The sequence below is a fragment of the Phasianus colchicus genome, chromosome 8 (genome assembly GCF_987193195.1).
Source record: "Phasianus colchicus chromosome 8, bPhaCol1.hap1.1, whole genome shotgun sequence".
Lineage (NCBI taxonomy): Eukaryota > Metazoa > Chordata > Aves > Galliformes > Phasianidae > Phasianus > Phasianus colchicus.
The window spans coordinates 32,376,501-32,448,589 of NC_143443.1; the positions used below are offsets into that span (position 1 = coordinate 32,376,501).

General features: G+C 42.6%; 1 protein-coding gene and 2 long non-coding RNA genes across 6 annotated transcripts in view; all 3 read right to left on the reverse strand.

The window, feature by feature from the left end:
• Positions 1–7,694: 7,694 nt before the first annotated feature.
• Positions 7,695–51,957, reverse strand: CHST15 (carbohydrate sulfotransferase 15). 3 transcript variants are annotated; one of them, XM_090145629.1, is made up of 8 exons: positions 51,782–51,957; positions 24,573–25,634; positions 23,500–23,839; positions 20,041–20,187; positions 15,867–16,023; positions 12,025–12,238; positions 9,770–9,917; positions 7,695–8,572 (listed from the first exon to the last, which is right to left on the reverse strand). In XM_090145629.1, the coding sequence occupies exons 2-8, from the start codon at positions 25,137–25,139 to the stop codon at positions 8,382–8,384; spliced, it is 1,764 nt and encodes a 587-aa protein (XP_090001755.1). In that variant the 5' UTR covers positions 25,140–25,634; positions 51,782–51,957; the 3' UTR covers positions 7,695–8,381. The 3 variants fall into 3 exon arrangements, with proteins under 3 accessions (XP_090001755.1, XP_090001756.1, XP_031453205.1); XM_090145630.1 differs by lacking the exon at positions 51,782–51,957 and adding an exon at positions 51,536–51,775; XM_031597345.2 differs by having other exon boundaries at positions 7,702–8,572; positions 12,082–12,238; positions 51,782–51,954.
• A 1,635-nt stretch (positions 51,958–53,592) lies between these two features.
• Positions 53,593–62,809, reverse strand: LOC149917125 (uncharacterized). The gene is made up of 4 exons (XR_016468596.1): positions 62,075–62,809; positions 57,759–58,183; positions 55,620–56,233; positions 53,593–54,725 (listed from the first exon to the last, which is right to left on the reverse strand). It is a non-coding gene; the product is annotated as an uncharacterized LOC149917125 (long non-coding RNA).
• A 3,809-nt stretch (positions 62,810–66,618) lies between these two features.
• Positions 66,619–72,089, reverse strand: part of LOC116231472 (uncharacterized) — a 9,344-nt gene continuing 3,873 nt past the window's right edge. Inside the window, exons 2-4 of one of the 2 annotated variants that reach the window (XR_004167469.2) lie at positions 70,837–70,957; positions 69,114–69,327; positions 66,619–68,781 (exon numbers count right to left, since the gene is read on the reverse strand). This is a non-coding gene — a long non-coding RNA (uncharacterized LOC116231472). Of the gene's footprint in view, positions 68,782–69,109; positions 69,328–70,836; positions 70,958–72,089 lie in introns of both variants that reach the window. The other variant, XR_004167470.2, reaches the window with a different exon arrangement.

The window sequence follows — 72,089 nt, forward strand, 5'->3', positions numbered from 1 at the left end:
AGATGCATCCCTGCACAGCATGTGTCAGTTGGCACAAATCTATCCAAGGGCAGATCCCAGCACCTCAACACTGCTTTCATCTGTAGGGGCAGCATATAGAGGAATCTCCATTTTACTCATTTTATTTTTCTCATTTTTCAGTGCAAAGTCAGCAATGTCATATTGCATGCTCTTTATTTTCAGAGTGAAATTGAAGTAGTTGCAGTTGACACAGTGCCTTGTGATTCCCACTGAATTTCTGTTTAATCCCCAGCCAGTAAGACATCTTTTGAAGCAGCAATGTTTCTCCACAGGTTGACGTGGACACACAGTGATCAGAGATAGACAACAGGCCAACGTGCTTTGGAGCAAAAGTCACAGGCTTGCCCCTAGATCCCCGACAGCTTCAGACAGATGCCCTCCTCAGCCTTTGGCTTTCGTCTTGCATATTTCCCTCTTGCTCCAAAACAGGGGAGTAACAGCATGACAGCGTGGGTTCATTAAGCCCTTCCGACCCCTGAGGCTGGCCTCAGACCAAGGAACACAAGCCTTGGGCTTCTGCTCACTCCTGCTGAGGCTTGCTCTGTGGGCAGGCAGCACCAGGCTAAGCTGGGCCATGACCACCAGCACAGGGTCCAGCAGACATCTGTGCTGCAGGAGCAGGTGTTGCTGCCCCTTGCAAATTGACTTAAAGCACATGAAATAACTTCCAGACTGCAATGAACATAAGTGTTCAGGAACTTACAGTTCAGGAACTGTAAGTGTAATTAAGTCTCCTCTCGTGACTTATTGAGAGAAGATATTTTTCTTTTCTTTTTTTTCTAATCTCAGTGTGCACACTTCCCATATACTAAACATGGAGAAACTTGAAAGGCTATAATTCAAGGGGAAAATATTGTTACTTTAGCCTTCTACTGCCCATGGCACAGAGTGCAGGGGAACACTTTGGCATCAAAATGTGCAGTGAGAGAACACCAGGTCACCATCTGGGTGTCCAGCTTGGTGTGCTCACTTTTGACCCCAGTAATCTTGGTGTGTTTAATAGCAATTTACACTTTAGTTAGGAGATATATTATACTGAGCACCTCTTCAGGTGGCATCTTACACCAACCTGCAAACCTGAGCTTGTGTTCTTTCTGTGACACCTGCTTATTAAAACTGGGCTAGTGTAACAATGCTGTGAGGACAACCAGGAACCAGCTCAGCTATTCTGGGGACTTCCATGAGCTGCAGAGCAGAAAATCTGCAGCATGTGTCTAGAAATCAGTTGCTCCGGAGAAAAGTAGGACAAATGTGTTAGGAGAACCAGGCCTGAATAGCTAAATAAAGATGTGGTGCAAATAGATTAGCAATACAGCATGAAGTTCTGTAGGAAACTGGTTTTTTTCATCTTATCATAGAAACATATCATCATTAAGGTTGGAAAAGACCACTAAGGTCATCTAGTCTAACCATCAACCCAAAGCATATGGTAAACATCATAACTTCATCTCCATCAGCAGACTTCCTAAAATACTGCATAACCTAATGCTGAAAGATCCTGCATCTATATTAATGTGTTACAGAGAAAACTCGAGGTGCTGCACTTGTATCTGTTAATCACAGCACTACCTATGCTACCTATAAGCCTAGCACTTGGTATTTGCTATGGAAACTGTTTTACAGCTTTATATCCTTTATTGTTTTCTGGTCTTCTAAACTATTAGCATAGAAAATTCACCATTTTTATTTTACCCAGTCAGATGGCAGACACCTATTTTTGAAAGGCAGTAACAATCTGTTCATTGGTGATAGGATAAAGAGAGGAGGGAATGGCTAAAAGGGAGAAGCATGCAAAATTACACTTCCTGAACAATGTTTCTAATGACAGATCTTAAACAATCTCAGTATTTTCTTGTTTTTTTTGGCTTTAGGAACTACCAGTTTTTTTTTTACTGCCTTCACAAAGCTTTGTAAAAAGCTCCATGAATTTGAAAACATAAGGATATTAATCAATTAGGTTACTTGTGTTCCTCTTTGCCTTGTTCTTTTAAAGCAATCAGTAAAGTAAGTACCAGGTTGGATCTCTGCAGCATGGGAAATCCTCCCCAAGTCTGCACACAGGCCTTGCCAAGCTCCAAAGGAACAGTCATTACTACTGTCTGAGTCCCAGAAAGGTTCATTAGCTGCAAGACCATCTTCCTTTCCTTCAGCTTTGGTGTCTACAACCCTGAACTGGATCTGTTACTATTTGAAGTAACAAATCTTTGATGCAGCACAACATTCCTGAAAATATAGAAAATGTAGACGATGAAGAATATGCAGCTCTTCAAGAATGAGGTCCTAAGAGCAGGAACAGATTTTCAGCACCCATAGGTGAGGATTCATCGGGTTTTGAAGATGTAACGTGTAAAATTTCTTAGCTCCTTGCCACAACAGCAATAACCAGTGAGCACATCTTGCTGTTTGGCTCCCATTGCATCCACTCTAGTTTCCCTAAAAGAAAGCAAATCACTCCTACCCTATCGGACTGCCCTTGGAGCCTTTCGTCTCTCACTGTCCCAAGTCCTCCAGCACTTCAGTTCCTGGACTTCAGAAGTGCTAACATTCCCAATTCCCTGGCTCTGCCAGCAGTTTAACTGCAGCAAAGCCTGCCTCCTGCAGCGCCAGACACCAACAGCTTCTGCTTCCTGAGGTTTTATCATGCTCCTGCTAGTACACTGAGGCTGGTCCAAGTGCTTTGAACCTTCTGGCTTCAGAAACTTCGGGTTTTGATTGCTTGCTGGATTGTTCTGTCTCAAATACCTGCGTTAGTCCCCGCTGTGCTGCCTGCAACCCCCCAGCCTCTAATTACACAACACATACCCACGGGGTGTTCACTGAGCAATACAGGCCTCTGTAACACAAAGAGAATGGGAAACTATTGGAAAAATCAGCTGAAAGTAAATGTATATATTCAGTACTTTTCAAACACAGTATGAAAAATAGCTCAGCCACAGTTACAGCGACAGGACTGCTCCACAGCACCACCTGCTGCAAATACATTGATTGCCATCCGCTTGGAGAAGCACACGGATTAGTTGTTAAATTAGCCACACATCATGCTCCTGCAGCTTTGGGTTGGGAACAGATGTTGTAGGATTGACTTTGGGATGGACGGCGCAGCACTGCTACGCAGTGATTCAGAGACTGACTCATACATGCCTGTTTAAGAGGTGTTACTTAAATGTGTGGATTTTCCAGTCTAATAACTCTTTTTTTTTCATGCTTTGGTAGTACTATCAAGGCAGAAAGCGCTTCAGTTCCCTTCAGTTTGGTAATACTACCATAAGGCAACACTGTACGCAACAAATATCTTTAAATAATCCAAGAAATACTGAACAGACCCCTTAGCGCACAGCTGCCACAAAAGCATTTTTCAGTGGTGAAAAACTGTTCAACCACCCTTTTCCTGACGTATGATGCTGTAGGATGCCCATCACGATAAGACAGGGAGTTTTCTTTTGCTCCCTTCAGAATCCTTAGCGTTGCGCTGAGCTTTGAGAAGGGATTTGTGCTTGGCAGCCTGGGTCAGAGCAAGCAAGAAGAGTGCTGGTTATCTCCACCAGGAGAGCAAAAGGGGATCTCACTGCCAATGCCACAATGCAAGCAGCATTTTAGCACATACCATTCATACCCTCTGACACACAGATGGTCCTTCTGCGCACGTTTTGTTTCTTTATCCCATTCTCCAGTTGCCCTGAGCTATACTGAGTTACATTGCATACGAGTCAACATACGCACCTTTGCTCCGTGCAGCACTGAGAATCGCTTTCCCTCTAATGCTCAGTGCAATTCTGGGGGAGATACTTACAAATCACAGGCTGCGAGCACTGCTTTTGTCCCTCTTTCCGTCCCACAGCACTCCGTCCCTGCGAGCCACAGCGGAATTTCAGACGTGCGCTGCCCTCTGGTGGAAAATCAGCACCTGGGGAGCCCCGAGCAGCAGCTGCAGCCCTCTGCTGCTGTGCATTACAGATAATTAATCAGGGGAAAATTAAAGAAAACACTCCTAATGCTGACTCTTCCCTGCTCTTAGCTATACAGGTAGCATGCAGTCTCTCAGATTTTTAACCTAGTTAAGCAACACGTGTTTTATTTCAGTCCTTTCCCACAATCATCTAGTTGTTTTACTCCCTTTAAAAAGGTTTCCCCCTTCTGCATCACAACTGCAGTGCTGGACTCTGCTGTACAAGTCGGACAGAGGCAGTGTGCAGCACTTCTGCAGACCCATCCCATCCAGCCTAGGGGAGAGGGTTCCCAAAGACCACAGTTTAGGGTGAGCTCAGCTGAAACCTTTTGAGCCAAATGACATAATTAAACCCACTTATATCATTATTTTCATTTCCTAAGCCTCTTCAGAAAAAATCTATTTCTCCTTCTGTCTGACAGCCAAATGCCTCTCCTCTTTCTGCTTATTTCTCTGTTCAATTTCTTTCTTCTTCTTCTTCTTTTTTTTTCCCTACCTTACTTGGTTTTATTTTCTTCAGTGCAATATTACCTGATCGATTTCTCTCACTGCTCCAGGATTTCATTTGACTCAACTGCAGGATTCTCTTCTCATCCATCCCCTACACCTTCCTGCAGCTGCTGTGCCCTTTGGTCCTCTCCCCAGGTGCCACCAGACAGGAGTTTTCATCACTTTACCTTTGATCTCAGCACACCAGGAGAGGAGCTGGGATGTGTAGTCCCCACCATCCAGGAAATAGGAGGACAGGGGGACACTTCCCAGCTTGCTGATGAGGACAGGTACAATTCTAGGAGCTTGTTCTCAGGCTGGGTTTGGCCTTCCACTGCAATGCTGTGTGTGCAAGCACAATCCTTCTCTTTGCTCATTCCCATTCATTATTAAACTAGAAGAGATCATTTTCTGCTGAGATACAGCCATACCAAGAAAATAACTGTGAATTAGTCTGAGAATGGCCTTGCTTAAGGATAGCATTCCTGTGCATTACTTGGTTATGATGCCACATGCAGTGCCACCAGCACCATGCCATGAGTTGTTAGCCCAGTAACTGCTACTCTGGTGGCTAAATAGCACTTCTAAAGCCCCTACTGTTATATTTTCAGCATCTTCATTCCAGATTATCCATATCAGATGGATCTAATTGGCCCAACGGGAGGGGGAGAAGGGGTCATGGACTCCTTCTGTCCCCACAGTCCCTCTGTCCCCACCCAGACCCAGAAACATTAACACAGCACACCACCCTATGCTTTTCCACCAAGCAAATGGATGCTCAGCAGCTGTGAGAAGGGACAGGAAGCATTTCCTTCCTGTGAAATGCAAAATGCTGATGACTATTTTTGTCTCCTTAAAGCCTTATTTTCTGTTAATTGTGGCTTAGTGTGCACACAGCAGGCTTCTAATTTCCAAAGGTACATTTCAGCCTGGCAATCCATTAAACCCCTGCCACACTGGCAATCACATTTAGTGCTCCTCTACCGAGGGAGGCAGCACAGAGAGCTGTCAGTTTCCATAGGAGCTGTGACTTCAAGGGAAAAGTACCCAGCAGGACACTGCCAAAACCTCTCAAACCTCTGCTGCTGATGATAGGGCGTCTGTGATTGAAACCATGTCAGAGAGTTAGTACAGATAGAAGCATGGACCAAACCCTGCAGCAGCATCTCTGCAAACCAGGACTTCTATTTATTAACACATTTATCCCAGAAGTACTACGAAAATAACATGATCCAGCAAATCTGGGGATCCTAAAAGGATGTGTGTTTTTCCCTTTTATCCGCCTTTTCTTTTTCCACCGTTAGGGGGAAAGAGGGGAAACTACACGTCCAATGGACACAGTATTGTGCATGTTTACCACACGATGGCACTGCAACACAAGGGTTTCTGTTCGAAGGACACAGCAGCTCAGAACAGACACCGCTGGGGAGAGGTATCCAGCAGGAATAACTTCGTAACACAGTTGTGCCCCATCTTTCATAAAACAGCGCCGGCTAAAAGACAGATTCATTTCTTGGTAGAACAGAATATTCAGTACTATGGTAAGTTCGCTGTTTATCTTATTTAGCTGAAGCCTACAAGCCTGCTGGACTCAACAGATAACAACGTATTGTTTTTCTGTGTAAATCACAGCCTGTTTTTCTTAGCAGGAGAGCCTTTGTTCTCACTGCATCTTCCAGCCGGTGTGCTTGGCCTGAGAGAGCAAGGTCTTACAGAGAACACATTTCACATTCTTCTGCAGTAGCAGCAAAAAAACATCTGGAACTGACCCCTTCCCTGGTGCCTTTGGATTCAGGAAAGCTGCATCTTCACCTGATTACTTTCGTTCACCAGAGATAAGAGCAAACAGAGAGAAGAATGCATTTTCTGAGCTCTTTGCAAAGAGCCACTGCTACAGTTTGGCATACATGAGAACACGACGTCTTGATAGCATGTCCAGTTTCCTGGCAAATTACTGCTTTGGGGAGGTAGGCCAACTTAGTGCTGCACTGAATAATAACGATGATACTGTATTCTTTTTGCATCTCTAGCTGTCAAGAGAAAGGATAAAGGGAAGTGGAAGATCTTGGGATGGGCCTGCTGTGAGTCCAGAGAGAAGCCACTGAAGGTCAGCGGTGCTCTTGCTGCAGGGGAGTGGCCCAACACCCACCATTACACAAGAAAATCAAATGTTATTTGATTTTCTGGAGCTCATGAAAGGGAAGAGGTGATGCAAAAGCAAACACATTGGAAACTTGACTTTTGGAAAGACTACAGGCTCCTGCCATGTTACTGATAGTTATGGCTCTTTCTCCTCACGTTATGGAGCTACACACAACACAGTGACATGTAGAACACAGCTCTCTGCTGAACTTACCCACACTTGGGAACACGTGGCCATCACCATCCACCTTCATATTGGGAACCTGTGAAGAGTGCTGGGACTGATCCAACCCAGAGTAGAAATTTTGGCCATGCAGTGTATTTTAATTTAGATTGCACACCCAGGCAATGGGACAGAACCTCCCTGGCAAGTGGTGAAATTCACCATCATGCCTCAGCATAGCACTAACTAATTTTGTGAACAAATCATACACACTATAAACAATAATAAAACTCACAAGCATTTAGGGCTGGTGAGGTAATATCACAGCATCATAGAATCACTCAGTTGGAAAAGACCTTGAAGATCATCAAATCCATCAGATCATGGATCTAGCTGACAACTAAACAGGAATACATGGCTATGAGTGTTCAGTTTCCCTGAGCATACCGTGTTGATTCTAACCCAGAGAACATGAAGTAATCCACTCTCAGTTCTCTAAGAGCTCTTGATCTGTAAGCACTTCTGAAGCAGAGCTAACCAGTTCTGGTCAACCATAACTACTTACCCAAACTACTTACTTTAGCCATTCCAAACATTAGAATGAATCCAAAGTTTCTTGTTTTTAAAACAGCTTTCCATCAAGTCTTAATTCCAGCCCCTTTTTAACTTCTTATACACACCTTTTCTGGAGAGGGAAAGATACAACATGCAACTGATTGAGCAGCTAACATAACTTTCCCATGAGGACAGATGGTGCTGAGCTTCCTGCTCAGAACACTTGTGTAGGAACCAAAAGAAAACTCATAAATGCTCACCATGGCCAGCACTGGACTTAAAATCAAGCCCAACAGCTGTTTCTTGGGAAAATGTGTGATATTAATAGGTAATATATATTTGTATAAACAAAGAACAGAAGTCAAATGGATTTGTTACAGTAAACTTTGAAGATGGCCAATTATTTACATTTCAATCACTCATTCTTATGTGAATAGAAAATTTCTTTTAAGACAGCCACAAGAACCGTGGTTAGGAAAGCCCATTTACTAAAGATATAAATCAGCCTTGGAAATGTATGCAAGTGTGATTATCTATTAAGGTTACTTTCAGAATTAAGGAGATACAGAAATCCTGGTGTGAGTGAAGACCATTTGTGAACAAGAAGAAACAAAATCTTGCCTGAATTCAATTAAAAAAATTTAATGACTATATGACATTGATAGTTTGAAAAAAAATGAATGAATTACATATATTGAAAATGAGATTATAAGTGTAATTGTAAGAAAATGATGCTGACTCCGTGCTGCAGCATCTTAGGTAAGGTTACACTTCAGCATCCCAGCCAAGAGTGTAAGACATCACCTCTGTACTAATGCATTTCCACTCCATTCTTCTGCTGGGGTAAAAGAAGTTGCAAGAAAATGATAAGCAAGATGCTTTACATTCTCACAAGGAAAATGTGATACAGCTGTCACGAAGCGTGCTGACTGAAGAGGAGTCTCATCTCCTCAATCGGCATCTCTTTGGAATGGGAAAAAACATGTAAATATCCACGCACAAAAATAGAATTTAAAAAAATAAAAACTCCTTTAAGCACTGTATTTGTGGCACTAAATTTACAGATTACGTCCTCTTCCATAAAAAAGCATCATCAAAAAGAACTTGTGCCAGTTTTGTATTAAAAGGCCTGTAGAAATCTCTTAAAATTGCCTTTGTTGTTGGTAGCATGGGTCCCAGGCTTCTGTCTTCAGGTCGTCTGGTGTTTGACGCAGGACTTTTTGTAATCAGAGCTTCTTGTTTCTCACTTAGAGGTCCTGCAGTAAAACAGAATACTATCTTAATATCTTTCACCAGCAATGCCCTTGCTAAAGAAGACAAATGACTAACTTGGAAGGCTTGCCAAGGGAAGACAAATGGAATTTGTGTTAGCAGAGACTACGTTTCAGAATATTGAGTACAGACTTAGATTAGTAAAATAAATCACTTTTAGTAAATATGGAAATAATATGTTTTTTTCTCTCACGTTAATTAATCATCCCTAAAACCAGCAATATAAATCACTTCTGAAGGAAAAGATCTGTTTTCAGAAAACAACGAAGACATTGAGTATAAATCCCCGTCCATTTCAGAGTCAAACTTCTTATACACTGTTATTTCTTTTTATGAGGTGAGTTGCCTAATATCAGATAGAAACTCCATCGGACTCACTTGTGTCATGAAAGGCCCTTTGTTGTTGTTTTTGAGGCTGTCAGTGGGATCAAACTGACACAAAGCTATGGTTGTACATATACATTTTCCAGGATTACATCTTAGCCCTTGACTGTGTATGACAGAAAGAAAAGAGCCCATAGACTTTTCCAACATAAACCATTTTCAAGATGCCAAGCTCTTCTGATCTGTTCAATCTGCTACATTCAAACTTTCTCATCATCTGGACCAGCGTTTGGACCAGCCAGACTATTCTACAGCCATTTTTTGTCCTCTTGCTACTGTCAAATCAACATTGAGCAACAGCTGGCCGAGGGATTAGCAACAGGTATCTCAGTCAACACAGCAAAAATATGATTTCCCCTTTCTTCCCAGCCAAAAACACCACCTTTCATCATATGCAAACTTAGATGCTGGATCATTTTTAGTTGGCAACAGCATTCACAACCTCGTAGCACTTAAGTTATTTAAGCTGCATGAGACAGATCTTGCACCTATGTGAGCCCACGACAAACAAGCCCTGCCTGCCTTCAGAAACAGAGCTGGCTTCTTTCTGGTAAGCTCTCTCTCCATGCTGCACAAAGTTTTGATTTTTTTTCTTAATGCAGCCATAAGTTCCCCTGATACCAACTGTTCTATGGAAATTTGGGAATTTTATTTGACTCAAGGCAACAACATCAATGTATCCTTCAAGACAGATTCACACATCTCTGTTTTGTCTGCTGATAAAGCAGAAATGACCTAGAGGAAGGATAACAACAATTTTGTGTGTACTTATCTCCAAGCAGCCAGACAACACCTACCCAGATCCAGGAACTGGAACACCTTGTGCATGGTGTATTTCACATTTGATGCATGGTCCTCTAAGCGAAGAACGAGTATCTGATCTTTGTCAAAAACAGTCAGCCAGTCCAAAAGATACACAACATAAAGCCCAACCTGCAACCTTACCTGTAAGCACAGAAAAAAAATAAGAAAATAATTCATTTACAACACTTGCCCGTGTCTCGTGGGCAAAACTCCCAGACTTGTTCTCTAGAAGGACCATGAGAAGACAGTCCTGAAAATGTTTTAATCTTCCTCTTGTTTTCAGTGCAGCTAATGGAAATCTTTGCAGATGGTCTCAGGGGGGAGAAATCATTTGACAAACGGCCCGACCATGCACTCCAAATGGCAGAAGCACCAATTTGTGCAAACCAGTGAGGACAAGAACGGATGGGAAAGCTTGCCCTGACCTAATCTGTCTCTATCTCCCTGCCCTGGTTTTACATAACAAGTTGCAGTATTAAAAGGGTTGTCTGACATTCTTAGAAGTCCAGCCTCTGGCTACGCTTATGAATATTTTTCTAAATCTCTTCAGGCTTAAGAGAGAGGAACAATTCCCACATCATAACTGCTTTTCATAAAAGATGCTTAACTTCAAGTCACATTTCCACGGAACTGATGAAGACAGATAACAAGTCTCTTTTGTTTCTTACATTGACTCATGAAACCTACGCTGACACCTGAATTCCAGCAAAATAATCCATATTTTGAATTACTGCTGAGTCATTATTATCATAATGTGTTTTCCTGGCTATAGAAAGAAACTTAATTTTCTACCCTGTATAGTATGTTGTACTGACTTCTTTTTCACCATTATCCTTCCAGAACATTACATCCTTCCTAAGTCCCAGTGTTTCCCCCTGCACATCAAAAGGCATTAATTTCCCAAGCCATTCTCTCTCCCATAACATCTGCATCTGCACATTTGATTTGATCACTGTGACCCTGCATGCCTTTCTCCAATTAATGTATTTTTCACTGATTCTCCACAAGTACAAGCCAACAAACATCCCTTTCTGTACATGTTGGCACCCATCACTTACAGTGACAACATCTTTGACATTTGCCTCTCTTCTTTTAGGAAGATATTAACCAGTAGCAAAACAAAACTCTTCTGTTACAACAATTAGCAAGAAGTCACAACTGACAATCGAATGAGCTCTTAGGGGAAAATAATCCCTACGTCTGCAGCAAACGATGCACATAAAAGAGCCTATTAACTTGGCTGAAGAAGAGGCTGAGGTCCATCAAGGAACCGTTAGCATCTGTGTTTTATTACAAACACCTGCCTGTGTTCATACCATTTTCTGAGGGCTGCCTAAGACAACAAATGAAGTGTGTTTCAGAAGAAGAGAGGAAAAAAAGGTTCTTTCCCTATAATAGAAGACATTTGTGCAATCAGATGGCTAGGAAGTATCATAACGCTGCCTGGCAGCAGCTCATATCTGTGAGGTCCTGGAGGCTTCCATCCAAGCCTGGCAGCTCCCATCTACCTGCTGAAGTAAGGAAGAGGAATATCCTGCAGCTCTTACAGCAGTTTGGCAAACAACTCTGTGGTACTTTATTTATGGTTATTTTATTGACTGGAGGAGGCAATAGCTTCACCCTGGTGACAAAAGAGAGCAGTATTCCCTCCGAGGCCTTTGAAGTCTTAGCAAATAAAACAGGATCGAATGGCAAACTAGCGAGACTTGATACTTCAAGCCAATCTCTTCCATGTTATTCTGCAAAGCCTTTCTTCTCTCCCTCAAGCAAAATTTGAAGCCAATTCTACACTAAACATGTGAATTCTGGTACGACAGGCTCAGCATTCTGATCTCCTGGCAGCAGTTTCTGTACTTCTCATCATTTTTGGATGTCCACAATTCTAAAAAAGAAGGTTTTATCTAGTTACTGCTAGCCTTTCCTTGAAAAAGAACGCACAGTTCTTTTTCTGATTTTGAGGCAATTTCATATCACAGATATCCTTGCCAGAGCTACTTTTTGAGAGATCTGCAAAAAAGCTTACACATTAAACTGCAATCTTCACTAAATGTGCTCTCCATACGCCTGCACAATAGAACCACCATATTATTGCTGTTGGCATTCATCAGGGAACAGACTGGTGAGACAGCTGAGCCAATACATCAGCTTTTACATGCCTGCATGTGTATTTATGTCATCCACTTTACAAATGAAAAGAGAATTTTACTTCTTGATGCTTATAGGCATAGTATTTGGGCATTTTAATAACCTTGACACAGCGTGTTGTTCCACAAGCAAGGAATCCAATGGCATTGGGAATACGTACAGGCATGGCATTGTTAAGGGTGTTGTTGTAGACACAGGCTCTCAGGGAGTAATCCAGCATGCAATTCTCAAACAGCTGCAGCGACTCTGCCACTTTTTCATGAAAATCTTCCACAGATTTATTAGCACTTGCAAAGTACAGATAATCGGAGTACAATCTGTGAATGAAATACGTGCGAGTAAATGAGAAAGGAAATGAAGGACCATCTATTTACATAACAATTGCAATCAGTGGCATGAATTGAGAGAAGAGCCATGTGTGAGTAACACTGCCCCACCCGCACTGTTCAGCAACATCACGTTTTGTACTCATTTTGATGGGTTTTGGCTCAGAATTGCAGTTACTCCAGGGAGCTACTCACCCTCATCCCTGCTTGCAAGGTCAGCATGATATGAAATCCAAACCCTAGTAAATTGCATGAACAAGTATCTCCTAAATGCAAACTTTTTGGACATGTAGAATAGCTCAGGTTGGAGGGGATGTTAAAGAACATTCAGTTCCAAGTGCTTGCTTTGTACACGGTTGCCATCCAACCTGCCCAGAGCCCCATCCAGTCTGGCCTTGACCATCCCGTGAGATGGGACACCCAAAGCTCATTTGGGTAACCTGCTCAAGTGCCAGCCTGTTCCAGTGAACACACATAATTTAAATGTACATTAGAACTGGTCTCAGGTGATACAGATACCCCTCTGTACCACATGCTCTGCACTGCTATGGATAGAAACAGTTCTCAAAAGCTTACAACTAAAACCAAAAGAGGAATGGGATGAGTTAGAAACAGTGATTTTTCTGTAGTTACCAAACTGGTATTAATGATAATAAAATATAGGAAAAAGTCCAGTTATTGCAGTTATTCCATCTCAAATCCCAAATAGTTTCTACATCAACTTCTCAAAATTCCCCCAAATTACCAGTCCCACTCCATTTTTGAGGATGGCAGGACATGGCCCCATCTCTGGGTAGGAGCAGAGCCTTGTGTCAGCCACCAGCAGCAGGAATTCCTCTAAGCTGCAGCTCAGGAGGTATCCCCTTATGGCATAATTCTTAGTACATGTTTTATGGTTGTTTAACATTGTTCGGAAAAGATCACCTAAAATCTCTTCCCTTGGGGGAAAGTGGAATGGAAAACAGTCCAAAACTTAGATCCAAGTAACAGATCTACTTGTGTGTTAATCCTTAAGAACTTGATTAAATTCTTCCAACAACACCTGGTTGAAAGAGACCAGGCAGACGCTGTAGCGTGGCATCAATATTAAGACAGTGAACCATCTGTGGAACGTGGTATTCTCATTTTCTTTCTTATCTAGTCAACCTCAAAACACCTGAGAACCTGAGAAGGAGTTGCTTTCCCATTGTGTTTGCAGCACATCACAACTCCACAGCACCACCCCTCAACACAAGTCCATTGATCCTATCAGCCTCATTCAAAAGACACGCTTTATTGCTGTGGCAGCCTTTTGTACTGCACTAGCTTTATTTATTTTTAAACTTCCCTGAAGTGCCACAGGTACTTTAAAATTCATCACTTTATTTGGAAAGGTTCGGCTCTAATCCAGCAAAGCACTTAAGCACAGGAATAGCCCCTTTGCACTTGTTTATTTTGGTGTTTTGCAACAACAGGATCTTAATTCCCACATGACATAAATGAAAACTATCTGTTCACTTAAAAAGGAGGAGAAGAGGTGCATATGTTGCAGACTGGCTTTCATTTAATTTTTACACCCTTTAAAATAGAAGTTGCGGCAAACTATAAAAAAGAAAAAAGCAGTAGCACTCAATGCAACAACTATTAAAAAAGAATGACAATCCTTTCCAACTGGCAGATACCAACTCAGTGCTTAGGTGATGCTGCCTGGCATCAGCCTGCAGGCCACCCAGCTGCACAGGCAGTGCAAAGCCCCAGCCACTGCATCGCACCTTTGTTCTCTATGGTATAAGCAGAAAATTCACAAAGGTTTCTCCATTTACAGAATTAACACTATTCTGCCATACCATGCATTGCATGCTGTGTTTGATCATGGCGTTTTAAGAACTGCTTGGAGAAACACCCCAGCAGACTGTTTGCATCAATGATCCTACAGATACTAACTTAATGCTGACTGCCTAAAAAAAAATAGATGTTGAAATATCTTACTGGCAGTTTGCTTCGTATTTTGGAAGAGTTACCACAAAAGTTAAGGATTAGTCCTGTTTCACGAGCAATAAAAGGAGGGGAAAAAATGTATTTAAATGGAAGGGTTCTGTTTCAGAGCAGAGGGACAGTACTAAGCACAGTACCCAGACTGTGCAGTGCTGAGGACACTGATGCCCAACAGCCCCTGAGGACTGCAACAATGAGCTGGGACAGAGATACGGGGCAAAGCAGGCATCACATACAGCATGGGCACGATGTCACTTGTTTGAAAGGCTTAATAGGAGTGCTCAGTATTTCTAGTCATCCATTAAAGTAAACCCAGATTGTTAAAGACTTGCTGACATCTTATGGAAAGCTACAATATTGAAGACAATCTCTCTCTCTCTGCAGAGCAAGAGATTTTCCGTATTTCTTCCCATCTGTTTTTAATTCTGGGGACATCTGCTTGGAAATAAAACCTTCACTGATTGGGATTTCAGCTGTTCCAGCTCCTTAAAGTCATTACCCTCTGTACCCATCCATTACAATGAGATATAAATGCCCACCACCCCAAACCTTGAGGTTCTTCAAACATCCCCCATTCTGGGGAGCCTCTCATGCACCAGGCTCTGTGCAGCTCCTTCACCCTCCCAAATATTGCAAGGTGACTGTCCCCAGGTGCCCCTTCTGCCATTCAGGTGAGCTGTCACCAACAAGGGCACTGGGAATTGTAAACAAAAAGAAGCCAATTGATTATAAAAACAGTAAGGGAGGTGAAGCTCACTTTCCATCTCATCCTTATTATAGATGGCACGCACATTATGGAGGATGGTTAAAGCAATCAGGGAATTTGTTGCTAATTTACATGAGGGAGCCACTTCAACTACTTCTCCTGCATAGCATTATCATCTGCTCAATCCTGAGGTCAGGAGAAGCAGTTAAAAGCTGAGATCTGTATTTGCTCTCATGGGAGATGGGCAGCACTTGCACAGCTCTGCAGCTCGTGTGTAGGTGCCTGCTGACATCTGCATCCTGCTTGCCTCTCTCACAAGTTGGAAAAGATCACTAAGATCACCAAGCTCAGCCCACCCCCACCATGCCCACTGACCACATCCCTCAGTAACACATCTCTACGCTTCTTTAACACCTCCAGGGACAGGGACCCCAGTAACCTGGCCCAAGTAACCTGAATAGGCACCTGAAAAGTTCTCCTCCACCCTCCCCAATATCTATCCTCCTCCTCATCCTCCTCCTGCCAAGGAGGCAGCAGAAAAAAGTCCCCTAAAAGACAGGAGAGAGAAGTAAAATGCAGATAGAAAGGACATTGTGACCAAAACAGTGGAAAACCACTCAAGAGCAGCTTACACTTTTGCAAAGATAGAGATCTTCCTTCACAAAGACAGGAAGGCCAAGGATGAGCTCCTGAGTAGTTCTTAGTTCAGCAAGATAACATTGTCTAAATGAGCTCTGAATGGTGCACTAAGCATTTTATTACTAAAAAAGTTTATCACTAGCTGATTCTGGAGCTTTTTGCAATCTTATTTATTTGGAGTGGTATGTCCTTGAAGGCATAAAGCTTATTATTTAATATGAACTGAAGCACTTCACAGGATTATTTACACTGAGGCATGTAAATGTTCTCGCATACTTTTACAACACAACCCTTGCTCACCTTTCAACAGGATCTCTCAGCATGATGATAAGTTTGGCATTTGGCTGGAAGGCATGGATAAAATCCTGGATTAAGAAGGGAGGTTCTCCTTCGCTGCTGTTGTCATAAAAGAAAATCCACGCGTTGTTGTCCCACATGGTGGAGGCACTGGCTTCACCTAGAAATAGAAAGCATCTCTCCTGGTAAGTCATTTCATTTCTTGTATCAGAGTGGAATTCTGATCGCTGTTATGGACCATTTAAAAGCTGCAAACTCCAGCACACCCTACTGGTTCTTGCAGACTGCTCTGGCTGCTGCTCCCCAGAGATAGAATGCTCACACTGCTAGCTACAGCTTGCAACAAACCAGTGAAAGAAGTGGAAACCAGCACTTCAGTGGATCGGTATTGCTTAGAACAGAAACAGGAGAGCTGGTGAGCACGTGGGAAATAGAACAAAAGCACTGGCACTAAATTCAGTCACTGCAATTTGAAGCATCCCTTTATGAAAGAAGTCAAGTATTAAAGATTAACAGATGGTTAAGTGTCAGATTCTTACATTCTTAGATTCTTAAGCTACTTACTCTCAAAGCAGTGCTACAGGGAGAAGCACAAACAGCAGCATCCCCATCAGAGCAAGCTGTGTGATGCTCCAACTACTGAATAAATGATCTGGTATGATGCTTTGAATGGTTCAGCCTTCCCACTCTTTGGAAGTCATACTGGCATTCACATGGCATGGATATGTTAATAAAACATATATAAAAACCTTTTGGCAACTTCCAGACTTTGAAAGTTTAATGAAAGCTAATTCTTGTTAATGAGATTTTTCATTAATTTTTTTTTTCCTTCAATGAAAGGTAACAAGATGAAAAAAAATAATAATGTTACAGACTTGTAGACTTTCACATGATTTTCCTTGTTTTCCTCTCTTGGGAAAGTCCAATAAAGACTTTAAAAGATTGCCAAAACACAAAGTGAAATAGGTATTTGTTCCAAACCAGCTTAGCATAATGTGATTCATTAGTAAAGTCTTGGAGTCATTAGAAAACACATTAATCTTCTGTCATGTTCATTTTGCCTCATTTCAAAAAGAGAGGAGATCAGGTCTGTTGGCTAAAGCTGGGCATCCACAACAGCTCTGCTTTTCCGCTCTAAATTAATTAACCAAGGCACTGCCTGATCATCAGCATGCTTTGACTTGTCAATTAAAATGCACTCGGCCCAGATCTCATGCTGTGCAAAGCAGAAGCATAAAAGACCCAAGAGAGGACAAGAGGAGATGGCCAGGCCAGGAAGCATCACACAGCTGTAGCTGTGCCAGCAGAGAAGGACAGGAGGCATACCCAGAGCGACAGGATAACATGCTGCAGGCATGGAAGGGCCTTGGGCAGCCACCACGACATCTCCCCAACAGGAAAGGCTGAGCTGAAAACACTTCCTGAGCAACATTTGCCTCAATCATGCTGATGATTGAAATCTAGAACCTCATTAGGAGCCCTATTCCTGTGCTTCGTGGTCCTTACAATGGGAAGCATTCTGCTCAACACGTGTCTGGCTGCACTGTAGATCCCCACCATCTCCACGTCCTCTTATACAGCCTCTTCCTCTGCTTTTTTTGATCTTCCTTCATACTCCACTGCTCCAAAGACTTCTGACCATATTTGATGCTCTCTATAGGATTTGTCCTAATTAGCTCATGTAGGGGGAACAAAGCTGAACACAACATCTGCATACACAGATGCTAACAGAACCAAATAAAGTCATTGCACTTAGTCATAAATGGGATGATATTCTTGCCACAGACCAGAATACTCCACAGAAATAATCTCAGGTGGATCACCTGCCACTACCAGCATCCACAAGTGGGGCAGAAGCAAAGGACAATTAGAGACACCAAACAACGCTGAAGCATTAAGAGAAACTTAAGGTGCTGCCCCAGTGCACAGCCCTGGAGAGCTTGGGTTCCACAAGGCAACTCTTCTCAAAACAAGACATCCATCAGGAATTAAAAAGAGAGAAAAAAATAAAATCATTCTGGTCTCTCCTGACTCTTATAATTTTAGTTTCCTGATACACCCAAAAAAACCCACCTCCTAGTAATTTGACAGTATTCTCTTCTGTGTAATAATGCAGATTTAATATCTGCAAAGAGTGAGCCACACTAGACATGAGATAAATTAAACACTGCTGGTAATTACGTCTCATTACTGCAGAGCAACCAAAAAAATTATCTTTTCTTATGGACTTAAAGAAAATATGAATTAATAAGCTGCCTAAAGAATGAATGCATAACTTCTATATTTGGTCGTTAATGGATTATAATCATACTATATTTTCAAAAGACAATCTTGTGAACTCATCCTTTTAATGACCACAGATAAACAAGTGCTGCTTGGAATGCCTCAAGCTAGAGCAGCACTGCCTGCTTTGGTTCATCTCTCAGCAGACATCACTCAATTTGCAAAAATGCAATTATTACCCACTAAGTAGAATATCCAACAAAGCTGAAGTTCTCAAAATCATGTAACATGATGAACAACTGAAATGCTCACAGCTTTAATTAGATTTTTGTTACCAATCATTCAAAATAAGGAAGAGGAGGATTCTAAGCAAACCTGATATTCACACAAATTCAAGTTAGACAAGATAGCCTTGTTTTAGAGTTGTTGTGGGTTGTGTGTTTTGTTGGGTTTTTTTTGAACCAAGGTAATAAAAAAATGACTTAATGAGAGTAATCATTCAAGACTTTTGCTGTAAACTTAATAAGAAAGGTGAACAGAACCTTAATGAAACAAGAAATGAGACTACAGGAAAAAGAAACACAATCGAGCTCCAGAAAAAGCTACAACAGGAGGTAAGTAATCAAAGATGTACACTGCTGATTAGATTAGGGAATATAATTAGTATAAACACTTCACCCATAAAAGGGCAGGAGATATTACTGTAAGTAGGAGGAAAGTCTGCAGATGTCCTTGATGGCAATATTTCTTAGTCTTACAAGTTTCGCTCAGCACCGAATATTTGATAGTGCAGATGGCAGACTTCAACAGAGGCTGAGGTGGTGTCACACAGACATGACTGCAGCCAAGGCTGGGCGATGGCAGACAATGTCACCATTTCATCAAGTCAACAATAGGTTCATTATTCTTTCGTCAGAATGTGAAGAAGATTCTGAAGGTGTTCCGTCCAAGGGGGGAAAGCAAAAAACCCCAATTTCTGTAGGACTTCAGCTTACTTCAAAAGTCTCTTTTCAACAAACCAGCCAACATTTAGTTTCCCTGGCTGATTTTGAGGCAAAGTGCCTTTCCCTTGGTTTTCAGCTTCTAGCAGAAAGCAAAACCAGAACTTAAGAACACCTGCTGACTTTCCTCACAGGCACCATAATCCAGATGCACAAAGGTGCGTTGGCCACCACGTGTTGTGGAGAGCAAATCCAGGCAGAGCCTGGATCTGACCACAGGCTTCCATACAGAGCAACACAATTCTAAACTGGACCTTTACATTTCTAATGCTGAGTAAGGTAATATCAACTGGAACCATAAAATTATCTTCTGATTGGATCCTGACTGTGCTTCCTAGTTCCACAAGACAGCCTCAGCTTGACCCTGTATTTTCCTGCTAGGAACTTGTGTTACCTCTGTTGGTAACAAAACAGCTCAAGGGCTTCACCAAGGTTATTTCAATCCACCACAGGCTACATAGGGATGATGGCACACAAAATGGTTGCCCATCTTCCTACATATCTCTTACGAAGGAGCCTGAGAAGAACCAACTGGAGTTGCATTGCTACCATGGAAAGTGTTGCTCAAGATTTATACAGGACTGTAAAAACAAATGGCACAACTTGTTTGCTACGTCTGGGGGAAACATACACCACTGCAGCGTTTGAACCTGAAGCTACAGGCAAACCTTTGTAATAAGAGCAAAATACAAACTATGTTGGAAGGAGTAACCAAATTCCCTTCTTCTCTTTTTATTGTATTATTTAATTAAATGCTGATGTTCATCAAGCATGCTTTGCTTTCTCAGGCATCTTCTAACAACTTCTGCACTACCCACACACAGCAGAGAAAACCAATATCAGCAGCCCCATGCAGTGAATCAGTCACACCTAGAAGTGCCCCTCTCACGCGTCAACTCCAGATGCTACGAGCCCAGAGATACAAACATTTCAGAAAGCTGTATCTGCCTTACCAATTATGATGTTATTCATCTCGCTGTGCTCTTTTCCAGCCTCGCTCTGCAGCGCACCCTGAATTTGATGAGCTGCTAAGTCAAACAGATCAAGGTAATCTTCCACTGGGTAGCGATCGTGAAATCCATCCCTGAGACGAATGATTCCTAGAAACAGTGAAAAGAGAGAAGTTAAATAGATATAGATATGCAGAGCAAGATTAACTGCTGGGTAGATGAAGACAGCCTCGTTAACATTTCTGGATCTGAGCCAGCTAACGGCAGCACAAAATTAGAGCCATGAAGTGTAACACTCAGATAGAAGTGCCAATAATGAAGCAGCCGAGATGCAAGATACTATACGATTAAGCTATAAATTCACAATGATAGCAGATATCTTAAGTAATCTGTTTCATAGCTCCTGCATGAATAGCTTGTATTTATTTTCTTCTGAATTTAGCTTTAAGAATGAATATAAAAGACCAGATTCTGCAGTATAAACCGGAGTAATATGGACTCCCACTAGAGTTAGTATATTGAGATTAAAACCAGACTCTAATGACAAATATGCAAACCAACTTGCACTCAGCAAAAAAAGAGCTAGGAAATCATTCACGTGTTCCTCTTTTAGAAGCAGGAAAGCAAGGCTCCACATCGGCACTTTACTTCTCCTCTCCCACCTCACACTCCAGGGCACGTTGAATGACACCAGCCTTCTCCCTGCATGCACAGTGTCATTTATTGTCACACCACACCTGTGAGTGGAAGCTGTGGCTAAGGGCCAGAAAAGAGAGAGAATCAAGCTGGGACAAAGTCCTGCCAAGCATCAGCCACCCCAGCAGAACAGGAAAGCGATGATTTGTGAAATGAGACCTTCCCAGGAGGGTTATTTGGCTTTAGCTGAAATTAGTCAGTCTTGTAAAAATCACTGAATTAGAGAATGCCATAGAACAAAGAGACCTTCTTCTCCAGATAAGTGTTAGAAACTAAACGACTTAACAGCCAGCAGCATAGGAGTCATACCCACAAGCTGGCTTTTAAAGGGAGCTGACTCAGTTTCACAGCTTAGACTATTTGTTTTATACACCTCCCCATCCAAATAGCAACCACCAGACAAAGTACTCCTAGGGAAACAAGAATTTAGTCTTCCCAAATGGCAGACAGCCTGAAATGATGAACAGGTCAGCTCTACCAATCTCCCTCCCGCCAGATCCCAGGTTCTGCAAGCCTTACTCATTCTTCAGCTTTCAAAAACTAAAAACTTAAAAAAAAAAATTATGAAAAGAAAGTTGTCATGAAAGAGATACTCTCATGGAAGGAACAAACTTCTACAGATGGCTTTGCTGATGGTCCCTGCACCTTCAGATCCACAAAGCAGCAGTGTGGCACTCACAGCATCCAAGTCTCAAATCTGCTTTCTTCACTGATCTGATTTTCCTCCCTCAGCCTAGAAGGCAGTTCTTATCGTTCATCTTCAGCCAGCCTCTGCCTGTGCAGAATGAGCTCCTTCTCATGAGGCTCCCTGATAACCATGATAGTTCTAGCTTGAGTTCTCAACTAGCCCCATGCACACTGGTACCTCCAGCATCTCCAGAACTGGAGCTAATTACCTCAAAAGCAAAACTGTGTTTTCATCATTTTGCTTTAACTCTTAATTTATAACAGGAAATGTCTACAATACTTTGAAGAGGGTTAATTGTATTCAAAACAAAGAAAGTATACATCTAACCTGGCCTAGTGTTAAATGTGGAGGTCAGCAGCCCTGCCTGCAGCAGGGGGGTTGGAGCTTGATGTTCTCTGAGGTCCCTTCCAACCCAAGCCATTCTATGATTCTATGAAAGCCAAGCTCATTGCTTCTGAGCTACTTCTGCGCTACGCTACATATGAGCTACCACTCAGAATTTGAAATGAACCACTTTCTCACAGCACTTGCCAAGAAGGAAAACACAAATCCTGAGAAGAAAACAAAGCCATTTGTGTATAGGTTAGAAATCCCAGATCCATGGCTGAGCACATCCCAGCAAGCAGTGAAGACCAAAACTCCTGTAATAGAAGCATAGATAGTGTCACTGGAAAATAAACAGCATCTTCCCTTTGGAAATGGTTTTATCACTGAAATCCTGTGAACTTTGATATCAGCGTCCCAGCTCTGAGCAGTTGGACCCAACCTTGGTTTTCCCAATCAGTGGGAAAACACAGAGTGTTCCTGGGTGGAATAAATTGAGTACTAAGGAAAGCACTAAGCACAAAACAAAGCCAAGAACTAAAATTGGACCTGCCGAGTCTCATCTAGTCTTTAACCACAAGACTGACCCGTGCTGGCACCCAGGGGAAAGAGAACACAAAGGACATAAACACTTCAGTTGGATAAAATGATGCAGTCAGGCCCATGGCTCTCAGCCACCCTTTGAAGAAGCAACCACAAGAGATGGATGTGCCTTGCTCCAGCAGGCCATAACCTCAGCTGCTGTCTGCCTCTAGAGACGAAGAGTCATGTCATGAAATATTGATGCCACTCAGGAGGAAAAGCATTAGAAATACGTCCAGGTTCCTTCCAGGTTCCTGACAGAGAGTTGTCTCACACAGAGCATCTGACTAGAGCTGTATCACTAGCAAAGCTGCTACCAAAACCAGCTGTATTTTACTGAATCAGAAGGACTGAAGAAAACCATGCATCAAATACCAACCCAGCACTATTCATTTAAAAAAGGCTTTACAGAAAAATGTTGCAAAGCAAAACAGTTATTGTTATTCTTTAAATCTCCAGCACAATCTAGCTGTTATTCTTCCTGCTTTTCAAAGCAGCACCAGTTTTATCCAGGATTTTAATATTTTTTTTTCCCTAGATTTTCCAAACCACTGCTAACAAACCAGATGAAACATAAAGTCATAGAATCACAAGGTTGGAAAGGACCTAAAAGATCATCTAGTCCAACCATCCTATTATCACCAATACTACACACTAAGCTACTAAACCATATCTTGTAGCACATCATCCTCTCAAACGCCACCAGGGATAGTGACTCTACCACCTCCCTGGGCAGCCCCTTCCTGTGCCTGACCACTCTTTGAGAGAAAAAGTTTTTCCTCATATCTAATCTAAATCTCCCATGGCGTATCTTGCAGCCATTTCCTCGGGTCCTGTTCGTTGCCTGGGAGAAGAGGCCAAACCCTCCACATCACAACCTTCTTTCAGGAAGTTGTAGAGTGCAGTGAGGTCTCCCCTGAACCTCCTCCAGATTAAACAATCCCTGCTCCTCGTGCTCCAGACCCCTTACTCTCTCACATGCATCATCTCCAAAGGTTTAACCCAAAATATCACCAAACAAAACCACCTGTCACCTGGATATACATTTTTTTTTAAACAACGAAGTCAGTCAGCACGCAACAAATCCAGCCAATTCATCCCGGATACATACAAGAAGCATCAAAGCTTCGTAGAGGCAGCTCTCCTGAATACCAGAAGGCACGTTGACTCACCAAAGCGCTTCCTCGTCCACCAGTGAGGCTCCTTGATGGCTGAGAACCGAACGTCGGGGTGCAGCCGAAGTCTATCGTACAGATCCGTCGTCCCACACTTGGGCTGCCCAATGATGTAGAAATGGGGGAGACAGCGTAGCCGGTAGTGTTTGTCCTTGTAATGGTACAAGTGGTTCCAAAACACCTTCCTGAGGTAATCGAATATGGTTCGAAAACGCTTTGAATAGAGTGCATAGGAGTTTGTTGTATAAGGGTCTGTGGTTGTGTTTCCTCTGTACTCTTCATACCAACAAGGATTCTTGCTATTTGGAAGGAATTTATTAGGAATTACTGAAAACATCTGCAACATAAAGAACAACAATTTCAGTACAGGCAGCAAAAAAATGGCAACTCTGTTTTTCTAACTTAGCACAGTAAGCAAACAATAGAAACTGTATTTGGACATAACTCCTTAGCTTTTTAAAAAAATAACTTTTTCTTCTAGTGGCATTGGAACCAAATCCAGTACAAACAGTTGAACTGGGAGAGGAATACAATGGGAAATGCTTTGATTTTAAGGCCAGAATCCATACTTCCCCACCTCACTGCCACCCCAGGAATTAACTTTTCAAGTCAAAGTTGTAATGCTCAGATTAACTTCCAGTATGAACTACAGTCACTCTGAAATGTCTGCAATGTCCTTTTTTTTTTTTTTCAGGAATGCATACTGCCGATAGAAAGGCTGCTTCCTTATTTATCATTTCAGGTTGCTGGCAGATGTGACTAACTCAGAATGACTTTGAGTGAGACAAGGTTCTCAATTCAATTAGATGGTACAGCTGTCGGAAGACTGTCTGATTTTCTGTTTCAGGTGTCAAGACCGTTTAGACAGCCCATCCATTTTGCCTGTGAGTCAGAAGGATGTGGTCTGTAATATCAGCTTTTCAGCAGGCGTAAATCAGGAGGCTCCGGGTGGTGTGAATCACAATGCATACATCAGAGTAGCTGCACTGTTTTCATCTCAGAAAAATCGACCCCAAATCCTCAAAACAAACCAACACGAAGCAGTTTCAGATGCTTTAATTCATACTTACATGTGGCTCTTGTTTCCTCAGCTCTTCTAAACCAGGGCGCTGTCTCGTTATAAACTCTATCTTTGAAGTAATAGTGTCAATAATTAATTTAATGCTTGGATAATCCTTTACGTATGAAATATTAATTTTAGAAGGCTGGTAATGGTCTTTCATATCACTAAGGCTTTCATTGTCCATTAAGCTTGGATTGCTTGTAAAAGCTCCGTAATGGAAGGGAGATGGTATTAACAACAGGCCGTGCTTGGCTCCAGTCAGTACATAGGATGCCATCACTAGAGTCATTATTACCAACCCAAATATTAAGCTGCATAGCTTCCCCTTCTTCAAGCAGAAAAATCCATTCCAGCTTTCACTGTGATCAGTCCTTACTTCCAAAACTGCAAGCAACTTCATCTGCTTGCTATCAGCGTACAAAGGGATTCTATTTTCTCCTTTGCAAACAGGACACTTCTGGTTATTGTGGCTATGGCCACGACATCTGAAACACTGTCTGTTCAAGTCATTTGGTAATAAGTGTATGCAACAATTAATGCAATGCCTCATATTAATACTGTTAAACTCCCGCATTAACAAGCCAAGGACAGCCACAAAAACATTTCTGAAGCATGAGTCATCTTCTGCAATACTGAAATTATTTAATTCCTTGAGTGATTTTATGAATTCTCTTCAACATAAAAGGGCAGGTTCAACCCAGAATAGTTAGCACTCCAAAAGAGACGTGTGGCATATGCAGAAAAAAGAACACCAGCTACAAAAATAGACGTACTGTGGACGTGGTTTCCAGGAATTTGGCTCAGGAGGAGGAACGTGGCAAAGTGAGAATCAGCTGCACCATTGGCTCAAGTTTTTCCCATTGAACAAAACGGGAAAGAAGAAAAACTGTTATGTAGTGTGAAAATATGCAAAAAATAAAATGAATTCATTGTCCTCTGATTTGGAATAGGCAAATGTGGGTAGAAATTCCCAGATATTCTTAAAGCACTCAGATTCCAAACCAGGCTGCTGCTGCTCCTGGAAGCTTCATCGTCCCAGAGATGCTCTCAAGGATCTGTGCTGCGTAACCTAAAGAAACAAAGCCATATATACTGTCAAACAGAAGAGCAAACTGAGTAATACTCACGTTCACCTTCATTTGAGGTTATGGCAGAACTACAATCCATCACCAGCAATTTCACGCTAGCATTTGAAAGATGCCTCCTGCATGCTAAGGACATTAATTACAGTACTCACGATATTAAACCTGGGAAGTGCTTGGCTTCGGGTCTACAATGGGTTGCTGTTTGTTTTTTTTCCCACCCACGCTCCTGCCCACATCAGCAAATAGTTGTGGCTGCCACAGGTAACACCACTGTCTCTCCTTCATCTGCTCGCTGACCTCTGTAACAGCTTTGGATCTGCTCATTTTGGGTAGCAGCCAATAACACAGGTTAAATTCCCACCCTCTGTGCACAACAGCCTTACATTAGCTTCCTTGAAATGAGGCAAGAATCCAGGACAGAGATGAGGCAGAGACAAGACAACAGCCTGCTTTCAAGACCATAGGGAAGAAGGTCAAACGACAGCCAATGAAAGAAGCCACAAGGAAAGCATTCAGTAAATTTAAGGGCTGAAATATAGACGTAAGCAAAAACTCACATCAGGATTTCTGGCTTCTGGACCTAATGGCTCTGGGACAAGAGCAACTACCAGTAACACAGAGAAAAAGTCAGCAAGATGCTTTCAGCATTCCTTGTCAAATATATCTTAAAAACATACTGCTCAATAAAAACGTCAAGATGCGTTAGTTAAATGAAATGTACCATCAGCACAGCAAATCCAAGACAAGGCCTTGACTCAGCAAATGCTCTCAAATGCCAGCACTTCAGTACAGGTGAGGCTGTGCAGGAGCCACTCAAGTGGATGTTTCCTCATTCCGAGCGCTTGAGCACTTGTGGGTGCCACATTCGGGCTGAAGGACCATGCTGCAAAAGGCACGTGCCATCCTCTAATAAAACTTCCCCACCACGGTTGCTCACAGCCAAAGAATGGCCGGAGATATTCAGAATTGTTTGTGCTAACCTCTGTGCTCATATTTGGCATTGTTAGAGTAGCATTGTTAGGTTGCGGTTGGACTTGATCATCTTTAAGGTCTTTTCCAACCTGAGCAATTCTGTGATTCTATGATTGCAGGCAGAACTCAGAGCAGACACTTAAATGCATAACCAAGCGATCAGCCTTCCAAGGAATGGTCATAACTAAAGCACATTAAGGTGTAGTTCCTCTACAATTTCTGGTTTTGGAGTGTATTAAATCCCTCCCTGGGAATATCCACATTTTCAGGTCAAGTAAATCTCTGTTTGGAGAAGACAAATGGTCAAATTCAAAAGTTGACAGATGATACACGTGCTTCAATATTCTAGGTAATACTTACATTTTGTATTTCTAAGAATCCTAAGAATTACTTTGGTTTGAGGACTAAAGACAGGAAATATTTTAAAGCAATTTTGAAAAGCCAAAAATGAAGCAGTAAACTTAAGAAAACCTGAAAAGGAAAATAAAAGATGCTGAAAAAAATGAAGTTGTAACTTATGCCTTTGAAGGTCAACATTTATTTTGGCTTTTGTCACTTGATTTGGATAGAAAGGTTCCATCACTTTGGCAACCTTTGTCTGTCCCCATGTGGACATCTGTGAGAGCAGCCACTCGCTTCCCCCAACACCTCCATTCTTCAGCACCAACATAGTGGCAAGGAGAGAGGAAGATACAAGATTGAAGTGGGAAAAAGGTCAGCAGTTTTCTCATCAGGGTGAAAAGGGACCTCTGGAGATCACCTACTCCAACACCATGACATGGGCAGTTCCAATTGCTGGAGAGAGGGAGGACAAGGAAGGGAGGTTTTGGCAACAAGAGAAAAGTTTCCACTTCGTCAGTCAACTGTTCAAGTGGCAATATGGCACCTGAGCAGATAATTTCACTGAGGAAAAAAGGTTGGTGGGAGGAGACTGAAGGAGGGCTGATTTGGATATCATTCATGGAGGATGGAATAGAGGTTTCAAGAGGAGAAATCATGAAGAGAGAACAGTTCCATAAAAAAATAAAAATAAAAAAAAAACACTGCACAAAAAGAGGAGATGGAAACAAGGGCCTCAGTAAGAAAACAGGTGAAAGCAGCAACCTCTTGGAAAAAAGTGCAAAGAACAGACAGCAGGTTATGCTGGTAGCTGTAACATCTGGGCAGCTAGAAAAAAACATACAGCATCAGTACAATTAAACATACTAGGTGATACACATGTACTTTTGAGCAGTCCTTCCTCCCTAAGCTCCTCCACTTTGACAATCAGCCCACACCTCAGAGGGACCAGTTACTATGCACTGCTAAAAGAAAAAAAAAAAATCTATTTTTATATTCCAGTCCTCCTCTAATTGGGACCTAAAACTCGCCTGGTGTTAGTGGCTGAACAGATTGATCTGAGACACTCCTGCACAATCAATTCAAGGTTTGGGTACTTGACATTAATTCTCAAACTTCTTAAAAGAGCCATCTGAGATGCATTAATGGATCCAGAGCATAGGATTATACAAATGCTGCATAAGCCTCTCCATACAATTTTATGTCCATTTGCATGTTAATAAAACGGACTGGAATTTATTGAACCCTCGTCAGGTGCAGTGAATATAAACTCAAAGAAAAATCTTATTAACTACATCTTTGCAAGCTGAGGAAAATGCTTTATAGGGAAGGTGATACAAGGGCAAAAGAAAAAAGAAATATGCTTAGGCTACAGCATAAATGAGATCTTAATCACACCAGTCAGGAGGAAGAATTTGAAGTTCACCAGCAACCATAACTCTGCCAGCTTACACACTGCAACAAGCTGCTTCAATAGATGATCTCTGAAGACCTACCACAGGGCAGCATGGCACCACCCAGCTAACAGAACACAGAGAGATGGATCTGTAAGTGTTAGTTGCAGACTTACATTTAATATGATTTCCCACTGTCGTGTTCATGCCATAAAACCCCACTGTAATAAACACACGAAAGCCAGAACATAATTCCCTACAGCCACTCCCTTTCTTCACCAAGAGGTTTTAATTAAATTCATTCCCCATTCTTTCACTATGCAGTGCAGGATGCATGCCAGGATTTTCCCCAGTGTAAGCAGCCCAAGCTTTCCTCATTCATCCCACAAAAGCAAGCAATCCAAAGCATCTCTTTGTCACTTCTCCCATTCAGCATTTCCAGCAGTTGTAATCACAGACACAGTTTACCTTTTTTGTATTTCAGTACTGACTGAAGTAGGAAGCAAACTGCAGACAGAAGAAAATGTAGGAGACTTGAGTTGATAATAAACCATTTATGTCTTTTTATTTTAGTTGCAAAACTGCTGTTGGTTCACTGGCAGAATCTTACACTCTTTACACAACAGGCAGCGTCTCTGTACATTCTTGAATAATGTAGCATGTAATTTCCTCTTGTTGAGATGAATGGTGAATTATTTATGATCATGTCTATGCATGTAAATAAATATAGACCAGCTGACGAAGCAGGAGTCCACAGAAGCCTTTTCAAGTGCCTTGGCCAAATCAACCCTCCTCTTAAAAATGAAAATATCTGGGGGATCTCCTAAGTAGGATACATAAATATAATAGAGAGACAACACACCAGAAGGAGGAGGAAAAAAAAAAAAGAACCTCTATCTCAAATTTCAATAAAATCCTGCTGAAGCCAACAGGTCCCACATTATTTCTTTAGACTGAAGCAGACTCCAGCTAATACAGATAACAGAGGATTTAATAGGACTATTAAAACCAGATTTTGTGTTGCTAGTTTTTCCTGTACAACTCCTTATTTATGTAAAACTGCCCCATACTGCACAGGCTGGGCAGCCAGAAGACTGAATATGGAATATCCATCATATCTTAATTATTGCCCAAAGGGCAGCTAAATAGGATAAAAAGATAGATACCACCAAGAATAAATAAATACTCATGTACTTTCAAATGCGATCTAGAGAATACTTGAAAATTCATTTTATTTATTTTAAATAAAGACTTAAGATAATCTTCATCCTTTCTTTTAAAGGATTGTAAGGGAAGACTAATCAAAATGACTATGAAAAGAAGTTACTTTCATATGCTCAGTCATATAACCAAAATCTCCTTCCTTGAGAATAATAAACCAGATGGAATAGATCTTAAAATGGACACACATTTTCTGGACATCTCAGCACACAACTTCTACTTTTCAGGTTACAGTTCTTAATTTTTAATGTACTGTTCTTTTCTCCTATTTCTTTAAAATGAAGACAAATTTTTGCTAGTACGCTTAATTCTGCATTTTCTTGTTATTCTTTAGATATGCTCAGCTTTTCCTGCTGCCACAAAGAGTAGCATGCTGCAAACCCATGGTAAACACACTTCAAGTAGACCAGCATATTTCCCAAAGTGATGTACAACACCTTTTCCCTGTTTGATATCAATGGAGCCACATCACTTTGTTTCCTTTCTTCACACAATATAATTAAAACACGGATCTCAGCAAGGCCAAAAGTTAGAAAGCATTTAGAAGACAATAGACAATAAATTAATATATTGATAGTTGCTATCCCCAATTCCCACAAGCTTGAAGAGTTGGGGCTGGGAGAAATCTATAAATATCTGCTCATACCATTCTTTCACTAAATAAGGCCATACTCACTAATGGCCATGACCAGAGGCATAGACATCAGTGCCATTAGAAGATGCAACCTAGGAAGGTTGTCCTGTTAGACAAGTCACAACCTGAAAATGTCTGAGACAAATTACAAAACCATCCACCAACAGGCCAGATGAGAGGAAATCCAGCCAAAGCACAGCCCTCACATACCTCCCACAGATGGGCTCTGCAGTCTCACCAATTGAGATTTGAGATTTTCTCTTTTCTCCCAGTCCATTTTCCTATCACCGCCCATGCCAGGCACGCTAAGGTTTTGTCTGCTGATGTGTGTTGTGTTGTTTTTTAAACAAAAGAGAAAGGTTTTTTCCATACTGAATCTTCTTAATTTTGGGTTGGGTATTAGGAAGAAGAGTGTAAAGCATTGGAACAGGCTGCCCAGGGAGTTGTTGGAGCCATCATCCCTGGAGGCATTTCAGAATTGTGGAGATGTGGCACAGAGGGGCACGGTTAGTGGGCAATACTGTTCTATCCATAGTTTTCTGATTGTTTTCAGCAGCTTGGATGAACATTTTCTGCAAGTAAAGTGCTTAGGCAGACAATCAGTGCAATTCAAATTCACAGTTTATGCTTTGAAGGCTTTTTGGGATCTCAGAGCAAAGCTGATCCCACATCCTCCAGGAAAGCTCCAGACACGAGTTCACCTCTAGTGAGAGCTCATGCCTGGAGCTCCTGTGCGGCCACGACAAGATGTGGAGCTTCAAGCAAAACAGCTCACAACCAAATCATGACAAGGAGCAGCCAGGCGCTGTAACAGGCTGCCCATGGAAATGTTGAGCCACTGTTCCTAGAGGTGCTGAAGAAACAGTTAGATGCTGTACTGAGGGGCACGGTTTAGCAGGCAAATATTGATGGTATGTAGACAGTTGGACTGGATGACGTCTGGAGGTCTTTTCCAACGTTGGTGATTGTGTGATCAACTTCCATGACTCATATGAAGAGAGAAAGGAAGGAGAAAAGGCTAGCACCATGAAATCATCATGAAATTTTCATATAAGAAAAATAATTGATGCTCCAAGCATTGCAGCACTGTCACATCATTTATTTCCCTTTCCCACATCGCCTGCTGACCCACTAGCTTTTTCCCCATACAAGCTTACTGAAAAGGACCAGGACTGGCCAAGATTAGAGGCTGCACAAAGGTTCTGCTCTCAAACACAGTCTCATCAGGGCAAGCCAAGGTATTTGTGCAAGCAGTGCAAGGAAGTTCATCCTGTCAGTGGGCAGGAGGCACCCATTCTATAAACAAACAGTACGAGTAATAAAAACTGGGTCTATAGGAAAGAAAACAAGCTCAGGAAAGGAGAGGAATAATTGTGGATTTGCTCTGTCCTGCTTATTGTACACATTTGGCTGCTCAAGTTAGCACTTCTGGAAATAAACTTTGCCTGAACTCTCTCCTACTTACCTCAAAGAAATCAAACAGCTGCCAAAAAAAATGATAAGTCAATAAAATGAGAATTTTGATTCGCTGATCTCTGCAACCTCCCTGCAAGATATACAAATAAGTGTAAAATAAAAGAATAATCCAAAAATGCTCCTGCAGAGGTTTTAGACCAGCACAGCAGCCTGTAGTTCCTCCGTTTGCTCAAAAAAATTGATGCATATACGTTTATATATATTAAATAAAAATAAATGCAACTGCCAAGAAATGACATCAAGCCACCACAGATGTTTTTAAGGCAATCGCTTGAGAATTGGTTGCAGATTAAAAGCCAGAATATAGTGGTCATAACCCATGGTTATACACTCAGTCTGTTGAACAACTGCTGAACACTTGTTCAAGAGCACAATACTCTTTAAAGCACACAGTCCTAAAGCCTTCAGAGCCAAAGCAAACCTCCTGAATCGACGCTAAATCTTGCCAAAATGATAACTGTGGCTTCTTCCCTAACAGAGATGGTTTTTTCCTCAAGATTTAAACCAAACAGACTCTGCTCCTGACTCATCGCGGGACTTCCCTAGAAAAATGCAAGAAGGGAACAAGCAAAACCCTCTATTTGCAGAAAACCTGCAAACTGTCTAAAATCATAGCAACAGCAGTATTTTCAATCACATAAGGACCCACTCTTATTATTTGTCCAGCAGCACTCAGGAAATAGTTACTAAGTTTGAGTCATCACTTAATTAGAGCATGAACACTGCCGGAGTAAAGGGAATATTGGAAGCAAGGAGAAAAAGGGAGATATGGAAAGAGGAGCAATGCCTTCCCCAGAAATCCATCACCACATTTGCAGGTTCCTGGAAACGATGCAGGCTTCTTGCTGCTGTGAAAATAACTATTCAGCCTGATATTGTCCACTCTTAAGTCAAATTATTTTTCAGTAGAAGACACATCACTAAAAAAAATTTCCACAACAACAACAAAATCCTGTATCTTAACAATTCAATTCTTTTACCTTGACCCAGAATCAGGCCCATCATTTCTCTGAGTTAACTGCAAATCAAGATGTCCAGACAGAAAAACCAAACAGATCTGAGGACAACCAGCCTCTGTCCTACTGATAAACACCAAAGCACATCATGATCCCTCAGTTAGACCTAAACTAGAATTAAGGTTCAGAAGACAAGGGCTGCATTCCTCCGCATTTAAAGCGGGGACAAGGCTCAGTAAGTAGTTGCTGCAGATCCACACAAGGGCATTTTCTAAAAACAATTCCCATGCAAGATTTATATCAAAGATGAGAGCTGAAGCAAAGCGTAGAGTCTCGGGGCATGGAACAGCTGCCCAGAGAGGTCGTGGATGCTCTGTCCCTAGAGGTTTCAAGGCCAGGTTGGATGGAGCCCTGGGCAGCCTGGTCTAGCATTAAATGGGGAGATTGGTGGCCCTGCACGTGGCAGGGGGGTTGGAGATTCATGATCCTTGAGATCCCTTCCAACCCTGGCCATTCTGTGATTCTGTGGAGCATCATCTGCAATAAAAACCCTAGAAGAAGAAAAACCACCACAGCCAGCCACCAGGCTGCTAGCACCACATGTCCCGTGCACTGAGAATCCCACACCCCACATCCAGATGGAGCTCACACCACTGTGTTTAAGACCCTCCTCCTTCCCAAGTATGGAGTAAAATGTTGTGCTGACGTATTTATAAGGATAACTCAGAGCAGAATTTTGCCTGCAGTGCTCACTGGGTGCTCAGCACTTGATTAAAGGACATTACTGTGATGTGCAACATCTCCAGCAATTCATCCTTTTGCTTTGTTTTCTATTCATCTCACATAGCGGATTGCTAGAGAAACACTAATGGATTTATACTGAATACGGAAAAAGTTGGGCACTGTATAAAAACTTCATCTTTACATTAATTACAGCAGTGCATGCCTTCTCACAGGAGAGCCATTTTAAGCCTGAATCTGGCTTAGAACATCATGCATGGTCAAAGTTCAGTATCTTTTTTTATTATTATTACTCACCGGTTACTGTAAGCAACCTCCTGATATAGCCTACACAGTTCTTGAGGTCACTCCACAAAAACAGAGAAAGTGATGCATCCATTCTGTGTGGCTTACAGATTCCTTTGCCAAAAATAAGGAACCAGATTTAAAAATCATGGCATTCAGAATACAAGCAGAAATCACAAGCGTTTTTGTTACGTATTTAATAAGATTAAACAGCCCTTGAAGTTTCATTTTCAGTACAGGATATCATAGCACTTCACGATGACAAAACTTCTTGCCTACATGCACTTTCAAGGAATAAATCGCACCGTTATCCTGCAGATCAGTGGCATTCTCTCTGAAAGCACTAATTAAACACAGAAACATGAAACAAGGGCTTCATCTGATACAGGACCCTTCCACTCCAACTATTTTTATCACCAAAATCCAGGAGGAGGAGAGAGACAGGTAGGAAAAGCTTTCAGATCTAAATACAGCTCCCATACACCCTGCAGACGAGCTGTAATCAAAAACAAATAAGTACTTATCTTCAGAAAGCTCCAGAGGCAAAGAGCTGCTGTAGTACTGGAAGAATTCACTTACTAAATGCAGGCTATTTTTTTTATCATGCACTTCTTTCTGGCTGCTGTCCATCCCTTTTTTTTTTTTTTTTTTTCCAGACTCCCTTGTCTGAGTCCCTGGACAGGCATTGCTGTGATTCACTTAAAAGTGCTCTTCTGGAGCAACTCATTCAACAGAGATATGCCTTTTGTGTTCTTGCAAAGCTGGCTTTGGTGAGGACAGTGTGCTTGTTTCCATCACCTTATCTGACCATGTGAAAATTGCTCTTCATGCTCGCAGCAGGACACCAAGTAGTCCTGATACAGTGAGTACAGAACAGACAGATACTACAGCAGTGAGTGCTTCCACGCCACTAAGAGTGAAGCTCAGCAGTGAACTTGGGTCAAACTCTTTCTTTCACCAAAGACGACGACTGTGTGGCTGCGCAGCCTTCAAGGCAATCAGACAGCACACAGCAAGACCCCGGGCAGATAACAGCTCTTCATGAACACTGGGCAAGTGCCAATCTTGAAACTGCAGTACACGTAACTCACAACAAAGATAACCTGGAAGGAGAAGATGTCCCCAGCACTGTCCTGTCATTCCTGAGACAAACAGAATTCCTCCATGGCTTGGAAAAGACCTTTCAGATCCCCAACTCCAACCCCAACCCACCCCCACCATGCCCATGTTCAGTGCCACATCCCCATGGCTCTGGAACACCTCCAGGGACAGTGACCCTATCACTCCCAGGGCAGCTGTGCCACTGCATCACCATTCTTTCAGAAAAGAAAGTTTTCCTAATATCCAATCATTCTAATTCCTTCCAAGACTTAACGTGTTAAATATGGGCATCCTAATGACAGAGATATATAATTTAGATTATAGTGCAGCAGTCTCATGCCATTTACCAAACTGTATAAACAAGAGTATGATTAATGCAGTGAAGCAAGTAAAAGTCCGTTATCCAAGCTTTTGTAAAAATAACACCTCTGAAATGTACATTATTAGAGTGTTAACCTGCAGAAGCAACACTGCTTGTATCTGCCTGCACAATCCAGAACTCATTCAAAAAATAAGCGTTTCCTTGTGTTCAACCAATCTAATTTTAACCTAGCAGCTTTATAAATTTACACTGGGTGGCAAGCCAAACCAAGTATCCATCTGGCAATTCCATACTTTAGTTTTCCTCAAAAACATTGACAAATTTGTGTTTGAGCTGAATCACAGAACGGCCTGGGTTGGAAACTATCGTAATGATCATCTAGTTTCAACCCCTCTGCCATGGGCAGGGTCACCAACCACCAGACCAGGCTGCTGAGAGCCACATCCAGCCTAAGGATGCACCCACGCCTAAAGACCCACTTCAGAAAACCAAAAATCAGAAGAGATGAAATTCATCAGGAAAGTAGATGCCACAAACCTACACACAATCCAATTACCTGGACACCGGAGAGTCACCTGTTGGGGGCAGCCAAAAGAAAAGCCACATCCTTGGAAAGCCTCTTTCCTAGCATTGGTTGCAACATGAAAGTCGAGTGACTGTCTCGGATTTAGGCTTACACCATCCACACCCCTAAGGCAAGACACGCACCAAAGCTTCACCATGCTGAAGGAAAATAAATCTTCACATTCAGAGCATCTGACGACTCTTATTCAAGAAAGAGATGCAGATAGAGTATAACACAGCTGAATTTGCAGGAAGAGATCTTTCAGTGCTGAAGAGTTATTTTCAGCATGGGTCTTTGTCTCCTGCATTGATTACGGGTCCAGAACCAACACGTGGGAGATGAATGTTCCCAGAGTATTTCCAGTGGTCTTGCCAAGCATTTTTAGCCTCAGCATGCTGCAAAATAGTGGGCATTCATAGTTATGTTACTCTGATTACCATCTTGTTCTTTTTACACATTTGATTTTACTTGATTTTAGCAGCTGCTACCTCAAGTTGATTTAAAGTGAGAAACATATTCTTTCCACCATCTGAAATCTAATACTTTCTGTCACTTTGCAAACGGTAGGCAGTAGAAATGGCTAAAACTTGTGGGCTGTGAGAAATCAGCTGCTTATTTAAGGATGCCTTTGAGGGATGAATAACATTATAGGGAATAAATAGAATATGCATAATACGATGCCTTCAGTACCCGTTCATCTTATGGTTTGGTGAAATTTATCCGCTTACAATAGTACTACAAAAGGGCATCTACTAGAATCCATTTGATACACCTTCATGCTTCAATAAACAGGCAGCCTTTCTGAAGGGGATTGGTTGATGCACTGGAACAGGTTGCCCAAGGAGGCTGTGGATGCCCCATCCCTGCAGGCATTCAAGGCCAGGCTGGATGTGGCTCTGGGCAGCCTGGTCTGCTGGTTGGCGACCCTGCACATAGCAGGGGGTTGGAACTGGATGAGCATTGCGGTCCTTTGCAACCCAGGCCATTCTATGATGCAATATTTAAATGCAGTATTGTTCTGACAACTCTAGAGTATATGCTAGCAGTTGCTCTCTGATTTTCTGACTGGAAGAGGGATTTTCCTCCACCTCCAAACTGAATTTTCTCCATAAACTTTGTTATCTTAACCCTGTCATCTGAAAGTTGCCATCGTGACTCATATATGGTGCCTTCTCCATGAGACGTGCATTAAAACGGATGGAAAAACATATCTCATCTGTACATAAGTACCGTGTAAGTACTTCTTCATGAATAGGGCACTTCATCTCTCATCTAGTGCTGAGTGCATGAAAGGAAACATACACAGCTGCATCCTGAAAAGACAAACTGAGTATTGGAGTCTGTCATTAAAATTTCTTGTAAATTCAAACAAAAATTAGTCAACAGAAACTACTCATTGATACCAGATCACAACTGTGGCTTTGTCTCAATACATAAAGAAAAGAAATAAGTGTTCCAAGAGCAGCAGTAACTTCTGTAAACGCTCAACAACTTGCATTCCTTAAGTGATGATACAGCAGATAAGTCTCAGCCAGCTAAAGTACCATGAAAGTACACGTTCGCTCCGAAGTGAAGCCAGTTCAGAGCCTGAGGAAGTCCAAGTATTACCCAGTACTTGCTAATTAGTTATCCCAATAACATGGGCAGTCAGACTGATCTTGTAGGTCTTTTCCAACCTTGGTGATTCTATGATTCTACCTAAAATACCTCCAGGTAACTTGCAGCTACAGCTAACTAGGAAATAGTTTTTTGCTGGAATTCATAGCTTTCAACATCTTAGAAAATGTTTATCCTTGCATATGTCAAACATCATTTACTCCCAAGGCCTCCTAGTGATCCTCCTAAGCACTTCACCAAAGCCCACGCTTCCATCCACACCACACGTGCTTTAACTACACAGAAGTGATACTAATTTTTACCAACCAGCCTACAAGATGCTATCTTTCTGATGAAGACAGCATGACTGCACTCTGTTATCTATTGATAGCAACGTGCATCTTCAGAGGCAGAGCACGTGATAGATATGGAACCTAATGCCATTTGATAATGGCTTTAATGCTTATCATCCTCTCATTTCTTCAGATAATCACAGTTAAAGGATAACATTCAGACCACAAACTGAAGAGGAAATTCAAATATCTTCATTTGCCAATACTTACTACTACTGCAAAGAAAACGGTCTTTCATCAGCCTCTCACAAATTCACTCCTCTTCATGCAGCTTTCATAGCTCAGAAAACTCTAAGCCCAGTGCTCTTTTAACAGCACAAAGATTCCAGTTTACAATGGAACAACAAATAAAACTATGCCATGTATGGGACCAACCTGTTCCCAGTAAGCACACACCATAATACCCAGAACAATACCATAAATCTGTTCCTCATCCATGGGGTCACTGGTTCCTTGGACTTGGCCGTGTGCTCCTATAGATTTTGCCCATGTTTGGTTTTGCTGTATTTATTTTCCTCTTGGAAAGAATATAAGCACAAATGTTTTTGCATGCTTTATGTCACACTTAGCCAGACTGCAGATTGTGAACAAACGCAATAAAAACCTAAGAACCAGGTTAAAAAAAGAGAGAACAACCTCCATCTCTGCTTATGGATGAATGCACCAAGAAAAACTTGGCATGCATTCTCCCCATCCTTCCTCTTCTGTAAAGTTTTCTCTAACATAAAGGCAGCATTTAGCACAGCAATCCAGTCTTTATCTGTGGCTCAGAAGTCAGCCAAGGCAAAGCTCTCTAAGAGAACCTTTTCCCAACGGAGATGTTAAGTAATTAAGTCACATATGAAGGGCTCAAAACTCCTTACTTAAACCTTTGCGCTGAGAACATGAAAAAGAAAAATCTCACCCTTAAGGCACCTCTACGTGAGCACCAGGCGGAAGCTCAGAGGAGGACAGATCTTCCTTGGGACACTGCAGCTGAAATCTAGACCCATAGTAGTGATGGAACGCGGGTTCTTCTTGTAATGAATCATTTACTGAAGCAATTCACAGAAAAATGGAAAGTGACAAGTTCTAGCAACCACAGTTGGCAGCCAGTTTCTCTAGAACAGATGCCTGGCTGTAATGAGAACATAAAAAGCTTAGTTTCTATCTCAAATTTTCTGTCATTAGAGTATAGGCATTACAAAACTCCATGAAGAATGAGAAGCACCTACAGAAAACACCTCGAGAAATGTTTATAAGTCCTCACAAAACTCCAACTTTAGCCAAATTAATGCATCTAATCAAAACTCCAGCTCCAGCAAAAGCACCTCTGAAGTGTTGAAATACATTTCCATCTGTTCGATTTCTCTTTTTCCAATAGTGTTTACTCTACCTCAAATTAAAGACACAGTTCTTTGATTTTATGAGCTTAATGCAATAACTTAATTTAGGTTGTTAATGTGTTCAAGGCCTTCAGACACCCAGGAGACTCCGATGGCATCAGAAGCATACAGATGCTTTTGGAGGGGATTTTTTTTTTTTTTAAATGTGAAATAAACTGTGAATTCCTTAATATATGTCTGCAGAAAGGTCTACACTGAGATAAAAACTTAAAAGTGTGTCTTAGGTGGCTCACTTATAAGCTCACTTATGGTTTCTAAGCACTACTATGCAATATAAATAATGACATCATAAAAAAAATCCCTAAAATACTGTCAGTAAATGACAACACAAGCGTTCTAGGCAAGCAGGGTTCATTTCTCAAAAGTGATACTCATTGCTACAAAGCAAGGACAAATAGAATGCACGTGTGTTAGGCAGATAACGGTGTGGAAATATGCTTCTGTTCTGGTGCATTTGGCAGTGGAAGCACAAGCTATAGCTGATGCACCAAACTGCAGCTCCACGGATGGCCCTTGTTTTAGTGCCTCGAGTCCAGAAAAAAAGGGCTCCATGCTGACCTGCTCTATAAATAATGCTATTGAATTACGCCTCCAGCTTTATTAAGGGCACCAGAAGGAGTTTTATGGTTTCAGAAATACGGCATTGTACAACTTGGTCTGCGCTTGGTTTCCTTTAGTGCTTTCCACCCTCAAGAATGCTGTTAACAAAACACACCGTGCGCTGCAGAAGGTCATATCAATCATTGTCTTCTGCAAAGATCACTCCACGCCCACACCCAAAGTAGCAACATGCAATAAAGTGCTGCTAAATGCCACATCTCTCATCACAGCCCCAGGAGTGTGACTCAGCAGCCAGCAAGAGCCATCTCAGATGGAGCAGCCCCGCAGCACAGAGGTGTAAAGCTGGCTCTGTCATCCCTCTGTCTACAAACACCTCCATCACCGGGGCAGCCAGAACATCATCACCCACATGTGGGGGTCTCTCGATCCAAGCAGCAAGGCTGTCAGACAAACTGGTTAGTTATTGTTATTATTAAATCATTTTGCTTTGGTGTTCTGCCCATGAGAACTCTCCACTTTCTGGCACTAACACTAGTGGTGCACCCAATGGATAAAGACTTTCTAGTGTGCAAAAATGAAGCCAACTGTGAAAGTCACTCACCTCATGCTTTTACAGCACATAACCAGTGGAGAAATAAGGCAAGCTAGAAAACCATCCTAGTGGCACAGGAGAAACGATAGCCTCGCCATTGGCCATTCAATTTAATTTATAATTCTCTTACTTTTTAAATGCTGGAAAATGCCTTCATTATCCAGAACTTTCATCATCAAAGTAAGTGCCTCCACAGGTTCTGAATAATCCATAAACCCAGACAATTTCACAGCTGTCCTCTCTACACTAAAAAAATAAGTTACATGCTGATAATTTTCCTCAGTTTATTTATTGCATAACTCAGTATCATAAATCAGACTTTGATAATAAAAACTAATCAAAATAAAGCCATACAATTATACATTTTCTCCTTCCTTTGAAAGTTATCCCTGTGTTTTCCTCAAAGAGGCTGCTCATACAGGGCTAAGCTAGACCAGCAAAACCAATCTGGAAAAGACAAAATGCATTCCCCAGACATGAACAATTAAAAACGTAAAGACAATATTCTTAGCTGCAAACACTTATGACTAAACAGCAGACTTGGGAGGATGACAGAGTGCACTCACACATACTCAGAAGTTTGTTCAGATCCTCGTGGTATGGACACTTATTTTTTCCCTCCATGGAGCATCACCCAGTGGCAGATGCCAGATGCATTGCAGAGGTACTCTTTGGTTTGTGGATGACAAAATGACTGAGTACTGATATATGTTACCTATATTGCCATATGGTGTAAAATGGTGGGAGTCCAAGAACAACCTAGATATCCTTACTCACCAATCAGAAACCCATTACTCAGGGATTGAGGGACACTACCCAAAGTTCAGATAAGCACTGTACAAGTGCTGGCAAACCAAACTCTAAATAAACCATCTAAAGCAGCACTGAATCTTAATTCCCCCTAGTAGCCACACTAAACCGAGCAAATATCACTCTCGCTGCGAACTTGAAAGAATAAGCAGATCATTTACATTAAGCGACGGACAGGTCGCACCGCCCCCGGCAGCACGGAGCGCTCAATGGGGTCACCGGGCACAGCCGAGCGCCGCCCCCGGGCCCGCCCTGCCCGCGCTGGGCCGCCCCTGACCCCGGCTGCGGTCGCAGGTGGCGTTTCGGAGCTGCTGCGGTGAGCCCTGCAGCTAGAAAGTGAAACCCTCGGGCTCGTAAACAGCAGTCAGTTAATACACTGGAGCCCTCATTAATATAATCAGTTTCGTATTAGCTGCTAAAACACCAGTTTGCCCCATTTATTAGTCAACGCCGTTTCTCTTAAACAATGCGTTGTTCTCTGGTTTTGCTCAAGCACTTAAAAAAAAGGGAAAAAAGAAAGGTCTGTGTCAAATACTCTTGCCTCAAATTGCTGAATGCCATACTAGAGCACATTTTTCACCATGGATGAAAAATGAAGGTAGGTAGTCTTTCAAAACAGCTACTCCTGAGGACCTCAAAGAAAAAGATGGGAGAGAAAAAACATTGTTCATGTTAAACAGTGGATTTATGTCCTCCAACCTGCATGAGACACACAGAACAATTACAACAGCAACCCAAAATGAAATCTACGGTAGAAACATTTAAAGCATTAAAAACAAACAACAGCAAAGAAACAAAATCAGAAAAGCACAATCACTCCCCCCAAAAAATCCTCTTTCAGTCTGTTTGCTTCAAGTCCAGTAAATTCTGTTTCTACTTTCTCACAGTACTGCTTTGGAAAAAGACCAAGTATGCAACAGAGATTTAGCATCACCAGTAATGGGAGGGAAGAAACACTGCTTAACACAAGGACCCAGAACATGAGGTCTTTGTTCACCAGTGAGAATAACCAATCAGCCATCACATCCTACTCTACTCACTGAGACAGGTTATGCTAATTGGGGTTGGAAGAAGCAGTTTTACATTGGGCACCAAGTGTTTTTTCTACAGTTTAGAACACATCCATCCATATTTACATTCTGCTTTAAAGACTTTAAAACCAGAGGATGAGTGGATGCTGTTCCCCAGTTTTAGAAGTGGCCCTTTCCTGTCTTCACATCCTTCCACCTTGCTTTCAGTCCTCCATGAGTTCGATTCATCTCACTGTTTTTAAATTGACCACTGATGTAAAATCCTGCTTAAGCATCTTCAATGATTGTGTAGTTCATAATAAAAGAACACGTCCTTCCCATAAAACGTACATTCATCCTCCTGAAAATTCAGTAAGCCTATTAATTATGCTTTTAAGGATTGGAATTCAAAATGTCACTGCTGACATTTAAGGCTCATAAAAAATGCAATGTCTATCTCATCTGTGAGAAACAGGACCATACAATCTATTTTAAGATGAAAATATTTATTAAGGAAGGCAACTTGCCAATTATGAATACAAACAGGAACAAACCCATTTAGAGCAAACTGCTATTTTTCTTTTTGTAAATCTTCTACACACAGGGACGTATTTCTCCCCAACACAGCGCACAAACTAAGTGACATCTGGTGGCTACAGGCTGTAATATAAGTCAGCAAGTCATCACAGCGCTGTTAACCATTTCGGTTAAGTTTATTGCTTCCTAGTAAAGCCCTGAAGCTTCTTAGATGTTTTATTTATTTATTTTGACATAGATACTTCTAAGACTCTCATTTACTGTGATCCCCAGCAATGGTGACAACTGCTGTTAGCTAATTAAAGTGGGGTTGTCACATTCGCATCGTGGAAAAAAAAAAAAAAGATTCCAAAAAGGAATTAGCAAAGCATAGCAAAACAGCACTGAGGTTTAGCCAAGCTACCCCAGTGCACATCACAGAACCAGAGCGTACGGACAGGCTGCACACAGAGTTTTGAGAAGGAAATCCTTCAGGCACTCAAATTATTGAATATTAGCTTGGATTTCTCCAGGTTGTTAGATTTTAGATTGCTAACTTGAAAACCAGAAGAAACGGGTGTGATTTTTATGCTGGGTTCAGCAACATGCTGGTAACTAAACCTTTAACAAACCTGAAAGTCTTTGCTCTTTTCATCCCTTCTCAGTCCTCAGCAATGGTCCCATCTAACCCATTCACGCCCTCTGCACCTACACCTGCACTGCAAGTGAAGCAATTAGAGCTGCCCTTCCAACTCCTGCAGCCAGAAACATCGTTTCCTTTTAGAAAACAATAAGCCTCTCTTGGATAATCAGCAAAGATGTGGCCAGCTATGGTTAAAATTACAAAACTGCCATCAGCACACTTTCAAATCTTGTGATACCAATCTCCCCAGTAATAAGTATTTACAGGAAAAAAAAAGTCAGTAAGCGCTATCTAGCAGAAAATCAGATGGAATATAAACAGAGTCTAAATATTTATCAGCAAAGGAAGCTCAAAATTATCTCTGCAAAGTAAAGCGGATGGCAGGCTAAATCCAGAGCCACTGAGCGTTCTTCGATGGATGTGCTAGGAGGAACTCAGTTCTCAGTTTGACATCACTAAATCAAATTAATTCCTTCCTCCTATTCAACTGCTACCTAAAAAAAAATCCTTGGTGCCAAAAGGACAACACTAAAAATGGCCCTAAGACCATTCCTGAAAGCTGCCCCAATGCAAAAGGCTGAACTCCTATCCACGCAATGCTATAGTCTAAATAAAGAGGTGGATTCTGGGGGTTGCCATCACCTTTAGGACCTAAATATCCATAGCAGGGAAATCCACCTGCACACTCAGCTTCCCTTAGCCCTGAACCTTGCACAACTCCAAGGTGCCTCAAAAAATGGGTCCCCGCAATGGAGCTGCACCAGGAGAGAGTAACACTGGGGGATGGGGAAAAGCTGTGCCCCAGAGGGTGGTGGGCACAGAACAGGGCAGAGGGCACAGCCCCTTGCTGCTAGAGCTCAGGGAACACTGGGACAGTGCCCTCAGACCCAGGGTTTGGATTTTGGGTGGTCATGTTTGGAGCCAGGGTTTGGATGCAATGATCCTTACAGATCACTCCCAGCTGAGGACATTCCCTATGCTCTATGAAATAATAGAGCAGTAGTGGTGTTATCAAATGAAAGCATCATCCCCTTTCACATGCTCTCAACCCCAGCAGACATCACTTCCACCTTCAGACTTCCCAGCTGAACTAAGGAACGTGTGCACAGAAATCTACAGCTGTATGACTTCAGGTTCAGCAACTCATCGAGAAAACTTTTTAAGATCTCATTTCAATTTACTTTTATTTTTTAAATCCTGGCATGCTTAAGTCAGCAGGAAGAGTTTTCATTGATTTTGATGAAGCCAGAAGTTTATCCTGAGAACTGCTGTGCTGGAATGAGCACAGCATTTATATTACCTAATTTGAAACCCTGTAATTTGTTGGTAAATGCAGCTTAATGATACTGGCTATTGCAGAATTATTTGTTACCTTCAAGATACACAAATAAAGTTATTAAAATATTGCAATGTAACATTTTTAGGGATTATGGTTGGGAGAGTCTTGTTTCAGTGACAAGCAAGTGGGTTTAATGCACAAGTTGTCATAAAATTTCACTTCAGTTTCTAATACTGAAAAGCCTTGGCAAAATACCTAGGAATTACAATAGCCCAACAAAAGCCATTTACATGGCTTTGGTATTTACATGGTTACATGTATTTTCAAAGTACATTTTTCAGTATTTCTGTCATTTATTATCCAATGTAGCAGTATAGCAAGATGAAAACCTACATAACTGGAGAGATTACTACACCCACTTAATGGCTACCATTAAAAGACAAAGCTATTAAATCACAGCAGAAGCTTTTTATGCATTCCACTGTATTAGACCAAAAACAAGTTATTGCAACATAGAAACTGTTATTTCAAGCAGCAAGAATACTGACTTTTTTTTTTTTTGAAGCTATAGGCAGAAATAAGCAGCAGATGACTTGAAGCCACCTAGAAAGAATACCTTATCCAAAGAGTTACTGAAACCTGTTCAAAAAAGGAAAAATAATAATAAATAAAAAAAGGCAGTGGAGACTTAGATTCCTTACTGTCACTATCTAGCAGCATTAAAGGCACCAGAGAATACTCCAATTCACTCCTGATTCACATAGTCAATACTGAACCTCTCCAAAACAACTGGAAAATTTCCATTGTGCAGTTTGGAAGAGCCAAATACTGGTTTACCTTACATCACAGAACCATGAAGTTTGGAAAAGACCACCAAGACCATCAAGTCCAAACATCAACTCATCACCACCATGCCCCTCAGTGAACACCAAGAGCTCCTGACCAACCCCAATGCAATAGAAACCCATGTGGGATTTCCACGGATACCATTATATATACATTCCTTTTTACTACACTGAGTATATTTAATTTGGCTGCTTTCCTTAGCAGTGTTCCAAGTATCTCCTCTGAAGAGTTAAATGCTGCAGTATTTAAAGAGCCTGATGTTAGACAAATCAATTTTTCCTCCCTCTTGTAATAAGAGCAATGAGTTTAGGATCCACTGTTACTTTCTGCTCACCTCTCACATCTCATTTCTTGTTCAAACTGTTTTAAAGCTGACATAAATAGCTTTGCAAAGTAATTCTAATACTGAATGTCAAGAGCAATAGTGGTTTCATTCTGATTTATTCTTATCTCTTCCTCAGGCAAGTTAATCCTCAACCTGAGATACTGTTTTCATAGCTCTATAATTTATGATTTCTTTTTTCATCTAAGTTATTTTCCTTATGAATAGGTCCAACGAGTTGCTCAAGGCCTGAAGCTATAATAGTCAATGCTGAAGTGCTCAAGAACAAGTTTTTGTCCTTTTATACAGGGAGACAACTATAGCTCACGCAGCAACTGCTCTTGGTAGCTTCTCACCTAGCAAAACTCAGTCACTTTATCTGAGCTCTGCATTTGCAAAAGATGAAAAACTACTATCCAGATATCGTGGTTAAAATTTCAGAGAGCCAGCAAACTAGCAAGGAGTTCCTAATCCTGAAGCACAGCTTCAAGAGGATGTGAACCCATCCTCCTTTGTGGAGTTGACCTGCCATCAGCTCTGCATGAGCTCAAAACCTGATGTACACATGCAGACTGCTCTGCTTCCACTTCAACAAAATAGCATCCAAAATGCTTTGCAGAAATGACCCCAAGCAATTTTCTAAAGTCTCAGCAATCAAGCCAAAAGGATCAACTCTACACAGCAGTAGTCTACTAATGTGCTAACCATGACTGCAGAGGGAAGAAGAGCACAACCCTTGGCATCCCACTGTGAAACAGATCTATGAAGAACTGAGGTTTAGATGTTCCTTAACAGCCTCAGAAATTTTAGATTTCTGTTTTACTTATTCAACACTAACAATGTCTGCTTTGCATTATCTGTTTTATATCTTTATGTGTCTGCTGTAGGATAGATTTCTGATCTAACAAGTAGCCAAACTCCAAGAGTACGAGTTAAGCCATGTGAGGGCCCTGCAAAAGAAGTGTTGGCTTTAAGACTTTTTAAAGAGTTTTCAAGGGATGAAGCTTCCTAGGGAAGAGCTGGCCTTGCAGGCAAACCCATCTCATTACATGATAAATATTCCTAATAGTAAATGATCCCTCTCGATTTCCTTCCCTTTCCTTGCTTTACACAGCCAGACCTTCTGGCTATACCAGTCTTTCTTCTTTGAAAGAATAAATTCTGGTATTCACAGGTCATTACATCCTAGCTTAGGCACCACACAGTTAACACTGCACTCAAATGCACAACTTAAGGATCTACAAACCAGGACCTACACACTGACTCCTGCATTTTAGATTGCTTTCCAGTGGATGGATTGAAAGTCCAAAGCTGCACTTGGAACGGGGCTGCCAGAAGGACTCTGCAGAGCAGTTGAAGTCTGGGGAAGGGCCACAGTAATTTGTTCTCACAGAATCACAGAATGGCCTGGGTTGGAAGGGACCTCAAGGATCATGAATCACCAACCCCCTGCCACATGCAGGGCCACAAGCTCCCCATTTAATACCAGACCAGGCTGCCCAGGGCCCCATCCAACCTGGCCTTGAACACCTCCAGGGATGGACGGGGCATCCACACCTCTCTGGGCAGCTGTTCCAGCACCTCACCACTCTCATAGTAAAGAGCTTCCCCCTGACATCCAACCTAAGTCTTCCCTCTTTCAACTTCAAACCATTTCCCCTCATCCTGCAGTTATCTACCCTTTCAAAAAGCTGATTCCCCTCCTCTTTGTAGGCCCCCTAGGTTCTACCAAATTGTATGTGCCATATTAGATATTGTGTCTTTCAATCTTTCACTTCCATCTTAGCATGAAATTCTAAAGCCTGTGGCATTTCCCTACTACTACCCTCATCTGGGTCCAGGAACAGGAAGAGGCAATGGGCTGGTGTTGTCCAACCACCGACTCCGGTGTGCAGCCACAGGAGGACACAGAGGACACAATCAGCCATCACTACCCAGCTAGACTTCATTTCAAATGTTTCTTCTTGCTAGGCACCAAGCACCTCACCTGTTTGCCTTTGAATAAGGATGCCATGCCCCTCCAAGGCGTGTTTGCAAGCCACATCCAACAGCTGCTGGAAGCCAGGTGTACCATAAATCAATAAATATTCCACAGCAAAGCTATATTAACTGCTTGCCCCTAAAGTGCTGTTTAGTGGCATGTCGGGCACAGCTGTGTAATCAAAGGATTACAGAGCTCCCATTGCAGCACGTCTGCTGCTCTCCAGCTCCTCGCAAGCCTTCCCTTCTCCCTCACGTGTAAAAACCAAACCAAGCAACTGGGGTAGAATCGTAATCACGTCCTTCGGATCAGAAACACAAATGGAAAGGTCGTACAGACAAACAGCCAGTGTGGCTGAGCACACAATGTGCTTTCTGTTAGATACACACGGGCAGCCCAACATATTTTTAAAGGAGTGGGTCAACAATGCTACGCATAACCAGGCAGTTTTAGTGAGATGGCAGTAAAAGTGGAGAGATCAGTGTAATTCAGGCTGCTTTGAGATAAGAGCTTGTGGGAGCTTACAGATCCCGTCCCCTCGTGTGAATAGCTGTATTTAGTCTCCAATCTGGCACCGCAGTTCTTCAGTTAAAAAGCAACGCTGCACTCCACTAATTGCTTAAATACATAATACTAATTTGTGGGGGAAAACACTGAAAAAATTGTTCTTTTATTGGAAACGTACCTTATTTTTCCACCGTGGTTTGCATTCTTCAGCCAAGAAGTGTGGTGGGAACGCAAGGTAAGAGGAAAATGTGGGTGGGGGAGGACTGAGCCTGAAGAGAGCCCAGCTCAAGCCAGGGGAGGCTCCTGTAAACTGAGCTTTGGAAATGGGGCAATTCACATCACCTGAGTTTTCAGAGCAGCACCGAGTGATTTAACAGCACATTTCCTTGCAGTTTCTGGTGGCAGGATACATAGCCCTTAAGGACAGAGTAACTGCAGGTGTAATTAAAACCTAGGAGGTAGAAGGAGTATATCGACACCTACTGAAGTCATGGCTCTCTTTGCCTGAGCGACACATTGGTACTGAAACAGCAGCACAGCTGGATGTTGCAGCTCCCTGAGTCAGTATGCCATTTGGGCAACATTAGCTGCTGCCTCTCTCCCTATGGAAAGTGCCTGAACAACGTTTAGAACCCAAAATGTAAAAGTAACACAGTGCTGAGTTACAGCTTCTTAATACCATAGAATGGCCCGGGTTGAAAAGGCCCACAATGCTGATTCAGTTCCAACTCCCTGCTATGTGCAGGGTCACCAACCAGCAGCCCAGGCTGCCCAGAGCCACATCCAGCCTGGCCTTGAATGCCTGCAGGGATGGGGCATCCACAGCCTCCTTGGGCAACCTGTTCCAGTGCCTCACCGCCCTCTGGGTGAAAAACTTCCTCCTAATATCCAACCTAAACCTCCCCTATCTCAGTTTAAAACCATTCCCCCTTGTCCTATCACCATCAACTCATGTAAACATGTAATAAACCCATATACACATATATACATATACAAATATATACATATAAATGTAAACCGAAGTAATGCTGCATCTTTGAACAACGGAATTTTTTTAATAATGAGAAGGATCCCCCATCCAGCCAGCAGATAGACTTTTTTATTAAAGAAACCCTTACATGGTGATGGGAATGCAGTATCATTATCAACAACACCCCTGTGAATTACTGCCATCCACCTAACTAAATAACAGTTGAGCCAAAATGCTGGGATATGTTCCATTATTGAAAATAACGCCCACTGAAATCACCTGGGCTACCATCTCTGCCTATTGAAGCACCTGCTTCTCATACAGCTCCTGCCACAGGTGTCTGCTTCCATCCCACAAAAGCTAAAATCACCCTCTGTGACTCTTCAACAAGGTCTGAGACTGTTGTGGAGTGCTGGCAGGCACTGGGAGGTCATAAGCACAGAGGATAAATCACAAAATAATGATTTATCAATCAGTATTAGAATTGGTCATCCCAATTTGTGACCATTTCTGCACAAGTGTATTTACTGTGTCCAGAGGGCCAATGACTTTCTGGTTACTTCCATTTTTCGCACCATAAAAGCCTGCCATGTGTTTCAGATTATATTAATTTGATAGTTGCCAGCCTGTTTCTAGCAAATCAACCCATTCCAGCCAGTAACTACAGAGCAATATTCTGTACTTTAAGGCGACAGCTCCCAAATCACGCTGCCTCCAGGTACAAATAGCACAGTGTCTGTGTTGCTTAAAATAGCTTTAAAATATCAGCAGGATCTTATTTGCCTCTCTTTGATTATGCCCACATAATCCCATCCTTGCTAATGCTGCGAGTGGATTATATAACTTTATCCTTCCACTTCAGCCACACGAAATAATCCAAACACCAGAGCCTGCTCCAACCTGCTCATTTGGAGTTCCCAGATAACTCCTTTTTGTTTAGCAAAGAAGATAAAATCCATTACTGTCTTCCACTGCATTAGTGGAATTAAGTGTTTTGTCATGCAAATCTCCACTGTTTCATCATGTTCCTGTTCCAGACCCTCAAATAAAGCATTCTGAATTTGAGATTAGTCTTCCTATTACAAAATTTGAACCATAAAACTGTTTTGTTATTGATTTCAGAACTGCACGCTGGCTGCACTTGCAGGCAGAGGATCTAAGTGCCATTTAAAGGGAAAAAAACCCACGAATTAGTTTCCCTACTAGATCACCATAGAGGTAGTTTCATCCTTTCTGCATTCAAATTGATTTTGTTCCTGGTGGCACACGAAGAGCCAGATGAATACTTTGACTCAGTGCCCAACAGTGGGATGGCACAGCAACAGAGGAGCTCTCAAGTCAAGAGATGTGGGACAACATTTTGACTGCTATCAAAGAGAAGCCCCAGGACACCTATTCCATCAGTATTTACTGTTTAAGAGTGAGTATGTATATATATACACACACATACATATACACACATACATATACACACGTGTCTTTATACATTAAATACTTTTATCAATTTATATGAAAAGCAACGATATAAACATACACACAGATTCACAGAGATGCTGTGACATCTCACTAATGGAAATTTCCCTTCTTGCCAGAGATCAGGCATTCCCCAGTTAGCATGAAGTGCAATGCTGTTCGTTTAGGCATCTGTTTACACCCATGAGCACATAAAATTTTCAGCAAGACCTTAAAAATATTTACCCTGCACGAACAGCTCCAGCAAACTTGGAGTTCTAACCTGCAATCTGCTCAGCTGAGCGCTCTGCCCTTTTCTTGCTCACCACACACAAAAGGCACACGTTGGTTCTCTGGATGCTCATGATTTTCAAGAAGCGAAACTTTCCTTATGTCACATGCAAATAAATCAATAGGAAGACACTTTTAGGCCCCAAACCATAGAATACAATTAAAAAAACTACTTATATTTCCATATCTGAAAGTTTGATCAGTGTTGAGATGCGCCATCTAAGAACTGAACTCTGTCATCCTGCTCTGTCATCCCAGGGCGATGCAGAGTAGTGTTACAACGAAGCAACCACAGGAACACAACCGACTAAACCCCCCCTCCCCCCCAACAACTCACTTTATGACACCGACAAAGTTCAGACAGAGAATTGTTGCTGAAGATCCTCTCACCATAAAAGCCCATCCCCAAACCCTGACTGCACTCTCGGCAGATGCACGCAGGAAGCTATTTTCACCAGCTAACAGCTCGCATTTAAGAAATACCCCTCTTCACCTAAAAATACGCAGCGGTGAATGGCAACATCCATCCACAGCTTCATTCCAGAGACGCGCTGCCCGAATGGGATGCAACCCTCATGCAGCCGCTCTCCCAAATCTCAGCAACCGGCACAGCGCTTCCCCGGCACGCTCAGCGAGGAGCCGACAGCGAATCTTTGTCACCGTCCCTAAAGCAAATCCCATTATCCCCGTCACCATCCCTCCGGCAAACCCCATTCCCCGCGCCCCGCGTGTGGGCACATCCCCCCGGGTTCCCCCAGCACCCACCCGCGGTGAGGGGAGCTCCCAGACCCCGCTTCCCAAGGCGGGGGGTTACGGGGGTACCGGCACGCTTCGCTCCGAGCTCGCGGTTCCTCCGGGTGGCGACGGCGGCAGCAGCAGCATCGCACCCCCGGGGCCGCCCCCTCCGGGCTCCGCGATGCGTGCTTCCAACTTCCCGCAAAGTCCCCGCTGGCCTCCTAAACTTGAGGAGAGGTGACCCAGGGAACCTCAAACCCGGCGATGATCTCTTACCTCCTCCTTCTCCCTGCAGCCGGGAGGCGCGCCCGCAGCTCGCTCCGTCCGCCCATCCGCGCTGCACCCGCCGCCTTCTGCCCTGCGGGAGGGGGAGGAGGAGGAAGAAAAAGAGAGAGGGAGGGAGGGAGCAGCCCCGCGCCACTCCTCGGCCGCGCTGCGCAGCCCGTTAGGAGGCGTGCTCTGCTCCGCGGGGGAGGAGGTCCCCAGCAGTGCCCCCCCCCCCCAAATATACACATGCATTTACGCGCTCCGACCCGCCAGAAGGAAGCGTTCCGAAGGAGATGGGCTTTTCCCGAGGGATCCCGCAGGAAATTCCGTCCCTCCCGAGCAAACAGTGCGGGATGCTGGGGGGAGGCGGCATCGCAGAGCATGGCGGGGGGGGGAATAGGGGGAGGTAGAGCCGAGGAGGGACGCGGCTCGTGTCGGGTCCCCATCCCTCCTCGCGGTACCGCCATCGTCAGTTTTGTAATGAAACCCTCACAAACACTGAATAAGAAGCCAGAAGCCGGTACTCAATAAGTACAGCGTTCATTAGTACCCTGCCGTGTGTATGTATACGTGTTTATGTGAATGCACAGCCCATTTATTAAACCGTCCACATAACATGTGCTCATACCTACTGGGACACAACATGCTGCTTCTTATCCCAATGTGTGCAGCTGGTGTGTGTGCACAGCCCTCCACGCTGCCCTCCAGTTGCTGCATGAAGCCTCGGATGGGCTTCAATCCACATACTCAAAGCTCAGCAGTGTTACTACCAACAAGTTGATGTAATGAAGTATGAGCTAAACGTGAAAATACTGCATTTTGGGACAAGGTTTTCCCTTTCAGAAGCATCTAAAGCATCCATTTGTGGGAATATCCTTTGAAGTGAAACCATAGTAAAATACAAATTTAATAGTATGAGAAACCACGTATATTGTAATAGTAAAATACAAAACAGAGCCTTCCAAACTATACTTAGGATTTGGAGCCAAGCAGGTTAAGAATTTCCAATGGGTGATTGATTATACACCTGTGAGACCATGTGTAGATAATGGAGGGATGGACTTAAAAACACACATCCACAGATTTCCTTCCCTGTGGTGCATGTGAGCTCAGGATGGATTAGAGAACCTCTGCTCAGGTCACGTTGGAATCTCACTGATTTTTCATTGTAAAATCCTCCCAGAGCAGAACAGTTGACTGAGGGAAACCTGTGACTTTGGGAATATTCATACACACTTCACATTCCTGCCCTGGGTTAAACATGCTGCCCTTCGTGGCCTTTTTAGGCCTGATGAGATGCTCTGAACTGCAATTACGTGCAGTCATATCACTACATAATTATACTCCCTTCCTTCCTTTTTATGTATTTTAAACAATTTCAAAGAAACGTCAGGAAAACAAAATCTTTGCTCCTTGGGGAATGCTCTGTGGCGCTGTTCCCTACCAACAGCCACCTGGAGTCAATGTTTTCCTGCAGCATCCACAATGTCTCAGATAATCCCTGAAGGTTGTCTCTTCACAGTGTATTTTCAGTCCTATCTGGTGAGGTGGAGAGGGAAACCCAACATGTTTGGGCATCATGAGTCATCTCCAGCAACTAATTATGTTATCACGGACAATTATACTCGGGGGGCAAAAAAAGAGCAGTCGGAATAAATCATTTCTACAGCCAAGTTTGGGCTTTGGTTCTCGTGATTCAAGATCATAGAATCATAGAAGCGCAGAGATTGAAAAAGACCTCTAAGACCATCAAGCCCATCCCCAACCCGTCCCCACCATGCCCACTGACCATGACACTCAGCGCTGCATTCTCCCTTCAATTTCAATACAGATTTCAATAGAGAAATCATAGGAACGTTGTCCCTATCAAGGTTGGTTTGCATAAAACAAAACCTCCTGACCTCCACCTCTGTCCGTGTGATTTCTGCTGCTTTCCAGGCTCACCCTGCAACACAGAGGATCACCCCATTTCTCAAACAAGTTTGAACATATTCCTTTGCTCTGAGCAAGTTTATCTAGCAGAAAAAGGTGAGACAGCCTTCTTTCCCATTGAAAAGTACAACTGGGAGTGCACATGTATAAAGGTGAAAGGTGATTTTTTTAAGGCAAGCCAGTCCTTCCCCATTGTCATCACAACCTGCTGACCATGCTGGAGGCAGAGGCCTGGAGGAGAGGCTCACTGGCTGGGTTTGCCCATAGAGCTGCACACTGACAGCCAGATGTAACTTTGTGATAAACTAGTAGGAATGTGTCTTAAGAGCACAGTTTTGATGGATACTAATCTGGGGAAATGGACTGCACTGTAGTGTCAGCAACTTTAGGTTACCCTTGCAAAGAGAGGTGGAAATGCTGACGTTTATGCTCTGTGCCTCATGCACTGAATGCAGAAGTTCATTGCCCATAACCACCCCAGTGGCTTTTGCTTCCTGCTCCTGCTGCTCTCGGGGAGCCCTTTTCCCATGACCTCTCACCCCCAGGCACAGTTTCCAAAGCCTTTCTCAAGGCTTGGTTGGAGTTGGAAGGGACCTCTAAAGGCCATCTGGTCCAACCCCCTGCAATGCACAGGGATGCCCACAGCTTCCTCAGGTGCTCAGAGCCCATCCCCTGACCTTGGGTAGCTGCAATGAGAAAGACCGAAAGCCCCTGATCTGCAGGAGCTATCAGGTTGGGATTGCCCCCTGGCTGGGGACCTCTGGCTGCAGCCGGGCAGTTTCCATGCAGTAAGCCTAAAGAACCACAAGGTGATGTACGTAGATATGCATGGTAGCAGTTATAGGAATCACAGCGCTGTGCTGCTGATCCGCTCTGCTGATCAAGGCATGGCCAAGTCTGATTTCATGCTGATATTCAATCCTTTTCAATGCACAGTTGCTTTCTAAGACAGGCTGGGGTCAGGGCTGCCACACCATGGTATTGCTTCCCTTTTGGCACTTCTTTCAGCTGCACAATGGCTCTATGAGAAAATTAGAGAAAGATTTATTCTTCCTTGTGAACTGCTTTCCCATTAAAATATTGGTACAGCTCTCACCAGAATTAATGGAATGTGTATGTTGTAAAGAAATGCGTTATTACTTTTATTTTCCCCATGGTATCCTGGCAACAGACACATTCTTAAAATTCAGATCACTGGTTTCATGTCTTATATATCCTTTGGTGCTGGGTAAAGGATATATCAACCTTCAAAAGCTCTGAACATTTCTTTGCTGTTTTCCCAACTTGCCATTGGGAGTGATGCCTACTTCCCATACATCCCTGGACTGCATCTAGGAGTCCTCTCTCAGTCTTTAATTGAAGACAATGGGATATTTTTTTACAATCATAGGCAAAAAATAATACTGCAGCAGGGTTAGACAAATGTGTCGGGATTTAGTTTCCCATAAATGGTCTGTTAGACTTTAACGATGGATGTTCAGAGCCAGTTTCCCTTTGCCTAACACCATCCTTTTATCCCAAGTGGTACGTCCTTCAGCACCCTAAATAATTCCTTTTTATTTGTGATATTCATGCCCTCCAAGTACTCGTTGAAGGGTATCGTTTCCCTCTTAGTCATCATTTAGCCAAGTGATTCATATTAAGTTCCTTTAATCTTCGCTCATAACTCAGTCTCTTCAGACCCTTAATCATTTTTAATGCTCTTCTATGAATTCCTTCCAATTTGTCTGCATCTCTCTGGCAATGAGGTACCCAGAGTTGAACGCCGTATTTTAGGCGTGATCTCCCCGCAGCACTACAGAAGATGTTACCTCCTGCTACTTTTATCTGCCACTCATTTAACAACATGCTGGAATCACGAAGTAGCCAGGAATCAATTAAAATAGATTTTAAATGGTTCAGCGCTCAAAATTACCATAATGCTTTTGTGGTTCCGCGTGCAACAAGAAGGCTTGGAGCTGGTTGAAGCCTGCTGCTTTGGGAAATATGTGCCTTTAGCTCCATGGGCAGGCAAAGCTTTTCAGCTCAGTGCTCTGTGATCCTCTAAAAGAATACGAACGAGGAGTTGAGATTTAGAAGAAAGTGGAGATGGGTTCCAGTTGGCACCAGAAAGAGCTCACGTGCCGATTTGCGTTGCTCCTCCTCTCAAGCGTGTGGCACCAACCAAGGGCTCTTCACAGCCGTGGTCCATCCATGTAAGCTGGCAGCCAAGAGGCTCAACATTTGGCTGGTTCTGGCTCTTATTTAAATCATTTGTTTTCATGAAGAAAACAAATCTTCCCATGTGCACAGCTCAATTGTTGCCTATTGCTTTTGTGAGTGAGGAGGGAAGAGCGTTGCTTTGTGCTGCAGTAATCTTTTCTCCTCTGCGTCATATATTTAGAATGTCTCCTCTCCAGGAACATTATAAAATCCACATCTTTTACCCCTGTGCCTTTGGCAGGGAATTGTAGGTCACTGGGACATTCTGTGTGCACTCCACTGCCCAGCATTTCTCCTTCCATGTCATGCATTATTATCCTCCAGCTCCTGAATTCAAAATGAAACATTTAAAATTTGATCAGGTACGTGTTCTAACCAATACTTGGATTCTACAGCTCTCTTATTTCCCCATGTTGACCATTCTGCCTCAAGAAAAATCAGATTAACTGTGTTTTATAAGAAGTTATGCATCTTATAAATGTAAGTACGCTTGCATACCCTATTCTTTCCCCCTTTGCCATCTGTTCATGCCTAAAGGCAAGTTCCAACCAAACCCCAACCTTCAACAGCACCTTCAGTATTGAAAAAAGATTGTGGCATGAATCTAATGCACATTTAATAAACATGCAGTCATAGAATCATAGAATTACAGAATATCTTGAGTTGGAAGAGACCTGTAAGGATCCTTGAGTCCAACTCCCAACTCCACACAGGACCACCCAAAAATCAGGCCATGCATTTATGCATGCATGCATCTTAAGAATTATTCACATTCTGAATAAACACTTTATATTGCTTGGGGGAAAAGATAATAATGAAATGAAAAAGACTGTTTCTTTTAGCCGTGATGTGTAAGTATTTCAATTACCAGGGTTGTTTTGTTTGCTGGAGTACTTGGGGATCATGGTCACTCTATGGACATCCATTTGCTGCAGTAGAAATCCTATATATGAAGAGCAAATCCCCTGACTGTATGAGAGGGGATCCAGGAGGTGCTCAGAGCTGGCAAGACGCTGCTCACTGGCTGCACTGAGGTTAGAGGGGCCGAAATGTGGAGCCCAACCACAGGCTGAGGCCTCTCAGTGTTTCTGTAGGCTCTGGTTTCATCCTCAGGCAGCACCCCATGATGGTGCTGGGTGCAGGGAACGGCATGGTCAGTGCAGTTCCCATAGGCCTGAAGTCACGATGAGGTCAGTACATGAGGTCAGACCCTTTAGAAGAGGGTTTGGTTGTGTAACAACAGCTCATGCCATGCTTCCTTCCCTCCAGGCCGGATGAGGAACCCTGACCCCATCCAGCTGCAGGGCGATGCTGCCAGCACACTTTGCTGTGTTTGCCTTTGTTTTGTGTGCACAAATAAAGTCATTTAACTTGCTAGATGTGATGTGAAAAACATTGAGCTGGGTTGGCTGTCTTTACCTTCAAAGTTATGAAAACCATTATTACAAAGATAAACCACATACCTCCTTCTGACACACTGATAAATGTTTTCTCCAAGCGTAATTCTCTCTGCTAATTTCAGAAAAAAATGAATATTCCTTGTGTTTTCTGCCTTTTTTTCTGTCTTTTTTCCCCCTAAGTCAGGCTTCGTTACAGAGCCATTCTGACGTGCAATCATTCTTCCAGTACATCTGCAATGATAAAACTGGTAAACACTTTCTTATCTCATCATTTTTAATGACTGCCGTCACTGCAACAGAATTTTGACTTCAGGGGGAGTGCCAGAGGTGGCAAAAAACAGGGAGGCAGCATTCAGTCTGCATCATACAAAGAAACAGCATGGGAGGGATGAATCCCATGTGTATATTACCTATTCTTACTGCATATTTTTCACTGATGAGTTTATACTCACACAGTTAAAACACTGCCATGCACAGAGCCATTAGGGATCTCCTGTTTTCTCTTTGTGATGATTGCTTCCCCTTTCCTGGTGTTTGAAAGCAGCAGAGCCTCTGTGCTGGTAACATCTTGCTGAATCAGGCACCTTGGTGCAAAGCCAATTTCTCTGACTCCCGTGGTCTCGCATGAGAAATTACTTCTGTTGAATAAGCATTGACCATGTAATATACAGCGCCCATGACTCATGGGGTATTCCAAGAGAGCTTCCAGATATCTTGATACTGCCTCGGTATTTTTACAGCCTGAACGTGTTCCCTTGAGGTTTGTTCATCTCTGTGTTCTTTTTTCTCATCCGCATTTCCAGGGGCAGGAGGGAGCCTCCCCACTGCAGGCAGTTCACCTCATCTGGCACAGTCCCGTCCTTTCCAGTTCACTCACCTGCAAATTGGGAACAATAATCAGCACTTAAGGGAGAGTATTCACACATCTTGCACGAGACTCCTAATGCTGGACTCTCCAGTGGCTCCGCGGAGAGAAATAGCTCCTCATTTAGATGATTTGAATGGCCATCTGATGGGACCTGCTTCTCTCTGCTGATGGTAAGTCCTTAACTCAAGCACTCCAACATCAGACTCTTCAGTCGGTGCCAAACAATGTGAGCATCCTCTCTCATTTCTCATCCTTCAATCACTTCCACGCTCTGCTTTCCACTGATTAACTCAGTGGTCTCCCATGTGTGCAAAGCTGAGCGAGTTGAAGGATGAAGCTCTTACATACCCTCACTGATCAGAGAGGGTGAATGAATTAGTATTTCAGCAGCACTTTAACTGTGCTAAGCACGGTGAAAGTGCTATTAATTATCAATATGGTCAGTCATTACTATTCATTAGTGGTTACAGCAAACTACCAAGAATTGAGCTCTTTGTGTTTCAGGCTTAAGACTGAAACTGTGTGACATTGAGTAGGTCACTTTGCCTCTCCCATCCTTATTCTTCTTGTCATGAGGATATCTGCCCCATTCTTAAAGGTAGTGTGAATCTTAATTAGCTTTGAAAAGAGCTTTGAGAGCTTCTGGTGAAAAAATGAAATATTAAAGTCAAGCTTAACTACGCAGGTTGTATGAAACACGTGGAAGCCCAGGGAGGTGATGCAGTGCCCATCCTGGGAGGTGTTCAGGAACCGTGGAGCTGTGGCACTGAGGGATATGGTTAGCGAGCATGGTGAGGGGTTGGATGGCGGATCTGAAAGGTCTTTTCCACCCTTAATGATTTTCTGACTCTTACCCAGAAGTACTGAGGACAGAAGTGCACACTGAGCCAGCACTCCTCAAAGTGAGAGCAGAGGAGCACCACTGGAGAGATCAGATTTGGAAAACCTGCATCTCTACTGCTTATTTCTTGTCGCGTTGGCAAACTGTCCATTGTTAAACACTACTGGATATTAAGGCATCAAAATATTCACTCTTGACCACAATAATTACAGTTTCTGTTGGTTTCACACAGAAGGACTAGCACAGAAATCAATCTTCACTTCAGAAAATCTTCACTTTGGTCTTCAGAGTCTTTCTGTTGATTATATGAATTAAAATCGTATTACAAATTAGCTTTATGTCCCAGATACTGATGTGCTTTGCTCAAGAACCAAGACTTTCTGCATTTCATCATCATTCTGTTTCAGAATGATTTGGCTTTCCTGGCAATCATGAGGTATGTTTATTTCCCCGGAGCATTTCTGAATTGTAAAATTATCATGTTGGATATGTGCAACTGATGCTGCACTAACTTGCCAAGGTTATATTGTCATATTTACTCACAGTGTTTGGGAACCTGTCCACTTTCCTCCACACCTCTGGGTGTCACGATACCCTCTGGCCATTATTAATTTATTCAATCCATTTTTATACTTAAAACTGTCAGCTTCTGATGGCTTGAAAGCAAGACAAAATAAATTAAAAAAAAATGATTTTGACATAACAATCGTGGGAGGCCTTAGTAGACATTTTATGGAGTGCTGTAAATCAAAGTGGTGAAAAAAAACAGATCAGCAATGCCAGTGTGGAAAGGTGAACAAACAAACTGGAATCCATGTTTTTCTGTAAAACTCAGTTACATGCCATTTATACCCAAGGCTAGTAACATTGTCATAATGGTGCAAAGAACAGGGCTGTGCTGATAGCTCAGTTAATCTCTTATGTAGTTCATGAAGCTCTCCAGGGATCATTGATTGAATTACTGCAGGATCCCATAGTGATACAGCCACATCTTCTTACCATCTTCTTTACATTTACAAATCAGAAATAGAGAAACACACTATTCCAGACTGTCAGGTTCAATCAATTATTCTCCATTTTGAATCTCTCCTAGCTTCTGCCACGAGGTCCTTGTAGATAGCCTTCATCCCACTATAAACCCCAGAAACCACCAGCTGGAAAGCCAAGTCCAAATATCTGAGATGAGTTGCATATCCATACAAATATACTCTTAGTTGAGATGATGTTACCACAAGTGAATATTTTGGGTAACATAGTGACACCACTTAATGCAGATTTTCTGTGAATTTGACCACAAGTTCCCTCCCTCAAAAGTTTACACTGAACAAGTCTACATTAATGCAACATCAGGCTTGACATTTGCCATCTGTTAAACCAGGAAACTCTGAAGTTAAATTCATTGCGAGAACCAATGCTTGGTTGTTCTGCAGTTGCCATCTGTAGTATATCACACCAGTGTTTATTCTGTTAAATTTATGCCTTAGTGTATAAAAATGTCCACCAACTATAAAAGCAAATGAGCAGCGTGACAGGGTCCAGCGTAGGAAGGACAATAACTTTAAAATTATCAGATTTTGCAGACTTAAAAATCTCAAGGTTTAAGCTTACATAAGCTCTTGGTTTTTAAGTTTAAGATATCCATGCTCAGCGTTTGAAATCTTGCAGTATCTTTTTTCCTTCTGACTGCACATTCAGCACTTCGGCTTAACTCTCATTTCAGACTAAGGAGGTACCATATGTTTGAGAGCAATTTGTTGAGAATAGATTATTCTCTCTGCTGTAGAACATACTACTGCTTGGTATTAATTGCTCCTATAGGAGGTTTTTAGGTCAGCGCAGTCTATAGTAGAGTAAAGTCATGCAAAAAGCTTTGGTGCTCAGCTTGACGTGCTGTCAATGCCAAATTCAGCTGTCTCCTGAACAGAAAAAAAATGTTTGAGAAGTGTACAGGGATGCAAAAATCTCTGCACTTGATTATTTACTTGGAGGTGACTATTTTTAAAGAGCACGGGATGACCTAACGATCTGTTTGACTCACTTAAATAGTGCCACGATGCTTTTGCTTCCACAAAATTTTCTGTTCTGATGGGTTGCAATTGCAGGGTGTTGTCCCCTTGAGCACAGCTCCCAGTGACTCATGCCAAGCGACGTGACCTCTGGAACTCACAGACATGGTTCCTGCAGTCATGGAGATCAAAAGAACATCGCAGCCATCCCAGTGCCTCCAGTCTGTGCCAGGCCAAGTGTTTGTGCCTTGCACAGATGGGATGGAGCGATGCAGCCAGTTGGACATACCCCACACCACCTGAGCTGGCTGTGTGCTCTCAGATCCCCCTCTGACACAATGTCTGAGCTTGCACTTCCCCAGGATATGACCACAGCTCTATTTTACAGAGCAGGACCAAAACTGGGGCAATGAAGGTGGTCTGACACATCCAGGCAGCAGCAAAGGTGGCTGCATGCACTGCTGGCACACAACGATGAGCAATCAGAGAGGAAAAGCTCTTTGGATGAGACAACGTAGAACTGTCTTGGAAGTCTGCTGTAACACCATTGCTTTTTTGATTCTGGATCAAAAAAGAGAAATGTCAGTCTGACCCATATGCTAGTATTCACGCCGAACCCCTAAAGACCTGTATACGTGCTGGAAGAAATGCACATATGGTGTCTTCATTCATTGCAGTGCTGATAGGCAGCAGAACTGTCTCGGGAAAGAATTGGGGCTGAGAAGATATTTTTAGTAAGAGAAACGACACTGATCTGTGAAAGGAAATAACCATCGAATCTTTTTTTGCTATGTCAAGGTTACTGTTAACTTAATAATCATTTTCATTTACACTAGTGCAAAGTCATTAATGAGATAAGAGTGTTATTATCCTTTTAATGCTACGTATTTATTAAGAGCATGTACAGTTAAAATTGGTAGTATAACAATGCACTGTAAAGTAGAATGCAATGAATCCCTAAGGAAGAATAATAAAGATTTCTGGCTCTTTTTATTCCTCCCAACAACTCTGCAGTATAAAAAAAGCAAGATAACAATGAAGGCTTGAACTCACTTATCAGAATTTGCAAGTGCTCCAAGTGTTTATCCTCAGTGAGAGCAGGAGGCATCCATTTCTAGCAGATGATTAGGGTCTGCTGCTTTAGCAAGAAACGGCCGTGCTGTTTTTATTTAATTAAACCACTGCTGTCAATTATGACCTGCAAGCGACAGAGAAGTACTGATGCTGAACTTCATGGAGCACCGTGCAGTCACCAGGGCATTGCAAACTCACTCTGTGCACATCTCTTGGAGGTGGGAGGTGTGAAGCAGGATCAACTCTCCATCTTCCAACTTCTTTCAAGGAAATAAAAGCAATACACAGCCAAGATGACAGCACTGACAAAAACATCGCTGTTTGCATCCCAAGCTGCAACATTTGCTTTCCTCTCCAATGCTTTTTGTTTGTCTGTCATTTCCTGTTGACTCAGCAAGTGCTTCCTGTAGCAGGATGCTGCCAGCAATGGGGACTCCCTCCTACTGCTGGTGAGGGGCCCAGGCACAGCCTTGCAGCCACCCCTTCCTCATTCCCCTTCCTGCAACCTCTCCCCATTGGTTCTGCACCCAGTGCTTGTTTTGATCCCTGCACTTCTCTATTTCTGCAGTAGCCAGCCATGTACTCAGCTGTTTCCCCTACAGCTCACAGCAACAGAAAGGTTTGACATTCCCAACACAAAGGGACACAAACAGTCACAGTGTCCCCACCACATGGTTGGAGACTTCCTACTGCCTGTTCTGGTTTCCTTTCCTACTGGTCACAGCTCAGCTGGGGCTCCTGGCACTTTCTGCTGTGGGACAGATGAAAAAAGTGACTTCTAGCCAATTTTTCAGGCAAACACCATTTTGCTCCTCCTGCAACTTTGGGCTGGAACTGAGGAGTGCAGCTTGGTTATCAGCTGCTTCAGATGACCCTTCTCTTCTTCAAAGTCTCCACAAAAAGCGTTAAGGACAACAATAACTGGCCTTATTTGGTCTTAATATGGGGTTAGCAGATTTAGATGCAATCTTTTTATTGGTGATGGGGTCACCATCGCTGGAGGTTTTCAGGACAAAGGCAGATGTCACATTGAGTGACATGGTTTAGCAGTATGTTGGGGATGGGCTGATAGTTGGACTAGATGACCTTAGTGGTCCTTCAATCCTTAATAATTCTATGATTCTCTGACAAAAGTGGCTGAATTCTTTGGAAGATGCAACCAGAGAAGCCCCACTGACCAGTCTCTTTTTTTGGAGTGCAATTTCTCTGTAGGGAACTCTTTCCAGGGGGGTTGAAAGATTTGTCCTAGGGCTGCAATTGAAATGGGACACAGCACCAAGCCAACATTTCAATCACGACTTCATTTTCAGCACTTCAGTTCATACTATTTTCACATGTACCTTAAAAACAGTGATCCAGTAAATAGTTTCTAAATTATACTAATGTTTCTTTTAGGATTCTGAGTAGCTTTCTGATTTTTTTTCCCCATTTCAGGTACTATGCTCATTTTGTATCTGAGATGTTACTTAGAATAATAATAATAATAATATGAACACAAGAAAACAGAGGTGAAAGAGCTAAAATTGCACAATTATTTTGTACCCCAGATGCCTTTACCTTTTCCTGACTTTTCGAATTTTCTCATCTCTTCGTATTACGGATTTAGCTTTCATCCATCTAGTAGAATCAACAATCTTTTGTATAAGTTCTTTTCAGGGTAAGCCATTTTTGTGATAAGAACTGAAATGGAATGAAGAGAAGATTTGGATTATATTTCTGTGTGCCTGGACTATTGATCTGCTAGTCCAGGAAATGAAAAGTATAATGAAATGAGCGTTATTTATAAATTTGGCCTGGAGAGGGGGTCGGGATGAAGCCAAACACAGGCCAGTAATATGATTCTGCTGGAACTCCAGCCATCTCAGAAAATCAAGTTCAGCTGTCAGTAGGACATAAGTTTTGCTTCTGGAACCACAGGGGACCAGGTTTTCTTTGTAATTTACATCTCTGGGGTTACATACATGGTGTAGAGAGGTGGTCACAGAATCACAGGATGGCTTGGATTGGAAGGGACCTCAAGAATCTAAAAGCTCCAACCTGCCATGCCACATGCAGGGCCACCCACTTCCACATTTAATAGTAGACCAGGCTGCCCAGGGCCCCATCCAATCTGGCCTTGAACATCTCCAGGGACGGGCATCCACAACCTCTCTGGGCAGCTGTTCCAGCACCTCACCACTCTCACAGTGAAGAATTTCCCCTTGACCTCCAACCTAAATCTTCCCTCTTTCAACTTAAAACCATTTCCCCTTGTCCTGCTGTTATCTACACTTTCAAAGAATTGAAAGAATGGTGCTGCATTCTGGCTTGCAAGGGTCAATTCTTGCCTTGCACACATTCCAAAATCCAGTTTTGATTCCTGTTATTCGACCAGGCCCTTTCCCTCAAGGAAGGTGGAGATGGTGGTATAAATCATGAGGCAGATTGGTCTGAGGGAAATCAGTAATTCTTATCTTCCAAGTCCGCCTCCTCTCATCAATATAACTTTGTGCCATAGGTCTTCAAGGTCTGCTGTACTTCCCCTGTGCATTGAGCCATCCCCACAGTCTAGCCAATGGTTATTTTTATTGCGCACTCTGACAGAACGGAACTGTGCAAGAACCATCCATTTTTAACCTCAGGAAGCTCTTCATTAAGCAACAAATAACTCTCAGCCCCTACTTGGTGTTTATCACACAACATGCCTGCCTGCCTTCCTCCTTTCCCAGCCCGGTGTGGCAGTTCCGCTCAGCTGACAGAACCAATGCATGCCTAATAACTGTAAATTACATTATGCCTTCTGATCCTCTGACTTCAGTATGGAAAAAACAGCAGCATTTTTATCCTCAGTGAATATAGATCAAAATCTTCTGCTATCTCACCAGTATTTTCAGATGTTACTGAGCTGTACACCACAGGACCAGTTCCCAGTACTACCATGAAGAAATAGTTTTATGGCTCCAACACCACCACCTTTGCTAATGGCATTTCCACACCAGAAGGTGTTGGCCAAAATAACAAGCAGTACTTTCTGCTAGCACTCGTGCTTTGCTCCTGGCTGTGTCCCACCAGGGTGCCCAGTGGCCATGGTGCCCTGAGCCTTGGGGACCTTCACTTGGGAGCCCCCAGTCCCTTCACAAATCCTTCCTGCCCCTGAGGCAAGTGATTTCCCAACTCTCTGAAACGTGCATTATTAATTTTCAAGACACACGGTGTCTAAAAGCCAACCACCACACTGGGAAGCATGTCATAAAACAAATATTCCTTTCCTGCTGAAATGCATTATTAAAGCCTCTACGCCATAAATCCCAAGTAGATAACACTCTCCATGGCACCTTGTAAAATAAGCAATTTTCTGCTACCAAGGAAACAAATTCTTTTTCTCAGTCATATCTAAACTCCACCAACATGGTGACAGACATAACATTGCTTCTGAGTTTGTTTCTGACAGCCTCATACATTTTTAACTCAGTCAGCAAGAATAAATGCATGAAGCTTTTCACTTAAAAGAGTTCTGGAGCAAAATAGACTTTCTGGGACCTGGATCACCCTTGTCTATACCAGACTTTATTCCCTAACATTTCCCCCCATTTCTACTATTGCTTCATTGCAACAGAAGGTATAACTTGAGCTGAGATCAGAAGTTTGCAAATCTGAGAGCTGCCTTTTGCAGGAGGCAGTGAGGATAGGATTAGAAAGATACATAAACAGCTCAGACTCCAAGAAATAGGCTTTTTCACTGATAGAACACATCAGCACAAAGGTGACAGTGTAGTATATCCTGTGGTAGACAGCGTTGGGGCAGAAAGAGCTTCTGCCTGCTCAGACTGTCCACACATAGGATACCATAACACAAGAGCATCTGACATCAGCAGATACAACAGTATTCTTGGAAAATTCTCACTCCACTGTTAACACATGAGAAAAGCGAGCTGCAGGACACAGCCCTATATTGTGTGGCTTCCATAGCTTTTACTAGTAAAGGTGTGGAACAGGACCAGAATAAGTGCAGTTTTATAGCAACAATCCGAGATAACACATCAATTCTTACTACATCTGCTAAGTTCCTAATGAAACTGACACTATTTTGATTTGATAAGCTGCTAGCTTTGTTGTTTCTTCTTTTCTTTTTTCAACAGCACCACAATAGTATTTCTTGATTATAATTGCATCAGCAAATGCTAACTTTTTGTTTTATTTTGGAATAAAAAAGAAATGAAGAAATTCCAATATTTGCCTACAAAGTGAAGCTGCAGGCAGGGAAACGGTCTGAGCAGTTTGGTTTCAAGCACAGAGGATTTATCAAAGATGGAACAGAGTCAAAAGGGTGGGAAGAATTCAGTGACAGGATCACACCTTAGCATCATACACATATCTTTTACTCCCTAGCAACTCAAAAAGAAGTGATCTGCAGGTTACCATAAACACCTTACGAACATTGGTGTGCTATCTACAAAAGAATGCCAGGCAGGGCTGTGTTTCCACCCCTGGAGCAGTCAGTTCCAGATGTACCCCTCTCAAAGAAGGCAAGTTGGCACTATCAGTTGTAGCATAGTGCTTGGCTGCCCTCAGCTCCAGTTTGTATTGAACTTCTAGTACATCTGATACCACAGCACTTAGCAGTGCCATGACTCCATTCAGACCACAATAGTCCACTGACAGCCTCCAACCTCCCTTGGGCTGGCCATACAGGACTACTGAAGAGTCTTAATCATTACTTCTTGGTTCTACAGTTGAAGAACCAGTTGCCTCCCATTGACAGGGTGATGCCATAAAACTTATCAACCCTGTCATCAAAAGAGTATCTTCATCACTGGGTCTGAAGAAGCACATGAGGGACTGTGGTACCACAGAGAGGGGAAGGACACTGTCCAAGTAGCTAGAGCAAGGCAGTGAAGCATGCTAGGTCTCAGGACTGACCTCTCTCTAGTGCTGTTTTTCCTCTGATAAAACTTGTAACAGTCTACTTCCCTTCTCACTGGGGATGAAGAAACCCAGACCCTATGCTCTTGAGAAAGGGCCACAGTGTCACTCAGTCCTGCTATGAAAACCAATTAAAATTCCTTCATCGAAAAACTAATTTTTTTTATTTTTATTTTTTTTCCAAAGAGAGCTATTATAAATAATAGCAAGGGAAAACAAAGTATTCAATTTGTCCAAATGCTTTGACAACGCCGCGTTTCATCCTTGCATAAATATTGCTCCTGTAACATGGCCAAGGAATGGCCTTGAGCGTCCGCAGTGCAAAACACAGATCTGCTCCCATCCAAGTCCATGAGACCTCTATATAACTCGTGTTTATGGCTGGCATTCCAGCTCTTGGAAAACAGTCCAGCAGCACTTCCTGACAGGGAAACCAAACTGCCATGTCCCAAACTCCTCTGTAGCATTTCAAGAGTGGCCAAGGCTTTTTTGCAGGGAGAAGTACTTTCTGCACACAAACTAACAAAGCTGGAGAGAGAGGACAAGCTTTTCAAATAAGCCATTCCTTTCAGTGCGTCTGGCCTTGCGTGCCTGGATGCTTATCTGTTGTCTTACGCTGATCCTACATAAGATAAACTTTCTGCTCCTAAAAGCTATTGCCTCACTTGAACCCTAGATGATCATGCTTGAAATACCACGGCTGAGAGAAAAAGAAGGGAATCTGTTTAAACAAAGAGAGTAACTTTATACAAAATTATGGGAAATACAATGGCTCTACTGCATCACCTGGCTGTAGTCTTCACTTCAGATTCTCCAGCCTGCATGCGAGTGATGGAGAGGTGTTGGAACAGGGCACCCAGGGAGGTGGTTGGGTCACCATCCCAGGAGGTGCCCAAGAAGAGGGCAGATGTCCCATTGAGTGACATGGTTTAGTGCGTGGTGGTGATGGGTCAATGGTTCTTAGCAGTCTTTCCAATCTTAACGATTCTCTGATGGAGGGAAACTCCAGGAAATGTCCAATAAGAAGTGGTATCCATAAGGAGGTGCCTCAGCTTTGAAGTTTCCATGGGAGATTTGATTTCTGTGTCTCACTCGATATGATCTCTGGCTGCTAGGCTCAAGCCTTTCTATGATGGTTCTAGAAACACTTTAAGTGAAGGTTCAAGCAGCACTTGTGAAAACTGATGCAAAACTAAATAAAACCCACATGGTGCTGGAAAACACAGGTTGAAGCTTGAAAACCTGCAGGCATTTAATGATTCTGCCATTTCATAACCCAAGAGTTTCAGATTAGCAGATAAAATTAGAGATGGAGTTAAAAATCTCTTTGCACTAGCTCTTTGATTTTGATGGAGTGTGGACCCAGACTAGACTTTTCATTTCAAGCCAGTGCTTAGTTACCATGTTAACTCTAATCTAAAGTTTGGGAAGTCACCCACAGGAAGAGCTGCCAAAGAGCTACCTTACTTCCCAAGTGGAGCTTCTTCTTTCTACACACCCACAGACTAAGAGGAAAACCTCCAATAAAGCACAGATATCTTGTAGCTGAGATTCTTGAGTGTGCACTGCATAACTTGGACAGTTCTCCAGCTTGTTTCTGCTTTAGAAGGGTGCATGCAGGCTGTTCATCATACCTATAGATATCTGCAGATGGTTTTGTGCTCGTAAACTCCTGAATATAGGAAGCTTCTGAACATGCCTGCTTGATACCAAGGAAAATGCTGGGAGCACTATCTGCCGAGGGATGTGTAGAAGTTCTGTTATAGCCAATGCTGTTAATATGTCTGAGAAATAAATTAATAGATATTTTAATGAGCAAAGTTGACATTACTGCATCTTCCTGCATAGAAAAGTCTGCAGGCGTATAACACTTATTTTTCAACTCCCCGTTGTCCAGCTATAGGAAGAAAAAATTCACATACTTACAGCTCACTATAATGCCAGGTATACAACTCCTGACTTATTTAGAAATTCTGGTAATCAAACCTACATCAGAGAGATAGATGAAGGGAAAGGGAGAGAGAGAGAGCTATTCATAGCCATAACCCACAGGAAACATGTGCTTGCAAGAGAAGATTTAATCTTAAAAGACATGGTAGTTAAAATGCCCACCTACTTCTTTGATTTCACGTGCAACCCAGCCTCACTGGTGTGTGCCATGTCATTCCAAAGAATCGCTTCCCAAAAGCCAAAGAGGAGGATTTCATAGCTGCTATTCTTGAACTGGCTTCCTATTGTAGTCCCTGTTTTCCGCAGGAGCTGGAGAGTGAACACAGGTCTCCATTGCACAATTGCTTCCATGATTCATGCGTATAATTTTCTGATGTCAACTATAGTTCAAGGAAATAAGAAAATTGAAATTGTCTGGTTAAAGGAGTTAACTTTTCTCAGGTTAAAGCAATCTGCAAGTAATGTCGCTGTATGAATTAAAAGGCTCTTATCCATATACAATAGGCTAGGGCAAGAGGATAAAAACCAGCATGAGCTCTGAATCCTGTATCTATCTAAGCAGTTCTGTGTCTCACCAGTGGCTTTTCTATTTAGCTTTACTCCTCACCATCCCCTGTGGGCAGATGCATCACCACTGACCACTTAAAATTAGCACTCGTGGAGGAATGAGGTGACAGAAAATGCAGAAGTTTCATAACAGAAGTTGTGAAATTGAAGCTTGTCCTTATTCTAGCACTGGAGGCAGGCAGAAAGATGGTATGATTAATGAAAGACACAGCCTGATTACTTGCGACTTCAGGATCCTTTTCAAAAGTTCACATGGGTTGCAAATGGTCACTGTTCTACCCTTCCAAGATTTAACCATGTTTACCACCCCAAGGTCTTCCTCTCAGTCATTTATTGCTTTCTGGACAACACTAAACAAAATATTTTGGAAAGAACTGAAATTATTGGCAACACAAATGGGGAAAAAAAAAAATGGAAACAGAGCCTGAACTTCAGGTGCTTGGACACTGATATTTTATTTCTGAGTGTGTGAGGAACAGAGGCATGGACATTGCTAAGACTGTCTACACTAGAGAGAGGTATAGGATTTTCCTCTGCCCTGTATGAGCGTGCCTACCTTAGCAAAACCTCAAGCTCTGCTCCACAGATGAGCCCACTACTATACATCTGACATCTCTGCCATTAAAAGCATTTGCTGGTAAAAGCTAGCAAATGAGCCAATGAGCTTTAAGTGTGGACGAGCTCCAAGTTATTGATAGGCATCACTATATCCAACCACTGGATCTAGTCTAATTATTCTGTTCTTCAAGGTCAGGAAATGGTGAAACAGTGAAACTGTTGCAGAAAAGCATGTTTTATATAATGCTCCTCTCAGCTGTGAACCAAGAACTCTGAGAGTAGCCTGGAGGAGATCAGTGTCTTTCATCCACTTCCAAGAAAGTCTGGAAACACTCACACTTAAGCTTGCTAAGTATGCTCTAACCTTTCCTCCTTTTTCATTCCATTGCTGTGGTCTCTCCACATGCGACTCCTTCCTGTTTATTAGTTTGCTTTCTTGTATTAAGAGATGAGAATTGCTGAGATGCTTCCCTCAGCCTCTCATGGAGTTGCTATGAGCAGGAGTACATTGCTCTGAACTTCAACTTGCTTCACAATTTCTCAATAGATGTGAAATCCTCTGATGTCACCTTTACTGCCTATACCTGCTGCCCTGTGAGCAGGATCCTCACTTCACTTGCTTCTCTTCTCTGGTATTTGCTGTCTTCAAACATTTTAATGAAAAGGTGCTTAATCTTAATAAAGCCATGAATTGCTAAGTCCATAGGTTTATAACTGGAAAACAGGAAGACAGGGAAGAGAAGATTTCACTTTATGAGAAGTACCTGAGCAGGGTAGGACCCAGTGCTGAGCTGGTACTGCAGCTCCATCCCATCACCACAGCTGGCCAGACTCCACACAACACACCAAAGAGAATCCATCCTCAGGTAGCATCTCCCCACCAGGCTAGCAGAAGTAAAATTTAATTAAAGGATGACAGCTTATTTGATTGCTGAGCTGTAACTGGATGTGTAAGAGGTGCATCACTTTGCATTTTGAGTTACCAACTTTTATAGAGCCGCTGCTCCTGGTTAAGCAGCTTATAAGCACACTGGCATTATTATTGTCAATGCATTTCAATTCCACTCACAACATTTTCTGCACATTTATGCACAGACAGGGACACTGCCCTGAAGCACTCTTCACAGGAGAAGGGCACAGGAAGCCAAAATGGTGACAGGCAGAAGGAGAAAGTTTTTCCCTAGGAAACCAAGCAAAAAGTGATCATGTCATATACCCTGTAATTAGCAGCACTGGGGTGTGCTTGTTGTTTCTGCAGGCTGGATTTGTCCAGCAGCTGGGAAAGTAAAAGCTCACAACAGGAATTATAGAATCATTGAGGTTGGAAAAGACTATTAAGATCACCAACTCCAACCCATCCCACCAAGCCCACTGACCACATCCCTCAGTACCACATCTCCACAGTTCCTGAACACCTCCAGGGAGGGGGGGGACCCTGCCACCTCCCTGTGTGGCCTGTTCTAAGCATTACCACTCTGAGAAGAAATTGTTCCTGATATCCAAATTGAAGGACAGGAGAACCCGCTCTGATGCTGCCCAGCTGCCCATTGGCAGTGCCTGCATGAGGCATCTGAATCCCAAAGGAAGAAAATGAAGGGTACCCACTTTGGGCAGCTCCAGCACTCAGCTTCTTTTGGTGCCAGGGGCATTGAGTCCTTTGTTTGCCATGGGAAGCCCCAAGAGCTGGATGTGTCTATGGGAAACTGTGCTTGCTATGGAAAACCAAAAGCCAGGAGGGGCCAATCTCCTGCTGCTACCCAAGCACCTCCAAGGCCACCCTGGGCAGTAGGATTTGGCTTTGAGCAGAGCTGGGCTCTCCAACAGCAAGCCAGCCTATAATTAAAGACCTGCCATTTTCTACTTTCCTACACATAAAACATCTGTAAGCATAATTATAGTGCACCATTTAAACAGCTTAATACGAGGCAGGCGCTCTTCTTTGCTGAGAGATGCCTTTTAGCAGCCTGTTGTACAGTTGGATTTACAGATAAGGCCAGAAGTGCACCTAATTATCTCT

What these genes read in the sequence shown, in the direction of transcription:
- CHST15 (XM_090145629.1), bottom strand. Translation starts at nt 25,139, where the DNA reads ATGCGGGAGTTTAACAGTATTAATATGAGGCATTGCATTAATTGTTGC. An exon ending in GATGAATAACATCATAATTG is followed by an intron (nt 16,024 to 20,040) that starts GTAAGGCAGATA and finishes TTCTATTTCTAG; the next exon opens with GTGAAGCCAGTGCCTCCACC. An exon ending in GTTCCAGTTCCTGGATCTGG is followed by an intron (nt 8,573 to 9,769) that starts GTAGGTGTTGTC and finishes GTTTTACTGCAG; the next exon opens with GACCTCTAAGTGAGAAACAA.